Source organism: Equus asinus, chromosome 25 (genome assembly GCF_041296235.1).
Source record: "Equus asinus isolate D_3611 breed Donkey chromosome 25, EquAss-T2T_v2, whole genome shotgun sequence".
In the NCBI taxonomy this organism is placed as follows: Eukaryota; Metazoa; Chordata; class Mammalia; order Perissodactyla; family Equidae; genus Equus; species Equus asinus.
Window position 1 is genome coordinate 37584287 of NC_091814.1, and position 52103 is coordinate 37636389.

General features: G+C 43.4%; 1 long non-coding RNA gene across 3 annotated transcripts; it reads left to right on the forward strand.

Moving 5' to 3' along the window:
- The first annotated feature begins 18647 nt into the window (after positions 1-18647).
- On the forward strand, positions 18648-37916 carry LOC106848627 (uncharacterized). Of its 3 annotated transcripts, XR_011498278.1 has the most exons (6): positions 18656-18792; positions 22402-22615; positions 23382-23425; positions 30406-30602; positions 35290-35363; positions 35464-35746. It is a non-coding gene; the product is annotated as an uncharacterized lncRNA (long non-coding RNA). The 3 variants fall into 3 exon arrangements; XR_011498277.1 differs by lacking the exon at positions 35290-35363 and having other exon boundaries at positions 18648-18792; positions 35425-37916; XR_011498279.1 differs by lacking the exon at positions 35290-35363 and having other exon boundaries at positions 35464-35743.
- Positions 37917-52103: the final 14187 nt, after the last annotated feature.

A 52103-nucleotide genomic window follows, 5' to 3' on the forward strand; every position in this document is an offset into this window, starting at 1 on the left:
GGTACCAGGTGTTTATCGTCATTAAAGCAAAACAAACATAAGCAAAACCAAAACAAAAGAAAACAGCAAAATAGGTTTTACTATTACTCTCTTTACAAATAAGGAAATTTCAATAGCTTTTCCTGTGAAAATGGCAGGAGCAGGATTTCAGCCTACATATGTCTGAAAATTACAGATGTAGATTCCCTTTAATGTTATATTCCAAGTTCTAACGCTGAATTACTATAAGGGCCCCAAAAAGCTTTGGGTCTTTAACAAATTTTCCAGTTTAAAAGATAGATGTGTCTTCCTCCTTCAGTGATGGGCTGTCATAATGAATTCAACCGAAGATGACACGTAACTCTAAGCCTCTGATTTTGTTTTTTATTTAATTATAAAAATATTTTAATTGACAAAAGAAAAATATTCACCTAGAATTTTACCACCCTAACACAACTGTTTACATTCTTACATATTCTCTTCCAGATTTTGTCCCTATGGAATTAAATTTTTATAAACGTATTCAAAATCAATAATAATTTATATTTTTAATTTTTTTGCTTACTGAATTAGCAAACATGTATACATTTTCTTCATGATAGCCACGTTAATTCTTGTATAATACCCCAGGTAGTTGAGGTATCATAATTTAATTTCATTGAACTATTTCTCCATTGTAAGACTATTTTTTTTGACTATTTTGTAATAAAAATATGCACAGCATTTTTCTTCTATTAAAGAAAGTTTAGGGGCTCTACATGTAAAATATAGGTAACTTGTACTTTCCTGTATTTTTGGAGGTTAGAAGAGGCAGTCATAGAAACAGCCTGAGCTTCCACTGCATAAATTTAAACTTTGGATCCCAAAGAAAAATTTTATATCATGCAGCCTATCATTAAGTGTTCCCCCAAAACTTTGTGTAATATGTTATGGAGTCTCCTCTCTCAGTGACCAGCGTACGATTCCAGTCTGTTTAAAAGAAATAGCCTCGGGGCCGGCCTGGTGGCGCAGCGGTTAAGTTTGCATGTTTCGCTTCTCGGCGGCCTGGGGGTTCACCAGTTTAGATCTCGGGTGCAGACATGGCACTGCTTGGCACGCCATGCTGTGGTAGGTGTCCCTCATATAAAAAGTAGAGGAAGAGGGGCACCGATGTTAGCTCAGGGCCAGTCTTCCTCAGCAAAAAAGAGGAGGATTGTCAGTAGTTAGCTCAGGGCTAATCTTCCTCAAAAAAAAAGAAAAGAAATAGCCTCTCCTTGTCCTAATTTCTATAAACTCACTGAGCCCATGTGCCATACTTCTTAGAGTACATTTGTCCTTAAATCTACCTGATTAATTATAAAAGTGAGATTGAGCACGTCCTCACAAGGAAATTGAATTTAGTATATATCAGCGGTATATCCTCAGGCTTAATTCTGTCTTCACAATTGTTATTTTAAATGATAATATTTTAGTTCAATTTTTACTTAACTATATTATTGACCTCTATACAAGTTGTTTCCAGTTCTTTGGCTTATGACTAACTCTGCAATAAACTCCTTTTTTCATGGAGTTTGCATTGACTTTTACCTTCAAAATAAATTATTAGGAGCAGAACATCTTTATGGCTCTTGAGACAGTATTGTCAAATTATCTTGCTGCCTAGATTATAAAGTTATCCAAGGTGAGGAGATTGTCTCATATACACTTGTATCCTGAGCACCTAGCAAAGGATTTGTACGTAACTGTTTGGTGAAATATCAAGTTCAATTTAATGAAACGTAGCATTGTCATCAGTATGACGGGCATTTTTCAAATTCTTTTTTTCCGTCCCAACGATGGAAATGAGTTCTGCTTACACACACACTCCTTATTATTCTTCCATCTGACAGTGTGCATTAGTAGAAATGAGACTTGACTGATGGACGTGATCTCTGGCCTTGGAAAAGAGGTTGTAAAAACCCAGCAAGGTAAGGAACAGTGCTGGGAAACGACTGACTTCTGAAGGAACCTTCCATTGAATGATCCCAGATCTCAGAAAACTTACGATTAGCCCTCCCTAGCGCTGAAAACAGAAACTGCTCTCCGCCTTGGTTCTTTTTTTTTCTTATCTTAAAGTATACTGCTAGACATGAAAGTTAGCAGATAAACACAGAAGGTCAAAGTTCAGGCAAGTAGCCAAAAACTAATTTCTTTCTCGCCACCCTTTATCTCTACCATCCTTTTTGTAGAAGAGGAATGTGGGGGACTTCAGAATTAAAGAAGTGAAAGGCCAAAAAAGATAAGTCTTGATGTAATTAGATGACACAGTCTTGCACAGAACCATCTATCTTCCATCTGGTGGAAGGCAGGTAGGAATACCAGAGGGGGAAAAAAGAAGAAGAACTTATACAAATGCCAGTAAAACTAAAACTAGAATTGCTTAAAACTTGTGAGAAACAAATTAACTATTTTGTGGCTCTGTTTTTGGATCCAAAAAGTTTAACATGGAATAGTAAAGAAACTATGTACTGTGTAACGTAATGATTTGGAAAAACTATTATTTTTTTGAGCAACGACTCATTTTGTGCCCCATTTGCCTTCTTGTGAAGACTGGTTTGTTGAAATAAGACTTTAACAAGCTCTTAGCAAAGTAAAACCCGGTTGGTACCCAGGCACTCTGCATAATAAAGAAGGGTAGAAGGAAGCAGAGGGAGTGAGTGTTGGGTTGGAGGGAACAGGGAGAGAGAGGAAGGTGTCTCTGATGGGGTGATAGCAGGGCTGAAGACGGAATTTAGATAAACGACCACTGACGAATGGAGATTTTTTATGTGCTGTGTGGTGTGCAATGTCATTCCTCCTTTCCCTGTTTCTTATACAATCTTTTATAAATCCCACAATATCCACAAAAGCTTTTGATATCAATGGATTTGTTAAGTAGATTCTTTTTGAGATTATAGATCTAGATGATATAGAAGTAGCTAGTCATGGCTGGCACTGGGCAGAACCGGAAGCTACATCTGGACCACTCTAAAACTTTACCTCTAAGAAAACTGAATAATAAGATGACTTTCAATATGTGAAACGTTAGGAAAAGGCACATCCTCATTACAGCTGCTTTCAGAGGCTTCAGAGGCTTATAGCCACCAGGAGGGGTAGGGACTGACAGCATGAATAAGCTCTCACCAATTAAGGGAGAAGTAGAGATAACTGAAGTGTTTGAGAGAACATCCTCAACCTGAGAGGCTGACATGGAGGACAGTGGGCAGATCCCTGCCCTCTCCCCTGGGCCCTCTGTCAGGCGCAGAGCCCTGGCTCGGCTGATTCTGGGTCTGTCCCATGCGGCAACTCTAGAGTCCTGGGTTGAGGTATCTAAGGACCAGAGAGATAACAATGTGTTTTTTTGTTTATATGTTGTTTCATCATTGAAAAAAACAATAGTTAATCATGATGCAAAGAAAACAACTCTAACAGCAAGTGAAAGTTTTGAAATATAGAAGGGAAAAGGTAAGAATGGCCGTTTGTTCGCAGATTACCACCAGTTTCTTCTTCCTTGATGGTGATTCTTGTAAGTGATGCACTGTTATAAACAGGAATGAAGTCTGACGGCCAGAGTGACTCACCGAAGGGGTAATGGGAAATTGGTCAAGGAACTATAACTACTTTTGAGTAATAGGTCACTTTATATCTTCTGATTTGAGCTACTATTCCTCTCCCTTCACTCTTCGAGTTTCACCTGAACATCCTTTTTCTATTTCATTGCATCAAGGAAAGTTGGGTTCAATTCTAATATTTTAAAGCTTCTTACAGGAAGCAAATCTATGAATCAAAGACTTGATGGGGTGACCTAATCGCTAGTCCAGGCTTCCTGCCATTGGCAACACACCAAATCATTCACTCCTTCAGAAGATTTCATTTTAAAAGCTGCTAGCACTAATTATTTGCAGCTGTTGCCGAGCTTTTCGTGACAACAGATGGGCTCACCCTAGGAGTCTGATAGACTGACCAGCGTATATGGGGTTATTGACTGAATCTGATGAAAACCAAAGGCAGGGGGAGTATAAAAGTTATATGGGGGAATCCCAAGAGAAATCTCAGTAGAAAAGTATACTTTGCCTTAAATCATAGAATTCCAGAACTGCTAGTGTTAGTGAGAAAGAACCAGCAGGGAATTGTAGAACATAATAAAAAGTAAGGATCAGTGAGGGAGGTTTAAGGAAGGAAAGAATGAGTCACCGCTCTGAGACTTGGATCTGGGAAGGTAATTGCTCTCCAGGGTGGCAGGTTGGAGGTGGGAGACAACCTAGCCCCTTTGACAGTCCACAAACAGCAGTAGGAAGCGGACATTGTAGATCTGTTTGGGACGTTGGGACAAGAATGGAACAGAGCTGAGCAAGGAAAGGTGAGCAGACACTGAGGCCTGACTGGGTGGAGCGCCATCTGGTGGACATTTGACCAGACCTCCCCCCTGAAAATATGTCCCATCCACAACCTTTCTCAGCAGATAAAGGGACTGTGTCTGGAGAATTTGCAAGTCAGGAGATGTGTCTTTTTTAACTTTATACATTTTGGGACAAAGTTATTTGATGGAACAGTGCCTCAAAGGATCACGTTTTAATTAATAAAATTTTCTTATGACATTAATGAGTTTTCTTGTATTTTAAAAAATCTTTATATTTTCAAAATTTTATCGTTCGTGTCAAGATAGACTAGGCAACTCTATTTCAGTCATTCAGAGAGCAGATGTTAGAGTTAAATCAGTCATCTTAGTCAGTTCTTGTATGGTCCATGGGGAGTTAGCAAATAATATCCTGAAATAAATGATGCACAGGGAGATTTATGTTTTTTTCCAAAAGGTAAATTGTTTCAAATAAGTAATCTTCCGTAAATTCCACAAAGTGGAATCTTCCGTAACTCAGCCTTGACTTGAGGGTTTGTGGTCATGGACTATTGTCTACTGCACATCAAACGGTGTCCTGGGCCTCTCTTGCTTTTCTAATTATGCTGACTTTTGCATCTAATACTTTCTTCTGTTAAGAGACCCCCTCTCTCCTGCCCTCAGGCACCAATGTCCTGCAGCTCTGTCCCCCATCAAAGCCATCCATCTAAAGCTAGTCTTCGAAAAGGAAATGAGTAAATTCAACAATGCAGCTAATAAGGATTTGTGTTACCTCTCAGTTGAATTTGCATTTTAATAAAAATCACAAAGTCCCATTAAAAATGTTTCTAAAGCAATTTCTCAAATGAAATCATTATAAGCAGTCAAAATTTGATTTCGAGCCTGCTCCAAGGAAAAAGTTCTCTGAGAAAACCAACTGAATGATGTATCTCCTGGCAGAGATATTTAATAGGAAAGCAGAGAGCTTAAACCCATATGTAGTTATGTTAGATAAGAAAATAAAGGACTATAGTCTAAGATCATTAGACTCTTTGAGCAACTAAACATTACAGGTTACTAGGTTCCTCCCAGGGCTGAGAGACAAGGGCTTGGGTTCAAGAAGTGTCTCTTAAACTCATTAAAATCGATGTATCAAGTAGAGTTCTAATTTTTTTCTCAGGAGGAGCAGCTAATCACATCAGATCATAAACTTCTGCCGCAGCTCAGGACTAGGACTATTTTTGTTCTCATATGTACCCTGGAGGTTTTTTTGATACTTTTCCTTGACTTACTTTTTCAGACATTAACAAATATCCAATTGAAGAAGAGAAAACTATATTTTCAAAAAAGCATGGAAACTCATGACTGCAGTTACGTCATCTTGGTCTGAGTGAATTTAATAAGCTAGGCTTCACACCTTGATTTTAACTTTGGGAAAAGCAACCATGTCTAGTTTCTGACCAATTCAACATTAAGCAGAGAATTAGGAGCAGACTTGAGTAGGTTTCGGATAATTAGGACTTTAATTTATGTAATAATAAAATAGGGCAGCAGAATGTAAAGTTTGGAGGCAAATCCAGATATAATAGAACACTTTGTAAGGTAAATTTAAATAAATTTAAATTTACTACGTTGTACCTATTATGTAGGCATATTTAGTAAAAACAGTAAATAAAATGAAAACACGTAGATGAGCTGTTTGATTTGTTCCACATAAGCTTTAGAAAGGTGTTGTTATACTGTGAACTAACAGAGAAATATGAATTCATAATCTAATTGGTGATCTATCATAAATTCTTTTTTTTAAAGGTTGGCACTTGAGCTAACATCTGTTGCCAATTTTCTTTTTCTTCTTCTTCTTCTTCTTTTCCCCAAAGCCCCCAGTACATAGTTGTATATTCTAGTTGTAAGTCCTTCTGGTTGTGCCATGTGAGATGCTGCCTCAGCGTGGCTTGATGAGTGGTGCCATGTCCACGCCTGGGATCGGAACTGGCAAAGCCTGGGGCAGCCCCAGCAGAGCGCACGAACTTGACCACTCGGCCACAGGGCTGGCCTCTATCATAAACTTTTGAAAAGCTGTTGAAAACTGTCTCTGTGGATAGGAAGAATATTGTATGAAAATTCCTATAATAAAGTAACAAATCTTGGTTCTGCCTATCACTAGCTGTGTGAAATTGATCCTGAATGTCACCATTGTGGAAACCTCAAAACATCACAGGGAGCAGTTTAAATGACACCATTCCATAATGCATTACATTTTTTTCTGTCAGCGCTTTAAAACACTTTCACTCCGTGTTTAAAACATGTTTCACTCCACAAACCTTGTTTGCACAGTTTCTGAGAAGTCCTCCCTTATCCTTGGGGATATGTTCCAAGACCTGCAGTGGATGCCTGAAACCACGGATAGTACTAAACCCTGTATAGACTATGTTCTTTCTTATATAGAGAAACCTGTGATGAAGTTTAATTTATAAGTTAGGCACAGTAAGGGATTAACAACAATAACTAGTAATAAAATAGAACATTTATAACAACATGCTGTAATGAAAGTTAGCATAGATCTTAGCAAGTTATGCATATGATGTTTTTTCTTTCCTTAGTAAGTCAAGAACTTTCACCTTTTCACTTAAAGGAAGCACTTTACAGCTTCTCTTTGGCATATCTGAATTGCCAGCATCACTACTCTTGTGCTTGGGGCTGTTGTTAAACAAGATAAAGGTTACTTGAACACAAGCACTACGATACCATGACAGTGGATCTGATAACCGAGATGGTTATTAAGTGACTAACAAGTAGGTAGTGTATACAGCGAGGACATACTGGACAAAGGGATGATTCCCGTCCTGGGTGGGATGGAGGAGAGCAGTGCAAGATTTCATCACACTATTCAGAACAGGGTACAACTTAAAACTTATGAGTTGTTGATTTCTGGAATTTTTCCATTTAATATTTTCAGGCTGCAATTAACAGCAAGTAACTGAAACTGTGAAAAGTGAAATTGAAGATAAGGGGGACCACTGTGATTTTCTCCTTGTTCCTCTCCAGGTAAAGTTATTTTCCCCCTCTGGTTTCTTCTAGGATCTTTTTTGAATACAAGATGCCTAGGTGTAGTATTTTCGGCATTTATCATGCTTAGTGTTCTCTAAGCTTCCTGAATCTGCAGTTTGGTGTCAGACATTAATTTGAGGTAATTCTCAATCATTATTCTTTCGAATATTTCCTCTGTTCCTTTGTATTTTTCTTCTTTTGCTATTCCCATTACAGGTATGCAATATCTTTTTTAGTTGCCCCACTGTTCTTGGATATTCTGTTTTATTTTTTTTCAGTCTTTGTTTTCTTTGCCTTTCAGTGTTGGAGGTTTCTTCTGATATATCCTCAAGCTCAAAGATTCTTTCCTCAGTCGTGTCTAGTCCACCGATAAGCCCATGAAATGCATTCTTCATTTCTGTTACAGTGCTTTTGACCTCTAACATTTCTTTTTGGTTCTTTCTTAAGATTTTTGTTTCTCTGCTTAAATTACAGATCTGATTTTGCATGCTGTCTACTTTATCCATTAGAGCCCTTAGCATATTAATCATAGTTGTTTTAAATTCCTGGTCTGATCATTCCAACATCCCTACCATATCTGGTTCTGATGCTTGCCCTGTCTCTTCAAACTGTATTTTCTGCCTTTTAGTATATGATGTATTAGGTAAAAGAGACTGGCCTTTAGTAATGTGATGGCAAGGTGTAGGGGAGGGGAAGCATTCTGGTAGTCCTATAATTAGGTCTCAGTGTTTTGGTGAGGCTACGACTCTGGACAGTGAACTTCACAGGTGCTTCTCCATTTCTACCCCTACCCCCACCCCTTTATGTGGAACAGGATGTCAAGAGCTGCCTGGATTGGGTATTTCCCTTCCCCTGGGTCAGTTAGCCTCTGATAAAACCCCAGCTGGTTAGGATCTGGTTAAATAGTTTCTCCTGAGGGCAGATCTGTTAAGAAGAATAGAGTGTTCTGGTGTGTTTAAAAATCGTTCCGTTTCCCCTCCCTCTGCCGGAAGCCCAAGGAGATTTTTCTTCAAACTTACTGTGAGAACCTGGTCAGGCTGCCAGAGGTAAAATTCCCGAAAGTATGGGGGCCCCCCTATAAGTGGGTCCCCCTGGAGTTTTTAACTCTCAGAGTTGTCCAATCTGAGCCTCTAGCAATTCATCAATTACTCTTCTGATTTTCCTACCCTGGCATTGGTTCCCACGAAGGTTTCAGCTCATGGGTTTCTGCTTTGGTGAGTTGTGATTCTCTGTATTCACCTGTCGGTCTCTCCAATTTTGAGGGTAGTAGTTTGCCCTGTGGCCTCACTTCTCTTATGGATCCAAGAATTGTTGATTTTTCATCTGTTTAGGTTTTTACTTCATGTTAAGATGGAATGGTTACTTCCAAGCTCCTTGTGTACAGAACCAGAAAACGGAAAGCCCATTACATTACATTTTTTTTAAAGTATTAATTACATTATTTTTGTGATGATATGGGGTGTGTTTACTTGCCATAAATCTCTAGATTCAGAGGCAAAGGCAGTTTCTGACACAGCACAGTCAGAGCCTTTAAGACAACTGACAACTGCATTATGGCATCCTGGAGAAACTATCCTGAACTGCACTGCCAATCAGCTTGAAAGACAACCTGGATAACACTGTCACTGACACAGCAGACATAGGAAAGGGGCACAGGCTGGCCTCCTGCAATCAGCAGAGGTGGTTCAGTGGGAGAAGCCATCCCCTGGGCTTTCTGTGCTGATGGGGTCATGCAGCTTGTTTGTGTAATTATGGAAAAGGCAATTTACCAAAAAGTCGGCTGACTTTAGGTTAAGTGTGTTTTTATTTCTGAAGCGCTCTGGCAATAAAATCCAATTTGGGACATTCAGGGATTAGATTCCCGAAAGCGCTTGCTCAAAGCCCTTTGCTCCTTCAGGCCCGGGAAGCCCAACTGTGGCTTACCCGTCAGCAGCATGTGGTTTAATCCCAAACTCCCTTTCCTTTGGATTACAGAGTGGGAAGGTGTCGCTGGCACTGGATGCCGTGTATTTTGCAGTCTCCATGAAAGTTCAAGAGTATGTGATGCGATCTAATTGTCCGGTTTCTTGACATTCAGGCTTGTCTCCTTTGTGAAGCAGTCTAATTGATTTCTGAGTACTTGAAAATAGAGCTGGTAGTGGAGAAACATGCTGGAAAGACCAAATAGGGGATGCATGAGGCCAGCCACACCACCCTCACTCATTCATTCATTCATTCATTCATTCAGTTCCTGCCTCCCAGAGCCTGGGGAGCAGGGGAAGGGTGGGAAAGACATTTCAGTGAGTGGAACAGCATGTGCAAGGACCTTTGTGGTGAGAATAAGGAATGACCTTGGAATGCTGGCTGGGGGCTTGTATGCAAAGTTGAACGTGTGTTCCCAGCTCAAGTCCAATGTTTCTCAGCAGGACATGTGGAGATGAGAAGCTGGGTAAGCAAGATAACTGATGTAAGTTCAAGCAGAAAAAGCTGTATTTCTGTTCTTCTAGGGCTGAAGAACTCCTAGCAACATCTAGTCCACTGTGCTGTGTGGACTCCTGGGGAGGGATGGGTCCAGAGACCTTTAGGAGTCATGGTAGTGTTACCGGCTCTTAGTTAATATTAGCCCTGATATTAACAGTGAACCCAGTGAACCCAGCACATATGGGTTAAGACTAAAAGCACACATTCCCAGCTCCCTCATTCTTTAGTTACACTCATATGTAAATGCTTGTTTCTTTAGCCTCTGACTCCCTGAGCCAACTAGAACTTACAAATTATTAAAGTCCAAATGACCTCATGCTGAGTTCCCACTAAAGTTGTGGCTAATCACGGGGACTTCAAGTTCTTTTACAGAGAAACTAATGTCCAGAAAATATCATGAAACCAAAGCTTCCCAGGCCCAACTCCTTGGCTTCTTGACGTCAGAGTACCTTCCACCATAGAGACAAACAGCCAAGGACGCTCATCTGAGAAATCCTTCGTCTCCTCCACTGGAAGCAGCCCCAGACACAGGCCAATGGGAAAATGCTGACCAAGAAGGCCATGACTCCCCTTCCCCTACCTAAAACCTCAAATAAAAACCCCTACCCATTTCTTAATGGGGAGCAAGCAACTTTGGCGGCACTGCCCCTTTGCTGTGCTCCCTCTGCCTGGCAAAGTAAAGCTTTTCGTTTTTCTCTCAAGTCTCTGTTCTCGTCATTTGGGATCAGAGACCAAACTTTTGGTAACAGTAGAAAACATTGCTAGGACTTTCAGATGCTGTTGTCTGGCCTCAACTGTGTCTCTGCCCCGTGCCAGGCTCTGTGTTTCACCCCCAGGGAGCTGTGGACATGGGTGTCAGACCTCGGTCACACATCACGTCCTCTGTGCACAAGCATGGGCACAGGGCACACATATCAAGTCCTTCCCTTTGTGCAGGACTGGAAGCCCCCAAACCATTCAGCTCTGAACCCTGGTGGGCCCGCACCCACTCCCCATCCTTCCAGTCGCTACCCACTGGACAAGTGTAGTATCTGTTTTCCCAGTTAAGAGTGTCCACGAGGTCTCTTTCCTTAAGACAGCCTAGTCTCCCTTGGTCTCTCCCACAGAACCTCTGCCCTCTCAGGCCCCCTAGAGGGCTGTTCCCAACCTCGAGTCTGACAGTGGCCCTCCCTGCTTCTCTCAGTGCCATCATACTGCAGCTGCGGCACTCACAGAGGCCCCCTTGGCCAGATACCTGCTGCCTGTGCAGCCCTGTTTCTACTCCTTTTCCCCTGCTGCTCTGGCCAAATGATGCTACTCACCCCTCTACACACATCCAGTGATTCCCTGCCTGCCTTCTGGCTTGTTTGTGTGACTTGTGCTGTTTCTTCCACACCTCATCTCAGCAGACCCCACACCTTTCTCAGAATCCCCCACACTGCTGCCTCCCTGACGCTTGCGGGGGAGCTGTGGCTGAAGTGCCATTCCCCCTGCTTGTGCTCTGTGGCTTTCTGTGCTTGTTTTTGATATCTAAGTTCATTCTTCTTTGTGTTCCAGTGACTTGAGCACTTCTCTCATTTCCCCAGGCAGAGTAAGGGACCTTGGATGAGGCCTCTGGGTCATCTCCAGGTGGGGCCAACACCCACCAGGCACAGAGCAGGCACCAATGGGCCTTTGTGTTACAGAGCAAGGGCTTGCCACCCAATGTGCACACAAGCCAACACTGTGGCACACCTGTCTTCGAGGGAAGAAAGGCTTTATTGCACAATCGATTAGTAAGGAGACAGGAGGCCAGGCCCTCATATCTGTCTGGCCCATCCAAGGTATGAGGTAAGGTTTAAGGGAGCAAGGAGGGCTGGCTGGTATGTGGAAGCACTGGCAGGAGGAGTTTCGACTGGCAGATCAAAATTTTCTCTTCTGTGTATGCTCTGGGTGGCTCACCACCCATGAAAAATACCTTTAACATCCTGTTGTTAAGATGGGGTCAGTCATGGGAGGTTACCGGGTGAAGTACAGTAAACAAGGGTAAAGTTGTTATGCAGATTTAAGTGACTGCCTTCTCTATTGATTAAGAGGTTAGAGTCACCTCCCCTCACCCCATTCCTGGCACAGAGAGTGAGGCACCCTTACAAATGGAGATTTCTCTTATAAATGTCAATTTCCCTTACAAAGGGTAACTTCTACTAGTTTTTCAGAGCTTTTCCTGTGTCTGCTGTTTTTTAATAATTAGCAGCCCAAAATAGCCCTTATGCCAAAGAGGCATATTTTGGGGTGGCAAATTCTGTACCTGGTCCTGCAATTACATTAGTGGAATGAATTCTACCTGGTATTGCTGGGAACCCCAGGCATGATGCCTTGCACAGAACAGGCACAAATTAATCTTTGTTTAATTAGATTCAGGACGCAAATATTTTCAGGCCATAAACTGGAAGAAAAAAGAGAAGTGGACCATTGACCATGCTCAGTGGAGAAACCTCTCTTGTCCCCCTTCCACAAAGCACCCTCCTAAAAATAGTGGGCAGAAGGGGCTGCATTTGATGACTCAGAAAATCTATGTCTGGATTCCATTAGGTTGGCTCACTGAGGTATTGTTGATACAAAATAACCAATAACCATCCTATAGATAAGAGAAATAAGGTGAGTTTACTTGAGCCAGAGTGAGGATTATAACCCAGGAAGGCCTTAGAAAACATTCCAGAGAAGCATGGTTTTCAGTACAGTGATATCTTTTTAGAACAAAAGATATACATTAAACACACCCAGGATACATTTTAAAAATTTCAAAGAGGTTTTCAGTTGGAAATTAGCAGGTCAACATGACTGTGATGTCAGGAAAGGGACTAATCCACGTGTTACTAATAGGGCGTAGGAGGGGAAGTCTGCATTCTTATCTTAAGAGAGTGCATTCTTTAATGGTTAAGCAGATGTACAATGTTTGTTTGATAGGCCATAAGTCAGGCTTTTTAGTTCAAGCCGAATTAGTTTTGAACCTGAATAGTTACCCCATATACCTCAATATGTGAAAATTGCTTGTCATTTTCCCCTTTTGATCAATAATCTTTTGATAGAAAGTGTTGCTGATGAAAATAGTGTCCCTCGGTGCCAGGGTGGTTGCTGCCTGCCCCGGGTCCATCATGTCCCTCGGTGCTAGGCTTTTATTTCATTGATTAGCCCAGTTATCCACGTTGAGGGGAAATAGTCAGATATAGTGGACAAGCATAGAGGTATATATTAACAGGGGAAGTGTTTCATAGGTATGAAATTTGTCAATTATTTTTAGATTATTACACAAATATTGCACATGTGCTTTTACATGACTTCCTCTAGTTATGTTGTCTATAACAATTATAGAACAGGTAATCCTATACTTGAGATGATTAGCTTAAGGATGAATTCTTAGGCATAGCCTTAATAAGAAAAGAGGATTCGTCCAGTGTTGCAGGATCAATCAACCATCTCAAGTCAATGAGCAATCATCACTCTAGCTTGCAAGCTATTTTTACAACACTGAGAAAACAGTAATTTGCTTGAATATTATGACTAGTACAAGAATTCCGAGGAGTAATAGAAATAGGAATTGCAATCCAGGTCGTAAATGGAAGCAAAAGGGAGACAACTAAACAAATCAAGACCAGGTATACAATTGCTTAAGGCATTCACCTGTTTTTTTTCATGTGTTTTAGCAGAGATGATACATTGGAGGACTCATCAGGTATAAAAACACAGCATTCAGTTTGAATGATATATATGTACCACCTTGGGGTGCTGTAGGAATATCTAAGGCCATTCTATTTTGAAGGACAGCCTTTCTCATTAAAGACACTTTAGTATCTAATAAGGCTATTCCTGCTTGACTACTGTTAAGGCCTTCTGTATGTGATATGATATCCTCTAGCCCCAAAGAAAGAACAACTATAGCTGGCTGCTTGGTGGTCACACCAGTGGAACACTGAATGAGCCCATCTGGCCTTAAAGAGAGAGAGATTTGCAATAGGTGTTAGCTCAGTGTGAATCCTTCCCTGCATCCAAGGGAAAGTCAGGGTTCAGTGTTTAGCCATCCAGGCAGTAGCCAAGGCCACAGATTTGCTCCACAATAACCACTGAGTTCCATTAGGAGGCACTGATAAATGCCTGGCCTTCAAGACCAGTCTTCAAGACCAGTCTTCCAGATCAGTCACTTTCTTTAAGTATGATAGTATTTTGAAACCTTAAGTAGAACAATTATAAAATAGGTATACAGTTTAAGCATAACAAAGGTTTAAATGAGGAGATACAATGTTGGGAATGCAGGCCTGGTCCAGAGTCTTGGGACAGCTGTCTGCAACAGACGCCGTCTTCTTCTCATCCTGGTTTGGAGGTATTTGCCTTGGTCAGTTGAAGTCGGGTATCAGAAATAGGATCTGAAACCAACTCAAGTGGAGAAGACTTTTTAAATCATAACTGTGAATCCATGAGTCTATGCCTTTTGATTCTGCAGTGTACGAACTGCTTAAAAGTACCTGATATGGTCCTTTCCAACAAGGCTGCAAAGAGTCTTTTATTTGATGCCTCTTCCAAAAAATAATTTCTCCAGGTTATAGTCCATGATCCTTAAGGTCTGGGACCTTTCTGTGAAAAGAATCAGCTACCAACCTTTCGTTTCTTTTAAGCATTTCAATGAGAGCTGCCTGACTACAACGTAATATCTCCCTTAAATGAAGTTGGTTCATATATTTCCTCATCTAATTGCATAGGCCATCCTATTATTTCAAAAGGAGACAGCCAATGTTTACCATAAGGGTGTAAATCTAAGTTTAAGAAGCATCAGTGGGAGGCCGGCCCGGTGGTGCAGTGGTTAATTGTGCACATTCTGCTTCCTGGCAGCCCGGGGTTCACCGGTTTGGATCCCACGTGTGGACATGGCACCGCTTGGCAAGCCATGCTGTGGTAGGCGTCCTGTGTATAAAGTAGAGGAAGATGGGCATGGATGTTAGCTCAGGGCCAGTCTTCCTCAGCAAAAAGAGGAGGATTGGCAGTAATTAGCTCAGGGCTAATCTTCCTCAAAAAAAAAAAAAAAAAAGAAGCACTAGCAGAAGAGCTTTTGGTCTTGAAAGAGGAAATTCTTCTCAAAGCTTTGCCAATTGAGTTTTGATGGTGTCATTAGTTCTTTCCACCAATCCTGAGGATTGGGGATGGTAAGTGCAGTGGAAATGCTGCATTATTGGCCAAATGTTACAAATAGATTTAATTATTTGTCCAGTGAAATGAGTTCTTCAGTTACTGTGTAACTCAGTAGGAATTCCTCAAACAGGAATTACGTTTTTCAATAATAATTTACCTAAAACCATTGCTCTTCTGAAGGAAATGACTCAACCCATTGTGAGAATATACAGATGATTACAAGATATATTTATCCTTGAGATGGCAGCATTTGGACAAAGTCCAATTGCTGTACCTCAAAGGGTCTCTTAGGAAGAGGAAAGTGGCCTTGTGATTCATGAAATAGTTTCCCTAGATTATATTCTGGGCATATAGCACGAGTGTAGGCTTTATGAGCCAAAGTGGGAGAAAGTTTCCAGAAGTACTGTTTCTCCCCTTTTGTTGCTTCTTTTATTTCTTTTCTTCCATGATGATTTCGTGAACCTATAGAAGGAAACCTCTTACTGGGTTAGCAGAGTTAATAGAAAGTAGTGGGCATTCTTGAAGCTGGGTGGCATATCCAGCTTGATAACATCCTGGCTTATCATTTAAGTAAGACCCATCTGTAAAACAATTAAATGATAGAATGCAGTCATGGTCTTTTCCCCTTGTGATGTTGGAAGCAAGGTAGCAGGGTTAAAATAGTGAGTAATGTTTTCCTACACAATATAACCTAAGAAGGTTTATCATTATTTACTTGACAATGCTTCCCATGCAATTTAGCGTACCAAACAAGCCTAATTAGTATCTTCCCCTTATAGGAAGAAAGAACAAATCTCTTTGAGAAGTCCCAGGGCCCTCTGAATATTTTCAAAGAAGAGGGTCAAAACAAAGACTTTATGTAGGACATGAATTTTGAGGAACTTGTCAAAAATATCAAAAGGTTTTAAAGTGCTTGGTCAAACAAGATCAAGTGTTTGCTGATCTTGTCTCTGTGAAACAATACTTAGTTATCCAGTCAAACAAAGTGACAACAGAAACAGTCAAGGGCAAAACAGAGCATTAAAACAGTCAAAAAAACCTTAATAGAGAGAGCTCAGTCTTTTTGAACACAGGAAATTATTATTATTATTTTGCTTTTTCTCCCCAAATCCCCTCAGTACATAGTTGTATATTTTAGTTGTGGGTCCTTCTAGTTGTGGCATGTGGGATGCTGCCTCAGCGTGGCCTGACGAGTGGTGCCATATCTGTGCCCAGGATCTGAACCAGCAAAACCCTGGGCTGCTGAAGCAGAGCGCACAAACTTAGCCACTTGGCCATGGGGGTGGCTCCAGGAAATTATTTTAACAAAACACAGATTTTCTGTCCTTTAGGTAGACTTACTCACAGGTGAAGAGAAACGTTTTATAACCGCTTTATCAAGAGCAGACTGAGAGTTTAAGAAAATTATCCCTTCTAAGAGAGAAAGCCCAATTCTAATTCTTGTAACAGATTACTTTTTATATTAAAATTCATTTACTTAGATTCATTTCAATCTTAGCCAACTTGACCACATACAAAATTCCTCAGGATCTTACTTCCGTCAACCTTTTGTCACTTTCCTTTTTAACATTCAGAATTTGTCCCATGCTTTCTTTCTTCCCTTCTAGTACTTTAGGACAAATTTACCTTCCTTAACAAAACAAACAAAAATATTTCCATTCTTTACAGCTTCTTTACTGAAAGCATACACTTTACTTTCCTTGAGTACAAAGATATTTTCCTTATTAATTTTTAGTAGCTTTAATTACATATATTAATTAGAATTTTCACCCCTTACACAGTTTAGTGAAAACTAAAACGTGAGCAATTGTGAGCTGTCTTTTACATTAGCATTTTGTGGCTTGGTGAGTTAATAAATACCTTTTATAATATCCAGAAACATGCTACTTCATAGTATAATCTTTCAATAAAATACAAGACATGTTTACTAATAGACTCAAAACACCTTTTAGTTTTTCTCTAGCCAAAAGTAGACAAACTTATATTTAATAATTAATGCCTAATATTTTATCTTATTTGGGGATGATCTAGATATTTAGTGAATTTCTATCAATTAAATTAACCTAGCAAAACTTCAAAGATTCACGTTACCAAAGAGATTATGCAAACTATTTTAAATACATACACCATAACACAAAATTATTATTAAAAGTTCACCCAACACTTTTATCTTTTTCGTATCTATTTAGTTTACTTGCTTCCAATAATTATTTAGATTGCCTACAAAACTTCATGAGATGTTAGGCAAAATTAGCCATCATTATGTTATTATCTTTGTTAACCAGTTTTGTAATAGGTATAACATCAGCTTATTTGACCAATAAACATAGAACAAAGGCTGCATGTCTGCATCAGACCCAATGTTGATAACTTTAAGGACATGCCTATTTTAATCAAACCAACAAACTTAAACAAGCTTTTATTTACCAAAGATTATTTCGTGTCATGTTAACTTGAAAGACATTTGGATTAGTTGCATTTAGAAAAAAAAATTGTAAGCACTTACTTTAACTCAATTGAATAATGTTCTCTAGAAATTATGCCATCCAGAGGTAAAAATATCACACACACATAACATACATATAGACACACATACATGGAGACTCCAGTTTTTTTTTTTTTTTTGAGGAAGATCAGCCCTTAGCTAACTGCTGCCAATCCTCCTCTTTTCTCTGAGGAAGACTGGCCCTGAGCTAACATCCGTGCCCATCTTCCTCTACTTTATATGTCGGACACCTACCACAGCATGGCATGCCAAATGGTGCCATGTCCACACCTGGGATTCGAACCGGTGAACCCTGGACTGCTGAAGTGGAACTTGCAAACTTAACCACTGCGCCACGGGGCTGGACCCCCCACAGCTATTGTTTTAAAATTACTGCCATGAATCGAGTACAGTAATGTGAGGCTCCCAAAATATGAATCCAAATTTTGTTTTAAGCTTTTTTTTCTTTTTTACTAATATTGTGGAGAATACACTCAAGATGCTAGATTTTTGGTGAGGGTGCTCTTATGGCCATTTTTCTGGCGTTCCCCCTTTTTTTCCATTCAGTTTTAGGAGTTAGTGGTGAGCTAGATAACAGTTCCCAAGGGGCAAGGACATAATTCTTTGTGATATAAAAGAACTGGGTGGAATCTGAACTGCCTCTAGAACTGCTTTTTTCTACAAGGATTTGTAAGTTGAGGATAGTTGCTCTACGTATCCAACCACATCACCCTAATTTGCTTTTTTCCCTCTGGGTGCTTAGTTTTATTTTAACTTAGGGAAGAAGGCCTAGAAAAAAAATCCCTATCAGGCTCTGAATATCAGCTTCTGTTTGGCTAAATTTCAGTTTGGCCAATATCAGTTTGGCCAAATTTCTGATCCTAAATTACTAAATCCTTTCAAATACCTTGTCAGGTTTCAGCCACGACAAACAGTAACTGCCTGATGGTATTGAACAGTTCCAGTGGTCTTTGGTGTAGCAGTTTCCCAGAAAATCTCTGAGTCTCCTTAACTCAGAGAGTAGATTATGGAGGTGACTGTAACGTCATGGCCTAATATATTCCTTTAAGTACTATTTACAACTTAATTTTCTACTAGCTTTTTGCAACAAAACTTGCAATAAGATTATTTTGGAATGTTGACGTTTTTGCATTTCAAGTGTACTTTTAAATGATCTTATCTAATCGGAATGTTCCTTCTAATGGCCAATGTAATTCCCCTGAGGCTGGCAGCAGCTTGGTAGGGCCCTTAGCCACAAATAGAGTGCAACCCACATTTCTGTGTGACTATCGCTGACAGCAAAATGGGGTGCAACTGCATTCAGCCCTCAGGACATGAAACAAGCTTGGTAAGATATTTTTTGCTATTCTTTGTAAATATTTACAGCCTCCAGAACCTTTAGTTTGAGCAAATATGATGGAAGGTGGCGAGCTCGATTCTTTAGAAATTTCTCTGTTGCCTGGCTCCTAAAAAGGAGCCCCACAGTGGCCACTGTAATTTCAGATTATCCTGGCTTATCTTGCCAGTCATTTACAGCTATCCTTATTTCATTAAACACTTGCAAGTTTCAACATGAAGCTGGCCAGAGTTTGGAGGTGAGACTGCCCATTCAGGAACTGGGAGGCTTTCCCACTTTTCTCTTAGTTTTGTTTTGCTATAAAGTCTGAACAATTCCTAAGGACAGTGTAGTGGGTCAGAAGTGGGCTGCTTGTGAGTGTTACTCCCTAAAGAAAGGTTGTAAACACTCTCTTACATGCCTCGGTTTCTCCCACTGGCAGCCTAAAATGGCCATGGGGGCTTGGGGCTTGGGTGACCAGCCCTCATATGAGCTTCCCCAGATGAGCCTTTAGCTAACTAACGTGAATGATAGTGGAGTTCCCTATGGGACCACTACACGCCATGAGGCATTCGATCCTCCAATGTTCCCGCTAAGGTTCTCAGTCACCTGAGAATGCCTTTCGGCCAGGAGAAGCAATGTCCCTTTTCTTTGGAGCTGAACACATTCAGTCTCTCATTTCTCTATCAAGCAGTTTGTTCAGACTTTATAAACATAATCGTTGCCAGTTTAAAGCCAAATTAAAAAGGTCAGCTTGCTCCATTCATGCCAAAGTTCCCTCTAGGCTCCCCTAGCCTGGGAAACTCCCCCTAGGTTTCTCTTTCCTAGGAATTCCCCCCCCCCGCCAGGTTCCTCTTACCTAGGGTGTGTACCAGTAACCCCTTAAGATACCTAGTCTGAAGGTTTGAAATAGTTCAGATAAACTCTGGACTATCAAGTTAAAATAAGGAGCTCTGGGTTTCAGGAGAACTCACCAGGGTCACCTGAAGAATGCAGTGATCCAGGGGGGCTCAATGGGCCCCTATTGGTACCAAATACTGGTTCAGTGTAGATTCCAGGTGGTCTCTGGTGGGTTCCTCTGAAATCCTGCTGTGACTATGCCAAGCAATGTCGATGCAAAATAACCAATAACCATCCTATAGATAAGAGAAATACAGTGATATTACTTGAGCCAGAATGAGGATTATAACCTGGGAAGGCTTTAGAAAGCATTCCAGAGAAGCATGGTTTTCTGTACAGTCTTATATCTTTTTAGAACAAAGAACATACATTGCATACACCCAGAATACATTTTCATCACATTTCAAAGGGGTGTTCAGTTGCAAATTAGCAGGTCAACATGACTGTGATGTCAGGAAAGGGACTAATCAGGGAGTTACCAACAGGGCATAGGAAGGGAAGTCTGCATTCTTATCATAAAGAGAGTGCATTCTTCACTTTAGTGGTTGAAGCAGATGTACAGTGTTTGTTTGATAGGCCATAAGTCAGGCTTTTAGTTCAAGCTGAATCAGTTTTGAACCCGAATAGTTACCCCATATACCTCAATATGTGAAAATCTCTTGTCAGTGTTGATGCATGCCAAGAGCTGATGGTCTCTGCTAAATGTAAAGGAAATGAGCCCTGAGAATCCCTCCTGGACCCCACCCCCTACCCTGGGGGGGGGGGGTCCCTGCTTGGTGATGTTATTTTTCTTTAGACTCAAGTGATCCAAGCTGCCACCTTTCTGGTGGGCTGTTTTAGCCTCCTGGAGCAGCAGGCAACTGTTTGTACCAGAGAAGCCTGTTTGTGAATTCGTGTGCACTATTTTGCCCAAGACATTTGCAAGATGAGATATATTCATTTTCCACAAATGAAATTGTTGCAGAACCAGAAGTGGGTTTTCTCACCTGTCATGCACCCAGCAAGCCAGTCTCTGACACGGGGTGTAGTGGAAGAAAGTAGGAATTTCCTTGCAAAGTGCTGCGCAAGGAGAAGAGGCAGCTGATGCTGTAATCCCAAACTCCCTGAAAAGCTACAAGCAAGGGGTTTTATTTGGAGTTTTAGGTAGGGGAGGGGAGCATCTATGTGGCCTTGGGGGCTGAAGTCTTAAGAGTCCTCTGCACAGGAGTGACTGTCTTTCATATTTCTTCACGGGTCACATGTGCAAATTGGAGGGGGCTCTATGTGTTGCATGTGTAACGTCTAACATTACAATCAGTCATTTTACTTTCTCAATGCTCCTGCAAGATGCTTAGTCAGGCAGGGGTGGGAGGGAGGCTGTCAGGAAGCTGCTCTCTTATCAGTGTCCTCCTGTTGTTGTGCAAAACAAGCTCAGAAACTTGGTTACTTTGTTTCCCACATCAACCTTGTGGGTACAGGCTCAGTTTCACCCTAATCCAGGGAAATTTTAACCCTTTCATTCTTGGTTTCAAAATGACTCATTTTTGACCATTTTGCAAACACAAGATTTTGCTCCTTGTTCTCAGGGAGCATGTGTCTGCTTTTCACTCCATTCTCAGGGAGGATCCAGAGGCCCCCAACTTTCAGTCTTCTAATGATTTTTTTAGGGGGATACCACGGGAAGAGAAGAGGTTTGTGGAGTTTGGAGTTTGAAAAGAATGGATAGCTGAATCGAGGGCCCAGAAAGAGCGCTGATACTATATTTAAGGTGCAAGGACTTTCTGCAGGGTAAAAACATTATCTTTTTTTTTCCTCCTGGCTCTCATCAACCCCTTGAAATGAACTCAGCCATGTTCACTAATATAAATAATGTTGACACAAATAATCCATAATCAATCTAAAAATCAGAATTGGGGTGAGTTTATTATAAGTGAGGTCTGAGGACTATAACTCAGAGCCTTTCTTCCCCAACAAAGGAAGAGCACCAAAATGTGGGGTGTACAGAGTGGTTATATACCATCTTGGCACAAAGAGCATACATCACATGTGACAGGAGTATCTCTTTGACTACTGTCATGAGATGCTCAGCTGGCACCACGGATTGGTGGTCACAAGGTCTGCACAGCAGGTCAGTAATTAATCCTTAGTTTCCAGGGACAGATGCTTATCCTTAAAAAGATGTTGATATGGGGGAAGCTACATCTCTACCTTTATGGGCATCGTTCTTGTCTTTGGGACATAGCAAATGTTTAAAGCAGATGTACAATGCATGCTCAACAGGCCATGTCAGGCCCTTTTGGAAGAACAAGCTCACACCGAATTAGTTTTACACTCAATGGCTTCCTCATATACTTCAATATATCCTGTTGTTTTTCATTTATTTACCAATAAGTATCTCTTAATCAGTGTTCACTGTGGGTCACGGCCTCACCTGATCTGCACAACCAACCCTACCCCTTCAAGAGAGCTGTTATTACACCCATTTTTTCAGTTCTGGGAAATCGAGGCTGGGAAATATTAAACAGCTTGCCTAGGATGATGTGGCTTTCAAGGGTAGAGCCAGGAGATCCACAGCAAAGCCTTTCCAAGTCAGAATTGCCCATTGAGCCTATTGAAAATACAGATTTCCAGACCTCAACTTTATCATGTCTGACCTGGGCAGGTCCGAGCCAGGCCTCGGAATCTGAATTTTTAACAACAATTCTAACTGACAGCCTGAACATATGGCCTCTCTGTGTCCAGTTTTAGGCTATGCCAACTTCACAAGTGTGAGGCGATCGATCCTCAGAAAAACGTTGAATGAAGCTGTTCCTCAAAGGTCGCCTCCCCTGTGCAAGATTCTGAAATGTTGAACTGGCATTTTCCAAAGGCAGCCGCAAGTGGCACAGGGCCAGGAGCAGTCAGTTAAATCCGAAGACTCTTTCTTTGCGGAGCATGGGAGCTTCTTCTGGAGAAGGTGGGCTCAGTTACAAATGTTTTCTTAATTGGAACCGAGATGTGTAAGTGAAAGCAATTAGTCAAAATTAATTAATTTTTCCTGTGAACATCTCCCCTCTCTTGGCACCGAGGCAAGACGGCCTTTGTAATTAACCAGGCCTTTTTTTCCCCAAACACAAAATGAGAAAGTGCAGTTTATTTTGTGTGCAAAGAGGTATGAAAATGTCTGCTGAAGGTGGCAGACAAAGCTGGGAACGCTTGCTGTGCTGGGCAAAGAGAGCTGAACTCTCAGCCTCCAGGACGGAATGGGAGCTGGCCCCAAGTCAGATTTGGCCTGGGGGACTTCCCCTGCAGGTGTGTCCGGAGGTGATGGATTAAGGGCTGAGAAGATGGCCTCGGGAGGCGAGCAAACATTTCTTAGCACCAGGAAATGGAAGGGGTAGAGGCACTGGGGCCAGCTAATTCTGAATTCAAATCCTTTCTCCTCATCTTACCTTCTGTGTCACCATGGACCAGACACTGAATTCTCCAAACCTCAGATCTCACACTCAATAGACAGTCTTTATTGAGCACCTACTGCATGCGTGTTTTTGAGCTAACCACCAAGGGCATGAAGACCAATGAGATACAGTGAATATTTGCCCCACAACAAAATGGGAGCAAAGATCTCAGCCTCACAGCCAATGGACCTATTAAATGAGGCTGTAGATGAGACAGTGTGTGACATGTAATAGCATTCAATTAACATCCACTTCGTTCTTTCCTTTCTCCTCTCTCCACCACAGCCTCTGGAGACTCACCTCCTTGGAATCCTGAGGGAGGGCTGGAGGTAAGCCCATGTTTGCTTGAGAAGGAAGTGCTAGCTCTAGCTTGGGCAATATTCCATTTTGCTCTCTTCCATCCCCCCTTCTCTCCCCTGGGATTCTGATTCAAGTTTCATGGGACTTCTTGCCTTTCAGAGCCTGTCTTTTATGTTTCCATCTCCTTGGCTCTCTGTGCTGCATCCAGAGCAATTTCCTCAGAATGATCTTTCAGTTCACTAATATTCCCTTCAGCTGTGTCAAGTCTGCTATGTGGACATCCATTGTGGGCTGAGGCTCTTGGATGGGGTCCATATGGGTTCAGCCTGATTCTAGAAGCACTGCTAGTCCTCTCTTCACACAGAAAGTAGAAATATCTTACAGGATCCAGATTCAAGTCACCGGGCCAAGAACCATCTGGCTGGATATTTTAGAAAATCCTCTGGTGACTGTCTAGAAGATGGGCCAGAAATATTCGGGGGGGGGGGGTATCAATGCAATGCTGGCCCTATAGAATGAGTCAAGAAGTGTTCTTTTTTCCTGAATTTTTTGGAGGAGTTTGAGAAGGATTGACGTTAGTTCTTCTTTAAATGGTTGGTAGAATTCACCAGTAAAGCCGTCAGGTCCAGAGCTTTTTTTGTCAAGAGGTATTTGATTACTGACTCAATCTCCTTACTAGTTACAAGTCTATTCATATTTTCTGTTTCTTTGTGATTTAGTCTTGGTAGGATTTGTATTTCTAGAAGTTTGTCCATTTCATCTAGGTTATCCAATTTGTTAAGAGTACAATTGTTCATAGTACTCTTTAATAGTTATTTTTATTTCTGTAGAGTCAGTAGTGATGTCCCCACTTTCATTTCTGATTTTAATAATTTGAATCTTCTCTTTTTGTCTTAGTCAATCTAGCTAATGGTTTGTCAATTTTGTTAATCTTTTCGAAGAACCAACTTTTGGTTTTGCTGATTTTCTCTGTTGTTTTTCTGTTCTCTATTTTATTTGTCTCTGCTCTAATCTTTATTATTTCTTTCCTTCTTCTAGCTTTGGGTTTAGTTTGTTCTTTTTCTACTTCCTTGAGTTGCATAAAGTTAGGTTGTTGGTTTGAGATCTTTCTTGTTTTTTAATGTAAGTGTTTATAGCTATAAATTCGCCCTTAGCGCTGCTTTGTTTCCCAGAAGTTTTGATACATTGAGTTTCATTTTCCTTCATCTCTAAAGTATTTTATAATTTCCCTTGTGATTTCTTCTTTGACACATTGGTTTTTTAAGAGCATATTGTTTAATTTCCACATATTTGTGAATTTTCCACTTTTGTTCCTGTTTCTGCTTTCTAACTTCATCCCATTGTGGTTGAAAACTTTGTATGATATCTATCTTTTAAAATCTATTGAGACTTAAATTGTGGCCTAAGCTATGGTCTATCCTGTAGAATGTCCCATGTCCACTTGAGAAGAATGTGTATTCTGTTGTTGGACAGTGTCCTGTGTATGTCTGTTAGATCTAGTTGGTTTATTGTGTTGTTCAAGCCCTCTGTTTCCTCATTTATGTTCTGCCTAGTTGTTGTATCCATTATTGAGAACGGGGTAGTGAATGCTCCAACTAATATGTAGAATGATCTATTTCTCCCTTCAGTTCTGTCAATTCTTGCTTCATACATTTTGATGGTCTGTCATTAATTGTGTAAACATTTATTATTGTTATATCTTCTTGCTGTATTGAACCTCTTATTAATATATAATGTCCTTCTTTGTCTCACAAAGTTTTTTATTTAAAGTCTATTTCATCTCATATTCGTATAGGAACCCCAGCTCTCTTTTGGTTACTATTTGCATGGACTATCTTTTTCTATCCTTTCATGTTCAACTTTTTTGTGTCATTGGATCTAAAGTGAGTCTTTTGTGGACAGCAAACAGTTGAATAATGTTTTTCTATCCGTTCTGCCAATCTGTCTTCTCATGGGAGAGTTTAATGCATTTATCTTTAAAGTAGTTACTGATAAGGAGGGACTTATCTCTGTCATTTTGCTGTTTGTTTTCTATATGCCTTCTAGCTTTTTTGTCATTCCTGTGTGACTGTCTTCTTTAACATTTAGTTGATTTTTGGTAGTGAAACATTTTAATTACCTTTTAATTTTCTTTTGAGTATATTCTATAGCTTTTTTTCTTTGTGGTTACCATGGGATTACACTTATCCTAAAGTTATAACACTCGAATGTCAATTTATGCTGGCTTAACTTCAGTAACATACAGAAACTCGGCTCCTATACAGCTCTAATTCCACCCCATTTCAGTTATTAATGTCGCAAAATTACATCTTTAGGAATTGTGTGTCCAAAAACATATACTAACAGTTGGGTTTTTAAAAGATATTTGAGACTCTTAATGTAGAAAACAAAAAGTGGAGCCACAAACCAAATTTGCCATAGTACTAGCTTTTATAGTCATCCACATACTCACTTTGACCAGAGACCTTTATTTCTTCATAAGGTGTCACGTTACTATCCAGCATCCTTTCGTTTCAACCTGAAGGACTCTCTTTGTTGGAGGGCAGGTCTAGTGTAGAGAACTCTCTGAGCCTTGAATTATATGGGAATGTCTTAATTTCTCCCTCAGTTTTGGAGCACAGTTTTGCCAGAGCTAGGATTCTTAGTTGGATTCTTTTTTCCTTCAGCACTTTGAACACATCAACCCATGCCATCTGGCCTCCATGTTTTCTGATAAGAAATCTGCTCATGAGCTTACTGGGGAAAATACGATGAAAGCTCTTTCTCTCAGCTTTATAAATGTTAATGATGTCCCTTCTTATGACTTATGCAACAGAACATTTTCCTGTAGTATTATACTATCGGTTAAGTCGTAATGTCATTTTGAGTCTAATCAGAGTTTAAGGAAAAGGAATCAAATATTTTAAGTGTAGACATTATGAAGTCATTAAAAGCCAAAAATTATTACAGATTTTTAAATTGGAAATGAAAAGGCCACTGAAACATCCTGCAGATTTTGATTTCTAATACAGTGAATATCACTCTCTAATATCCCACATAAATGTAAAACTCTTTGGGTCCTTTTTTTAAGAGTAAAGGGCTCTTGAGACCAAAAAGTGGTTTATCCGCAGCCATAATTGGTCTATTTCTTGCTCTGAGCTCATAAGGAGCCACTGTAATGGGATTACAAATATCTCTATATAAGTCTCTAGCCAGGCCTAGGTTTTTGGTACTTATAGCCCAAGAAGCTTATTTTTGGTGACCTGAGGACTCAGCTCACAGTTAGCTTGTTTTCTCCTCCTCACCCCATTTTGTTTATTTTTTCTCTACTGTTTTTTATTCTTCTTTATTTTCTTTTTTGTTTTTCTTTGTTCTTTTCTCATTTTTTCTTTGTTTTTTGGTTCTTTCAAAAATTTTTCTTTTTATTGCAGTAACATTGAATTAAAACATTATGTAACTTTCAGGTGTACATCATAATATATTTAGAATTCTGTGTAGACTACATCATGTTCACCACCCAACGACTAATTACAATTCATCACCACATGCATGTTCCTAATCACCCCTTTCACTGTCCTCACTTCCCTCTTCCCCTCTGGTAACCACCAATCCAACCTCTGTTGCTATGTGTTTGTTTGTCGTTGTTCTTATCTTCTACTTATGAGTGAGATCATACGGTATTTGAGATTCTCCCTCTGACTTATTTCACTTAGTATAATACCCTCAAGGTCCATCAATGTTGCCACAAGTGGCCGGATTTCATCATTTCTTATGGCTGAATAGTATTCCATTATGTATATATGCCACATCTTCTTTATCCATTCATCCCTTGATGGGCACCTAGGTTGCTTCCAAGTCTTGGCTATTGTGAATAATGCCGCAATGAACATAGGGGTGCATGTATCTTTATGCATTTGTTTTTTCAAGTTCTTTGGGTAAATACCCAGCAGTGGAATAGCTGGATCATATGGTAGATCTATTCTTAATTTTCTGAGGAAACTCCCTTCTGTTTTCCATAGCGGCTGCACCAGTTTGTGTTTTCTTGTTTTTTTCTCATTTTTTAAAATTTTTTTATTTAGTATTGTTAGTACAGTTGATATAGTTACTATTGTTGGTCTAGTCAGTATAGTTAGCATATTTAGTATTGTTAGCATTGTTTATTAGCATAGTAAGCATACATGGCATTGTTAGTATCATTAATCAGTATTAGTTAGCATACTATAGTTTTTTTTGTTAGCATAGTTAAGTAAGCGTAGTTAGCATCATTAACTAGTATTATCAGTTAGTTTAGTTAGCAGGTCACCATGCTTCCAGGACTCGCGGCCGCCTCTGCCAACAGGCAGACCAGTAGTAACAGTTATGAGCTCCTCCAGACCATTGGTGAAGGCACCTTCTCCAAGGTGAAGTTAGCCTGGTACATCCCAACTGGGACAGAGGTAGCCATGAAAGTCCTTCAGAAGATTGAACAGAGCTTCTCCAGAACCAAGAAACTTCTCCATGAAGCCCACAGCCTGCGGGCCTTGAATCACTCAAACATCATAAAGCTGTCTGAGGTGATTGACACCAAGGAAACATTATTCCTCATTACTCAGTATGTCAGCGGAAAGACGTGTTCGACTACTTAATAAAGCACACAGCTGCATGACGGAGCAGGAGGCCCCGAGGCCAGTTCCGGCAGCTTGACTTGGCTTTCCAGTACTGGCACCACAAAGGCATCGTCCACAGGGACCTGAAGCTGGAGCACCTGCTGGTCGATGCAGAGCTGAATGTGAAACTGTCCAACTTTGGCCTGAGCAGCGTGTTCCTCGGCTGGAAGCTGAGTAGGCACTGCGGTACCCCATGACTCTGCCCAGAGATGCTCTGATGCCAAGACTATGCCGGCCCTGGCAGCCGTGGGAGCCCTGGGAGTTATCCTTTACATTCTGCTCATGGAGGCCCTGCCTTTACTGGGAGAAGACTTCTCTATGGTGGGAAGGCGGGTACTGAAAGGGCAATACCAGCTTCCTATGTTCTCGTCCTTTAAATGCAGAAACCTCTTGAAAAAACTGACGACCCTCGACACCAGCAAGAGAAAAACTCTCAAAGCTATTATGAAGGACCCATGGGTGAATATGGGCCAAAAGAAACTCAAGCCTTACAGACAGCTGCCCCGTGACAACAGGAATCCCTAGGTGACACAGGTGATGATGAACATGGGCTTTGAGCGGGATAAGATCCAGGATTCCTTAACAAGGAGGAGATTTCACAGTGTTATGGGCACGTACCTGATCCTGAGCACCAAGAAACCCAAGGTGGAGGGCCACACTGTCACCGTAAGGTCCTCCGCTTCCAGTGACCCCAAGACCTGCAGTTCTTCCCCAACCCATGAGGTGCAGCCGAAGGTCTCTGCACTCCCAGAAAATGCAATAAAATCAAGCCCGCCTGCCTCCACAAGGCAGAAAATGAGCAGCCTACTTGGGAGCCTACCACTCCACCACCCAGGCTGGAGTCGAGGACCACCACTGCCAGCTCAATCCCCCAGCGTGGCCCTGGGGCCTTTGCCTCCACCCACAGCACCAGTAACAGTAGTGGAGCCCCAGAGGGTACCTGCAATGGAAACTCTCTGCATACTGGGCAGCCTGATAGGACCACCCCAGTCTCTCCTTTTGGCCCCAGCCAGGGCCAAAGGGAGCTACAGGGAGATTCTTAAACTTGATAAAATGCTTCTGTTGTCCGCACAGCAAGAACCAGCATGGCAAACGCAACAGAGTGAAGCCAATTTAATCTCATGGCAGGGTTCAAATCAAAGATCGTGGGGAGGTCAAGCCGCACCCCTGCATTTTAAGTGGAGATAAAGATGCCGAGCACCAGAGAGCCTGGTAATGTGGTGTGGAGGTTGGCCAGAGGCGGGACGCATTCAGCTGTGAATTGGAGCAGTGCAAGAAGTACATACCTGTATGTGCACACACTTTGGGGAGAGAAGATTTGGCCCACTGGATGACGGAGCTGGGCAAACTGCTGCCAGGTTCTCCCCACGGGACTCAAATCAGAATGGTATCTGGCACCCCCACGGCCTTCAGAAGCATCGTATCCAAAATACTTGGTGAACTTAGAGGATGGCCTGGAGGCACCTGGGGGACACGAGGAGAGGCCACACTCGCTGCAGGTGTGCTCCTCGGCTCCTACCTGAGTGAAACTTCAGAGACTGGACTGTTTGTTCTGGGGCACTTCTTCCCTCCCCTGTCCTCTCTGTCTCTTCTTCCATGTTTGTGGGGAAGAGGGATGGGTCTTGTAAAGCCCTTGGCTTTGCAAGTCTTGTAATAAACTTGATGCTCCAGAAAGATGTATCACAGATACACTGCTTTGCATCCTTCCTGCACAGCATTGGGGCTGTGTGTGCTCCAGTCTGAGAAGCGTGTAGTGATGTAGTACTTGGAGCTAATCAGAACATCTAAATGGAAAAATGACTTAGAAGTATCATGGTAACTCTCAACAGCAACGAAAGTGGTTCTGAAGGGAAAAGGCTGGGAACCATAGTGTAGGGCAGAAAGGCAGAAGCTGTATACTAACATTGCCTAACATTTTCAGAAGGACCACGGGAAACTTGTGAGCCTGTGGCCTTTGTTACTACAACCAAGAGGTCTATAATAGGATAACCAAGCCCCGTGAGCCAGCCTGTGTGGGGAGTCAGAGAAGTGGCACAGGCGTGGGCCCCCAAAATGGCCTCAGGTCACTTCCATGTGCTGCTGAGTTTTATGACTGTAACGCAGGAATTGGGCCTGTCCACTGTGATGATTTCTCCTTTTTATGACAGTGGCACAGAGAAGTCTCTCCAAGAGTCCTGACCGAAGTATGAGCTGTTCAGCCAGCTCCAGGTTCCAGGGGAGCTCCCCGGGAAACCAGACATCCTGGGGGCTCCAGAGTGAGGATTTGTGACAGCAGCCCAGAGGGATAGAGGGGATGGCGGAAAGGTGGCTATTAAAAGGCAAGTTCCAGGTGCCCAGAGATTTCCCTGGTATTACCATTTTAGGCAGTGAATTTGTCATTCCAGGTATCTATCAGGGAGCTTCCACATGGGCTCCTAAGAAGCCCGAGGAATGTCCAGGAAGCTGCTGGCTGCTTCTCGCAAGGCTGGGTTGCACTGTGTGCAGAGTCTTTCAACAAGCTCTTGAGATTGCCCAGGGACGGGCCCAGCATCTGACCGGTCAGAGAAGATTTTCCTTCACCACTGACAGCACGGCCAGGGAAGTAAGAAGAGGGCTGGGGACGGGCTGGGAGTCTTGTCGCTCCCCTTCAGTCCCCCATTTTGGTTTTCTTTACGCTAAACAGCCCAATGTGTGGTCAACCAGTGTTGCTCTCCTTGGAATCCGTCCACGGCTCTCATTCCCTTCAGGGCAAGTCCCAGCTCCTTAGTAGGCTTTCAGGACCCTCTGTGACCTGTCCCCCCCCAGACCTTTTCACCACCACCCCTCCTTGCACTTTGCTCACACTGAATTGTTCAGTTTCCCACAGATACTCTTCCGTGAGGTTTACTCTCTGGGAAACCCACATGCCGGGCACTTGGCCAAACTCCTTCGGGCTCCCCGAGATGAATCAGACACAGATCCTGCCCGAAGAGCATGGTCCAGCTGGGAAGACCAGACAGGGACCTAACTAGAGTAGAGTCACCTGTTCACACAGGTAGAAAGGAAGGACAGTCACAGCACAGCACACGCTCACCTGCTGCTGGCAGTATCAGGACAGTGTCTTGAGGGAGGTGGCATCTGGCAGAGCCCTGATGCATGGCTCTGACCACAAGAAATGGAGAGGCGGCATTCTAAACAGAAGGAAGCTGCAGTGCTAGGCACATACAAGACAGAGGTGGGGAGCAAGGCTGGAGGGTGGAGGGTTGGACCAGTACCCCTGGTTTCTTGGACCACTTCCCACTGGTGCATTTTGGTCTGTGTCTTCAAACTTAAATATCCCCCAGCTCATGACCAGGAAATCGGTCAGCTCCCATAATAGAGCACTGCTAATGAGATTTTCTCCTCTTCTGTGAGCTTTGGCGTTGGCTGGCTGGCCAGCGGCTGCCTCTCATCTCCCTTATTAGTCCAAGCTCAGTTCCACAGGAAGGGCTTTGGGTTTTGTTCTAAGGAGCAGGGTATCCAGGAGCAGGGAGTGACATGACTGACTTCCATTGGAGAAGATGCTTCTGGCTGCATGTGCACAGTGGGCTCTGGGTGGGAGACAACCTCAGAGTCGGAATGGAGCCCCAGCAGTGAATTGCCAGCAAATCTAATGAAAAGCATCCACCAGCCCATGATTATCAGTTGGTTCCTGAATTGCGAACTGCTTAATGCAATTTGTCTGATGGACAGTTTTTCATAAAACATGAACTCGAGGTAGGCAGTAGTCGGGCGGTAGGAGGAAACATTAAGAGGGGTGTGGCAGAGAGGTCCACGTGCCTCCCAATAGCATTGTCCACTTCTCAGAGCAACTGAACACCTGACTTCTAGCTGGGCATGTGGCCACCCAAGACTACAGAGCTCCCAGCCACCTCTGCAGCTAGGCTGGGTGTGTAACCTAGCTCTCCCTCCAGGATGGGAAGGGAAGCAATTTGTGTGGCTTCTAGGATATTTCCTAGGAGAGAGAAGCAGGCCCTTCTTTCTCATTCTCCCTCTGTCCTGCTGCCAGGAGCATGAGCTCTGAGGCTGGAGCTCTGTCCTGACCCACACTGATGAGGACAACTCCTCTGGGATGACAGGACAACAGGGAGAGGAGCCTCCTGGAACAGCCCTGCCAGACTAGCCCTGGACTGTCTGCCTCCAGACTGAGCACGGGAGAGATGCCAACTTCTATGCCCCACTCTCCTGTGGGGGCCCTTTGTTACAGCGGCTGAACCTTATCCTAACCAGGACAGCAGTCTTGAGGGGACTTTCTGTGTGGTTCCCTTGGGTTAGGCTGCTCCCAGGGCCACAGCTGTCTGAAATGTTCAGCCCTTCTTTCCATGGGGTGACAGCGAAGCTGAGCTCCAACCCACTCCCCTCTCCAGATGCTTCCCTGGAAATCTCATGCGTGAAGGTCGATGCCCCCAAGTAAATAAGTCTGGAGCTGGTATCTCCCAGGGCATCGTCTTGTTCTGTCCTCCCATACCGTGCACCCCCACTCTCTCCCAAAGATGCACCTTGTTCTGAAATAAGCTGGGCTGACTCTTTCCCAGAATTTCTGCAGATTTTCATTAAATAGCTCAGGGAACAGGCCATCTCACACACGATGTAACTTGATTATTGCCAGAAAGATGAGTTTGGAACTGAGAAGTTCCCTGCTAAGCCGACAAGTTTAAAAGCTGAATTTGAAAAACCAACCAAATTTCAGTCGCAGTGGGAGGGCTGAGACTGGGAGTCATCAAGGTTTGGCCTGAGCTCTCAGTCTGGGGAGACAGATACTTGGGACTTCCCAGCGGCCTGGTCTTGTCTGTGTAATTTCTGATATGCCTTCCACTCTTCTGGGGCCTCCAATTTTACAGGGGAAAGAAACTCTAATGGGTACTAAAATATTAAACTTGTTGAAGATACTGGAAAAGGCTACATAGTTCACTTGTTCTTTGTTTGTTTACACAGTGTCTTGTAGGGCTGGTTTAAAATAGAATGTATTAATGGAAAATTGGAGGTTCAGTAAGGCCACCAGATCAGGAGACGACGCCATTGAAAAAATAGTTTGTTACTCACAGTTCCCAGAGGGAGGGGCATGCCACACCGTGCAGGGTCCCATGGGGAAGTGCCAGGGTGGTCAGCAGGCAGAGGGAGCAGGGGACCTGTGGGCAGGAGCCTTTACTGTGTTTTCTGCAGGAAGGAACCGCGAGGCAGGGTGAGCAGGCTTAGGACTGCCTGGTCTGAATAATTTCACAGGCTCTGGGGTATAGGGACTGTCCCAGTTGTCTGGTACCTTCCCTGGGTGATAAGGGCAGGGGGACAGGGACCTGTGTATGAGTGTCCAATAGATGAGGTGGTTGGGATGTGGACGAACACTAGATTTGTTCATTTGTATTTGAAAAGTGGGCCCAAGAAGGAGGATTCTTCCTAGGGATGGGGGAAGGGGACAAGGGAGGCAGGAGGCTGAGTCGAGGGGATTCAGAACAAGGAGTGTCCCACATATGCACACAGGACAGATATTAAAGCATCAGGTTTACAGAAGCTAGAAACATGGTCCAGACAAGGGCTCAGCTCAAATGTCACCTCCTCCGGGGAGCCTTCCCTGCCTACTCCATCTACAGTGACAGCCTCCCCACTCCAGTCTCCCTACCATCACCCACTTCATTCCCCTCACAGCGTTCAGGGCCTGACCCCCTGCTCAGCACCCCAACCTGACTCTCCTCACCCTGGAGAAGTCCTCACGGGGGCCCCCAGGCCCTGCACCATCTGGGCCTCCAGCTCTCTCATCTCCTCTCACAACTGTCGCTCCACCCCCGGCCTTCTGATCCCAAAGCCCTGCTTTTCCTCTGTAGCACTCCTACCTTCTAGAACCTGCTGTGCTCTGCTCATTCTTTGTCGGCCTCTGCGAAGCCTGCTCCTCAGGGGCAGCAGAGTTTGTCTCCTTCACTGCCGTTGTGCCTCCAGCCTAAGGCAGGGCCGGGCACAGAGCGGGTCTCCATAAACAGCGAATGAGCCAACAGCGCTTAGCACTCCCGAACGTGCTTGTTTGTGGTCAGCAGAGTTCACTCACCCAGCACACATCACTCAGTCCCTACTGCTCGCTGGGCCCACTCCAGGTACCGGGCACAGCTGTGAGTGAAGCAGGCGGAAGTCTCCATTCTCATACAGCTGCCAGCCTAGTGGAGGAGACAGAAAAAATAAGTAAAATATAAACAAGGTCAGGCTGTCCATATGTACCATGCAGAAAAAGAAAGTCAGGAAGGATGTTGGAGAAAATTCCCGAAGGTGTTTAGAGAGCAAGCAATGCAGAAGATAGAGTGTTCCAGGCTGTGAGACCAGCAAGTGCAAAGGCCCTGAGGCCACACTGGGCTGCATGTTTGAAAGTCTTAGTTATTAGCATGGATTCTTAGTTGCATCATGAGTCTGTATTTCAGTTTTCTTTGTAATCCTTAGTTTCACATTACTAGCTAATTAACCTGAGTTCAGCAAATTCTATTCCAGTGATTTAAAGTAGAGATGGGCACATTTGGGTCAAGTCAGTAGGAGTTTATCAAATGGCCTCCCTGGGCCAGGCTGTGTTAGGCACGAGGAGGCTGTGAAATCAACAGGACAGTCTCCACCTTGAAGACCCCTATTAATGAATGTCCTTGATGTCCTCCAGCCCCTTCCACTGCCCCATCTCATCTGAGTCTCAAGCTCCAACCCCAACCCTCTGTCGCACCTTCACCCCCATGTCCAGCTCCTCCTAGATTTCTCTGTCTGGGTGTCTCCTGAGCTTCCCGAAGCCAGCGTGTCCCAAATGGAGTTCAGCCCTTACCCCGCCATTGCCTCCTCTCCATGAAGTCCCTCTTGGTGAGGGAGCCACCCCCAGTGGGATCCTCCACCCCTGGGCAGGGATCTTCCCTACCCCACCACCCTAGTTGCACCCCACCCCCTGGATCCACCGGCTGGGGGCCTTCGTGATCCTCTCGCTCCCATTTTCAGCCTTGGGATGCACACTGACCTCCCTTTCTTCACAAACCCCTAAGATGCTGGGGTTTGTGAAAATGACAAAACCGGGGCTGAGAATGGTTATGAGGTCAGCGTTTGGTCACCCCCTCTTCCTGCTGCACGGTGAATGTCCACGGGTCCACTTTCTGCCCAGCTAGCCTGTGTTCACCTCATCTCTCCATCCCCAGTAACCACCCAACAAAGGAGGTATGAGAATTGACAAATAAAAATGGCAAGCAATAGGATATATTGGAGTATATGAGGAAGCCATTTGGTATAAACCTAATTTGACCTGACTTTGTTTTTTCCAAAAGGGCCTGACTGTGACCGTTGAGCATGCATTGTATATACATTCCCTATGGCAAGAACAAAGGCCCTTGAGATAAAGGTGCAACTTCCCTCCCCCTCCCACATTGGCATTTCCTTAAAGATTAAGCATCTTTCCTTAGGCTGGGAACTGATCGCTGCACTCACCTTTGACCACCCAGCTCACCTGTGACCACTCAGCTGGAGACAACAGACTGCTACCCTGCTGTGTTCACTGAGACAGAAGACCTACCTGCTGTTTCCATCAATCGCTGTGCCGACAGAGCAGCTCGCAACTATTGTAAAAGGGACATTTCAATCGTATGTGAAACATCCTCTTTGGGGGTGTATAACCACTCTGTGCACCCCACTTCTTTGGTGCCCTTTCTTCCTTCAGGAAGAAAGGCCCCAGGCCATGGTCCTCAGATTTCAGCTCAGAATAAACTCACCCAAATTTTCAATTATAGATTGGTTATGGATTATTTTCGTCGACAGAATTCCTGAATGAATTAGTGTGTGAAAGCAGACTCAGACCCTGTGCCCCACCTTGGACTTTCCTGGCTGCAGACAGTACTGGGATGCTGAGTGCCCTCAGACTGTCCTGGAGGTGCAGTGCATGTCCATCACTTCGCCCCCCACCCAGCATGGCAGAGGGTGTGCAGGCTCAGGGCCAGAGGCCCTGGAGTAACCCCTGGAGGAGACGCCAGAAAGGCAGGGGAGAGGCACCGAGGCCTCAGGAAGTGGGGCAGCCTCGCCAATTTCAGAGCAGCCAAGGCATGTGAATGACCCGGGAGGGGCAGAGGGCGGAGTCCAGCCCTGGCATCACCCACTGTCGGGCAGCGGGGAGAATGGGGACAAGCCCTGCCCCTGCCGGGTCTCCTCCTTATCCAGCAAAGGGGAGAGGAAGACAGAAGCCTGGTGCAGCTGACCCCCAGCACCCTATGTGCTGGCCACGGCCTCAAGGATTTTGGACATATTTGCACATTTCCTCCTCCTGGAGACCTCGGAAAGTAGCTGCTGACTCCAGCCAGCATGGACGGGAGAACTGAGCACGGAGCACTCGGTGACTCAGCCCGGGATGGAGCCAGGACTCAGCCGCTGGAGCTGTGCTCTGTCCCAGCTGGAGCAGCCTCCGGGCCCTGTGGACAGGCGTGAATGGCTGCCCCACAGGCACACAGGGAATGTCTCTGTCTTCCCTTTGAAGACAGGAAAGGCTCCCAGTGCTAATACCCAGCACCCCACTGAGGGACACGGACCTGTGGGATCCCACTGGCTCCTGGGAAAGTGGAGAGGGCATTGGCCTGGGCATTAGATCTGCGTCGGACCCCAACTCTGCCCCTATGCTGTGTGACCTGGAAGATTTTCCGGGCCTCTCTGTGCCCAGCTTTCCAGACCTGACTCCTAGGGTTCTGTGTTTGGCACACAGGAGACCCTCACTCAAAGGGCAAAAGCCAGTCTTCCCAGAAGGACCTTCTCTTACGTGCTTAACAGCACAGCATGTCTGCCCATGTCACCTAGAGCTGCTCCTTGAGCAGGGCAGCAAGTGTAACCCAACAGGTCCTCTGGTCCCCTGCCGGAGCCCATTCCCTTGTCGTCAGTGACAGTGAGGAGGGGCAGGTCACAGCATCCCAGGAAGTCTGCACTGAGCTTCTGCGACTTGGCGGAATTCCCTGCTCCATACAACTTGGTTTCCAGGTCGTTCCAACAAGCGACAGAGCCCCTGCGTCTGATGCAGAGAGCAGAGGTCGAGAGCCTGGACTGCCCACTGTCGAGGCTGCTTTGGCACAGTTGTGACAGAGACCACAAGTCCCTCGAAGCCTAAAGTATTTATTCCCTGGCCCTTTATGGAAACAGTGTGCCAGCCCTGCCCCAGAAGACAGTCCTTACAATGGCACCGACAGCGTGCCTGGGAGCAGCGCTCAGCCCAGCCGCTCCCAAGCCCTGCCTGCACCTCATTTAATCCCCACCCCCAGGAGGGAGAGACTCCAAGATGCCCATTTTACAGATGAGAAAGCTGAGGCCCATTTTGCCTTAGTAACTAAGCAAGTGGCGGAGCCAGCTTTGTACCCCAGTGTCCTGATTTAAGAACCTCTCATCCCCTGCGCTCTGGACGGCGGGTCCAGGCACACGGGACGCTTGGCTTCCACACTGACGGCCGCGCTCCAGGGCCCACCATCGCAGAGGTGCCTGGGTTAACACGTGTAATCCACTTTCTCTGATGCTGCTGGGCCCGTGGCCCCCCTCCCTGCTGCCTGACCCACCCCGTACTGAGGCTTCATAGGTCAGTCATCACCAGCCGCCCTGCCAGGTGGGCAGACCCCTCCCCACCTCCTCCTTCTAAATCCTTAGCTCCTAAGTCTGCAGAGCTGCAGTGAAGGGCCGGGTGCCCCCCCCCCCCCCCCCCCGGTGGAGGCAGCGACGACACAGGGAGGGGGGAGGATGAGAGCGCCTCTTATACTGAAGTTGACTCGTGAAAGGGACAGTGTTTATGTCCAGGATGGGACTCAATGTGAAGCTAAGAACTTGGTCCCAGAGAGAAATAAAAGCTGAGAGGCTGAGGACTACGAGGGAACAGGGCAAGGGGCTTGGCTATTGGGTTGTAAAGGTGCAATTTAATGAAAGAAATCAGCCTCCTGGATGATTGCCCTCTTCCAGCCTCCGTTTTCTCCTCTGTAAGCTGGGACACAGTTGCCCTCACCCTCAGCGGTGGGGGCATCCTGTGTAAGTTACAACACCTGTGTGTGTTTTTTGGGGGGCCCGGGGCAGAGGGGAGAGGTGAGGTTGGGCATCACAGCTGTGACAGCCTGGCTGTCTAAAGGACGGGGCTGCATGTGCTCGTTCTCATATCCAGAAACGAGTCTCTGCCATCAGCAAATTCATGAATTAAGGTCATGTTTACTCTCTCTCATCAGTTATAATCATCTGTTGGAACAGACTGGGGTTTATTAGCAACATTATTGCTGGTCACAGAATGGCTCTGCTCAGTTCCTGAAGTCCAGGGGCCTCTGCACACCTGCGGTTACCATCTGTGCTTATGCTCGCTCTCTGCTCAGCTTCTCTCAGGAGCTCGCTATTGTCCAGGGCCTGCCTCGCTCCAGGCATGAAACATAATAGGAGGCTCTGCCCACTGTTCCCCACCCGTGCTGTGCTCCTGCGGAATGAACCATAGTAACCGGCCCGCCCATCTCCTGCACTCTGCGCCTCCGTGCCTCTGCACATCTACGCCTCTGCATCTCTGCAAGTCTGCACCTCTGCTCTCTGCCTCTCTGCACCTCTGCGCCTCTGCATCTCTGCGCCTCTGCACCTGTGAATCTCTGCACATCTGCACCTCTGTGCCTCTGCATCTCTGCACCTCTGCTCTCTGCCCCTCTGCACCTCTGTGCCTCTGCACCTCTGCTCTCTGCATCTCTGCTCTCTGCACATGCTGCTTCTCCTGCTCTTCTGTTCCCTTGTATTGAAACCTCAGCTCTTTTGTCCATTTCTCCTTTATGGCAGGATTGAGTTGGTTGCTCCCACAGCAGCCTCTGCCCACCCTGCCTTCTTCTCATGGATGCTCATTTTGGAGGAATCACGGTTGGTCCAAGCCAGTCAGGCAATTGCTCACCCCCTTCCCCCACTTTTGGTGATTGGTCAGTGCAAGGACTTGTTCTGGCCAACAAGATAGTAGAGGAAGTCTATGGGGGCTTCTGTGAGAGATTTTCCTTCTGGTAAAGAAAAAGATAGGCAGGGAGGAAGATGTCCCATTGCTTCCAGCTTGAGCACTGACTATGCAGATATGATGGCTGGCGTGGAGGCAGCCACACTGCAATCATGAAAGAGTGACACTAACATTCTGTTAATGGTAAGATAGAGAGGGGGTGACTTCTGAGTCACTGATGATATTGTTGGGCCACCAGATCATCTCTGGACTTCCCATCTCTCACATCATCTTTGAACGTTAAACATTAGGTGCCTTTGTAATTTAAGCCACTCTTAGTAGAGTTTTCTGTTACTTCAGCCAAGCACATAACTAACTGGTACAGCCTTCAAGTCTCAGTTAAAACTCCTCTGTCCTTAGCTAGTTCCCCGGCAGACGTGGGTCTCTGCCCCTGACACCCTCTTCACCCATGAAAACAGCCCCTGAGCTGTGGTTCTCTGTCTGCCTGACTGGCTCATCCGTGTTTAGTTTGTGAACAGCTCTGGGGCCAGCCTCTGCCCTTTCTTCTCTGTGTACCCTGAGCCTGCACACAATGGGCCCTCAGACACCGCAGGGAACTCGCCCCCCACCCGCCACAGCCAGAAGCCCTCAGCTCTCAAGGAGCCTTTGGGGTCACTTTGGCCCAAGCATTGCATCCAGCCCTGGGGGCCTCAACAGCCTCTTCAGCTGGTGTGTGAGGTCCCTGGCAAGCAGCACCTCCCAGCTGGCAGCTCTCACCTCCCAGGGGTCCTCCAGTGCTGAGCTGTCAACGGATTGTCAGCCTGGTCTCTCCCATGATGGCCCTGGGAGGCCGTGATGCAAAGAAAGGAGGCCATGAGCTGTGTTTCAGGGAGACATGGAAACGGCAGTGATGGACACAACCCGTTCCAGAAGGAGCGAGGTTCTCTGCATATTCTGAAAAGACCTCTAGTGTGCCAATGGGGAAAGGGTCCCCCAAGGCCCAAAGGAAGGTGTCCCCAGGGACGGTGGGTGGCAGAGGCTCCTGGCCTCCCCTGTGGCAGCTCTAGACACTGGCCCTTGTGGTCACATGAGCATGACTCTGCCAAGCAAAGCAAGAGAAAGGGATGTGGGGCCAGGGGAGCTGGGCGGGTGGTGGTGCCGGCCAGCAGAGGTCCCCTCTCTCCCTTCTGTGCGGATGGCCTCTGGCACTCTCCTGACGGCCACATGCAGTTCCCATGGCTTGGGCACTCCCTGCATGCGGCCGCGTGTGGCGCTGGGTGGCTGAGCCCCTATCACGTGGACAAGCCACATCGTGCAGCTTCCCAGAGTGCAAGCAGCAAATCTGGGTTTGCTGCCTATCTCCACACGTCCTTGCTACAGCCAGTTACCTCCCTTCTCTGAGCCTCAATCTTGTCCTCCAAAATGAGGATTAATTTGGAAAACATGGGTAGCCCAGCCTGTAGCAGGCCCCCAACAGATATTGCTTGAGTCCGTTTGGATCTTCAGGCTAGACTAGAGTTTTACAGTATTATCTGGAAGTTCTTCCTTGAAGCTAGCCTAAATCCTAAATACTCCTGCTGTTCCAGGTGCTCCATTTACCCAGCTGGAAGAAACAGTCAGAATTTTTTTTTTTTCTTTTGGTGAGGAAGATTGGCCCTGAGCTAACACCTGTGCCAATTTTCCTCTATTTTGTATGTGGGACACTGCCACAGCATGGCTTGATGAGTGGTGTGTGGGTCTGCAACCGGGAGCTGAACCTCTGAACCCCAGGCCACTGAAGAGGAGTGCCCATACTTAACCACTATGTCACTAAGCCAGCCCCCAGAATTTTTTTGATAGCCAGTAACGGAAAACCCAAAGTGGCTTAAACAAGCAACAAAGCAGGAGAGAATGATTTATGTAACTACGAAGTCTAAAGGCAGATAGCTTTAGGCAAGGCTGTACCTGGGTGCTTGATGCCATCAGCAGGAATCTTCTCTCCCAGCCTCTGGGCTTGGCTTACTCCCCTCTGTGCTGCTATCCTACTCAGGTGGGCTTTCTGTTTATGAAAGCAAAATGGCCACCACCGGTCACAGGCCAGTCCCATGGCCCCTCAGCAGCCCAACAGAAATAGAATTTCTCTTCCCCCAGGGTTCCAACCCTAACTGCTCCCTGTTCTCCAGGTGGGGGATGGAGCAGGGCCAAGGGTTCAACTGCCACACTCTCTGTACCTGGTTTCCTGGGGTGAGCCTGCTGTATGGGCTTCCACACCCCATTGTTTCCTCTCTACAAGGGATTCATGGCCGCACTTCTTCCCTCCTCTGCCTCATTTCTAAGCCCCACTTCCCTTGTATCAATGAGGAGTGGGACTTCCTATTGGAAGTCAGGATTTGGGGTCCACTCTCAGCTTCATGGCCTGCTTTTGGTGTCCCGTTATAATCATTTATTCAGTCCACAAATGTCCACTGAGCGCCTACTGTATGCTACTCTGAGTTTTCAGATCCTAGTTGTTCCATATAGAGGGCATCACCCAGGAGCCTTCCAAAGGAAATGAGTTTTGTCCAAAAGCTAGCTTCCAGACTCTCTCTGCCACCAACTGTGTGGCCTGTGTGTCCCCTCTCTGGCCTTCTGCTTTCTTTTTTTTTGTTTTGTTTTGTTTTCCCTAGGAAGATTAGCCCTGAGCTAACTACCGCCAGTCCTCCTCTTTTTTGCTGAGGAAGACTGGCCCTGAGCCAACACCCGTGCCCATCTTCCTCTACTTTGTATGTGGGACGCCTACCACAGCATGGCATGCCAAGCGGTGCCATGTCCACACCCGGGATCCAAACCCGCGAATCCCGGGCCACCAAGAAGCGGAACGTGCGCACTTAACCGCTGCGCCACCGGGCCGGCCCCATGGCCTTCTGCTTTCTTATCTGCAAAGCCGGGCGCTGGGGAAAATGAGGTCCTGGACCCCCCTCAGCTCTGACACACTGTGGTTCAGTCTTAGAGCATGTCTCCAGCTGTGAGGCAGCCCATGAGCATCATGCACAGTGACCACAATGCTCCAAATGCTGGGCTGTGATGAGTCTACAGTCACACAGTTGCACATCGAAATCCTCCCCCTTCGGGCTGTCGAGGGCACCCACGGCGGAGGAGGATCTGGGGCTTTCTAGGCCTGTGAGGACTCTGGGCTCTGAGTTCCTGTGAGCTTGCCCAGTCCTGCTGCTGTGACAGAAAATCTCTTCTGGGGTGTTGGGGACTCCTAAGCCCGCCCACCACAGATAGTCAAGCTGTGGACTCTGAAAGGGAAGGGCAGGGAGGCCATGGCTGATCCCAGGACTGCAGGAAAAGTAGAAAACTGAAACATCTTGCAATGCCAGAAAGTAGGAGGTGCTCTAAGAAATGATGGGGGTGCATGTAAGGCCACGGGAACTATCTGGAAGGACTCCTGATGGCCAAATCTGGAAAAGTTTGAACAATAAAATAAATAATGATCTAATAGGTCACGACCCACTTAATAAAACAAGAATTCATAAGTCCTTTCTGAATAAATAGGAAAACTCTTCCTTTTAGTAGACTTCCAACTAATAGATGGAGAAGGAGAGAAGAAATCGAAAATCCCTACTTGCCAAGTATCACCATAATAATTGTTTTAAGCAGAGATCACCAAGAAATGCTAACGTGAGTGGATGAAAGTATAACGAGAAACAGAATATGTAGTCAAATTATCTCCTCACAAGATATTAATTTGTTTGTCACTCCTTACTCCAACAGTGAGAAACCTGACTTTCATTATCCACCATACATTTACTTATTTGCTTAGTTCTAGAGCACACATAAAGTAGTTTCAAAAGCTAACCCGTATCCTCACGAAAAACAAATCAATTGAATATTATATTTGTGAATAGTTCTTTTTGTCCTTGGCCTTGGAGTATGTGGTTTAAATACACTGTTATCTGAAGTTACTGAGGTTTGTTCCCCAGCACCCCCACTGGGGTTATGTTATTCATCGTGTCATTTCCCTCATCCCATTCCCTTTCCCCCATTTTCCCACCATGCTTACCCCATTCCTCCTAGGTACCCAAGCTTATGAGTTTCCTGTGTTGTGTTGTGTTGTTTGTTTGTTTGCACAATGCAGCAGATGCATATACTTTCTTATTTATCCTTCCTTCATCTTATAGATACTCATTTGCACTTTGATTTTCTTGTTTAACAATTAGTTCGGAAAATATTCCATATCAGTTCATAGAGATCTTTCTCATTCTTTTTTTTACAGTTATGTGGTCCTCCATTGCGTAGCTGTGTCATGTACCATAGTTTATCCAACTGCTCTTCTCTGTTTAAGCATTTAGAGTGCTTCAAATATTTTCCAATGATGGGCAATACTGCAATGAATAACCTTGTGCATAGCACTTGTGTATCACTGGAGGTGAATCTTCAGGGTAAATTGCCAGAATGGGGATTACCAGATCAAAAATTAACTGCATTTGTTGTTTTGTTAGAATTTGCTAAATTTCCCTCAAAACATCCCACCACCAATATATGGGAGTGCCCGTTTCCCCACAGCCCGCTACCAGAATGCACTGCCATGCTTTTAAATTTTTTGGCAATACATAGAAGACAAATAGTATTTAAGTGTAGTTTGAATTTGCATTTCTCCACTTATAAGTGAGGTTGAGCATCATTCCTTATGTTTAAGAGCCATTATTATATCTTTGTGTGAATTGTCTGTTCATATATTTAAAAATTTTTTCAATAAGGTTTTTGATTCTTTTCTCCTTGATTTTTAAAGAACTATTTATATATTATAGATATGAGGGCTTTATTTGAATGGCACTAATTTTAAGCCACTAAAATATTAAATTTAAACAAAGCCTGTCTCCATCTTTCATCTTCAACTTATATCTTAAACAGAGAAGAAACAAAACGCAGGCAGCTTTCTAAATTTGTCTATGAAATCCGGTCGCAGTCATTTTGATAATGCTGCTCACCACATTCCTTTCTTCACTTCCTCTTTGTCTGGGATTGTTACTTGAATTGTTCCATAACTGCGTGTTTTATCTGCCTAATTGTTTTATTAGTACTTTGAAGATAGAAGTAATATAATTTTGTATACCTATGGTGCCTGCCACAGGGCAGACATAGTGGATGCTCAAAAAATATTTGCTAAGGTGTAAAGGAGACGAAAGGAAAACACCGAACTTGGTTATTCTTTACATATAAAAATGAAGGCGAGAATACAAATTCACCTTTATTTATGGACTTTTAGGCAATTGAAAGAAGCATGGTAAAAACATATGATAAAAAGTATAATGTAAATTAGAAGAAAGAAGGTTGACGCAAAGGAAAAACCAAGGTAGGACTATCCAGTCGGACCTCGGTATCCGCGGGTTCCGCATCGTCAGATTCAACCAGCGGCGGATCGTGTACAGCACCACTACGGCTAGGTTTGTTGAATCCGCGGATGCGGCACCTGAGATGTGGAGGGCCCACTAACGAACTTGAACGTCTGCGGAGTTTGGTATCCTCGAGGGATCCTGGAACCAATCTCTGGGGGGAGATACCGAAGGATCACTGCATATTACAGATAGGAATAAGGCTAATGCACAAAATATATAACTTGATGATCTATACATTTGCTGAGACTGGAAAGTGCAAGTTTTTGCTTAATAGAGCGCGGTGAAGACAGTGATGAAACCAGGATTGCTTACTTTAAGATCAGTTTGAGGTTTCAAGCCTAGGGGTGAAGGTGTATGTGTCTTTTTTTAAAAAAGATAGTATGACTTTCAGATTCTTCAATAATAAATTGCTTTCTTAATTTTAAACAGATGTTTAAAGGGCAAAGGGTGAATCTGATGTACAACAAAAAACTATCCATCAAAGAATGAGAGAGAACAAGAGAGATTCTGTTCCACTCTTGGCTTCCTTAGGCCTTTTTAGAATATTGCCCATGAACCCCATCTGTGCCAGCTTCTGAATCTTGGCAACTTGTCTCTGGTTCGACTCACATCCCTGCTTTTCTTTTATGGAAAACAGCAGTCTAAAACCAAGGATTCCCCAGGAGGAGGGTGCCAAGCCATGTGGTCCCCGGGGGGATGGGAAGTTTCCCATGCCCCATGACAGTCCGGCAGATGGACCCTACATAAAGACCAATAGCTACCCAGCAAGCCAAAAAGAGAACATAAATGATTATTAAAACTAATTTTTACTGTGGTGCTCACAGGGAAAACAGCTTTGGTCTCTGCATGCTGAAGGTTTAGCTCCGGCACAGCAACACACCACCCCCAAGGCACTGTAATGCCCTGCTTTAGTCCTCCTGGGTTCCTAGCTTTCATGCCTCCCTTACTGCAAGCCTACTCAGAGCCTTTAATGTGCAGTTCACGTGCAGCATGACTTTCTAAAGGAGAATGTTATATAAAGGCTTTTCCAAGTGTATCTTGGAATATGTGGGGATGTTTGCATAGACCAGTAAGTCTCAAACTTTAGCGTGCAGTGGAATCCCCTGGAAGGATTGTTAAAACGCAGTGCTGCCCTACACTGACCAGAGTTTCTGATTCAGTAAGTTGCTGGTGGGGCCCAAGAATTTGCATTTCTAACAAGTACACAGATGCTGCTGCTGCTGCTGCTGTTGCTTCAGGGACCACTTTGGAGAGCACTGGCCTAGGTATATGGTACCCAAACCATTTTTGTTTAAATATATTTTCAGGGGTCCTTTATATCTTTCAACTCCCAACAAGAGGCAAACTAAAATATGGTCTCACCTTGCTGGAATTTTTTCTTGTTGTCATTATTTTCAAAAGTGTAGACCAAGAGCTACTAAAAATCCATTGAGAATCTCCGGGGACCCACAGGTTGTGTTATTATTGCATTGGTGTATATACTGTGACGATGTCTGTGTTTGTAACAGCAAAGAAACATTGACTTAGGGTTGACTTATGACTGAATCGTTGGTGTTCCAGCGATTCAGGTTTCGTCCCACTGGTGATTCATTGAAGGAAACCTTAGTTTTCTTATAGATGATGAAGATGTTTGCATCAGGAGGTACACATTGTACAGGTGTGTGTTTGTTTGGGTTTGTTATTTATTTCAGTTTTTTAAGTTTTTGGTCCTGTTAAAACAGTGTTTAGGAAAAAAAACTCTTCTAAGCACTTCTTGGAGGTGCTGACATTTCTTCGTGGCCGTGATTAAAGATGGGAGATGGTGGATATATCAACAAAGAACTCTTAGAGCCGTAAATCCTGTGAATTAAGTACCAAACCTAATTTACAAAGCAAATTTAGATCACGGGTACCTGCATAGATCGTAGATGGTCCCTTTCTGCTCTGTCCAGGAGTGGTTTCAGGCCAAGCAACCCCATACCAGCCTTTTTATTAAACATACATCTCTTTGCCCTGGTCTTGGGTTGGAAGAGGGAAACCAAAATTGAAGTTTAATATTTATTATTATGCGTGATCATCAATAATAATCCAGGTTCATATTCATTATTCAAAAATTCCTGGAACCTGATAGGTTTCAGAATTAAGAATTCAAAATTTCTTGCACTCTAGAGTGGTAAACAGCAAACACATTTCATAATATGCAACACCGCTAGCATGGTTCAGAACAGCACCTGATAAATAAATGCATTAACATTTCTGCAGGAAAATATGTGAATAGTCACAGTAAGTGGCATAAAGAAAGACAATGAGCAATTTTATAGTAGTTTGGTTTTGCTATCAAGTGAGTTCAAGTCATATTTTTTCTTTTACTTTCAAAAACAGCTTTACTGAAATATAATTCACACACCATAAACTCCATCACTTTAAAGTGTACAATTCAGAGGTTTCTAATATATTCACAGAGCTGTGCAAACATCACCACTATCTAATTTTAGAATATATTCATCACTCCCCATTTCTCACTCCCCTTGCCCCCGGAAACCACTAATCTACTTTCTGTCTCTATGGATTTGCCTATTCTGGACATTTTATATAATTCAGCACTTCATATAATTCACAGAACAATATGTAGCCTTTTGAGTCTGCCTTCTTTAACTTAGCATAATATTTTCAAGGTTCATCCATGTCATAGCATCTATCAGTATTTCATTCCTTTTCATTGCTGAATAATATTCCACTGTATGGGTATATCACATTTTGTTTATCCATTCATCAGTTGATGGACATTTGGGTTCTCTACCATTTGCTTATTATGAATAATGCTGCAATGAACAATCAGGGACAAATTTTTGTGTGAACATACTGGTTTATACCTCAGAGTGAAATTGATAGGTCGTGTGGTGACTCTGTTTAACATTTTTGAGGAACTGGGAAAATTTTTCCGAAATGGCAGCACCATTTTACATTCCCATCAGCAAGGAATGATGGGTCCAATTTCTCCTCATCTTTACCAATACTTCTTATTGTTCATCCTTTTGATTATAGCCATCTCAGTGACTGTGAAGTGAGATTTCACTGAGGTCTTGATTTTTTAGTTCCCTGGTGGCTAATGATGTCAAACATCTTTTCATGTACTTATTGGGCATTTCTATATCTTCTTTGGAGAAATATTTATTCAAATCCTTTGCTCATTTTTAAACTGGGTTATTTGTCTTTTTATTGTTGAGTGGTGACAGCTCTTCATGAATGTTCCTTGCATTATTGCAAGCTTTTGGTTAATTTTCAGAGTTCTCAAAAAGTTGATGTCACAATTTTTGTCAGTATTCTCATTGCTTTTGTGGAGGAGCTGATTTTCAGAGCTTGCTGTTTTCCCTTCCAGAAGTGCTTCTCAGGTCATAGTTTATGGATTATAGAAAAATTTTCATTTTTTCAGACCTTTTGTGAATTGTAGAATTATGGATAAGGTTTTCTTTGAATATAAATCATGCCTTCATTTTTTTTTTAGCACATTCAACTTTTTAGTGTACGTGTAATCTGAATAAAGTAGACGACAAAAGTTATGACTGAAAACACAATTTGCTTAAAATTCAATAAGAAAATACTGATGAGGAGGTGCTACTTATGCGTGAGGACTAAATTTTTATGTTGATATTGTGTTGTATCATTGTTATAATACTACTTGCATCGGAAGAAAAAATAATATTACTACTGATTTGTACTTATTTTATATTAGGAAACACTTGGTAGTTTCTCATAAGAACAAGCCAAACCAAAATGTTTTGGTTTGTACTGGCAGAAAGTAAAGCCAATATAAAAACAGCTAACGTTGTAACTCTTCTATAAATTTACAAGTTTCATTGGAAACTATCCTGTGTTTTGATATTTTCTGCCCTTTAAAAATACAAGATGTTTTAAAAATATAGCTTAATTATAAAAATTCATTGAAAAGCTATCATATTTTAAATACTAAACTGTTAAGAACTTCAAACAACCATGTTTTGCTTGTAGATTTTAGATGTCAGAAGAGGCTACCGGGAACAGGCTTGCCAGCAATAGAGAAGACTCAGGAGCCCTAGAAGCCAGCATTTATTGAGCATGTTCTGTATGCACTGCTTTATATCTCTCTTGTCATCTCAAACATGTGTTTGTACTGATCTAGGCAGATGGAAGTAGTCAATAAAATACACTAAGTTCCTACCCTGAGGAAAAAAATCTGCCACAATGTCAGATAAGTACTAGGAAAAAAAAAAAAAAAGAAAGCAGATAGCATGGCTAGAGAAATGTGATGTATGTTGGTGGAAGGTGCTGTGTATAATAGGATGGGTCAGAGAAGACATCTCTGAGTAGGTGACATTTTAGAGACTGTGTGAAGTGAGAGATTGGGCCCTATAGACATCTGGGAAGAGATTATTCTAGGAAAAGGTAACAAGAACAAAGGTTCTGATGAATAAATGAGAAGGAATAGGATATATTAGAGTAGATGAAGAAGTCGTTTGGTTTAAAACTAACTCTGCCTGACCTTGTTTTTCCAAAAAGTTGACATGGCCTGTTGAGCATGCATTGTATCTCTACTTTAAACATTTTATAATTTCTCAAAGACAAGTATGATGCCCTTAAAGATAGGGATTTAGCTTCCCCCATATTGACATTTCTTTAAGGATAAGCATCTCTTCCTAGAACCTAAGGATTAGTTACTGACCTACTGTGTTCACCTTGCGTGCACTGACCTGCCGTGCTGGTAGAAGTACCCTGTGACTGTTGTAAAAAGGACATTCTTGTCATGTGTGGCGTATGCACTTTGTTCCAAGATGGTATATAACCACTCTGTATAGCCGAATTCCTTGGGAAAGGGAGCCACCCAGCTATAGTCCTCAGACCTGGCTCGTATAATAAACTCACCCTGATTTTGATTTATAGATCGATTATGGATTGCTTGCACCAAAAGTTCTGAGGTTGGAATGTATTTGTCACCTTACATGACACTGCTTTTACTCCAAGACCAGGGAAAAAGATGCACCTTCAAGAAAAAGATGAATGTGGGGTTACATGGCCTGAAAACATTCATAGACACCTAGAGCAAGCAGGGGAGACCCATGAAGATACCTTTTGATCTGAAGTGGGTTTGTAACTTAACTTACATGTTTGGTACTCAACTTGCAGGATTCACGTCTCAGAGTTCTTCAGTGGTATTTCCACCATCCCTAATCTCAATCATGGCCACAAAGTAACTTTAGTGCCTCCAAGGAAGTGCTTAGAACTTGAGGTTTTGGTTTTTTTTTTACTAAAGACTTTTCTTAGTCAGAACAAAAATTTAAAAACAAAAATACCTATAAGGCTTAAGACATAAATTAAAGTGTGATATAAGATCAACAGAGAGTACAGTTTTGTCTGATTATAAATCCCATCTTTCATATTATAAAAAAAATCATGTTTTTGAAAACAATAGATGCTTAAATAAATTTTAAACCCTTAGGGAATGTTCTGATGATTTGGTTATGAAATCTATGGTGTCATCTAGTGGTAATTCATTCTAATTTCAACCAAACATCCCAGAGGGTTATGCGAAATCATTAGAAAACATGACTAAGCAAAGCTCCTCCACATTAAGTGGCTAATTACAGTCACCACTCTTGAAATAATTATAGGTTCAGAGGAAGTTGCAAAGGTTACGTTACTGGCTCTTAGTTAATATCAGCCCTGATGTTGGTCCCCTGCAGTGAACCTAGCACATAAGGGTTAAAACTAAAAGCACACATTCCCAGCTCCCTCGTTCTGTAGTTACACTCATATGGAAATGGTTGCTTCTTTGACCCCTGACTCCCTAAGCTTTACAACCAAATAGAAGTTACAAATTGTTAAAGACCAGATGGCCTCATGCTGAGCTCCCACTAAAGTTGTGGCTAATCACAGGAACTTGAAGTTCTTTTACAGAGAAACTAATGTCCAGAGAATATCAAGAAACTGAAGCTTCCCCTGCCCAACTCGTTGGCTTCCTGACATCAGAGTCTCCCTTCCACCATGGAGACAAACAGCCAAGGACGCTCATCTGAGAAATCCTTCGTCTCCTCCACTGGAAGCAGCCCCAGACACAGGCCAATGGGAAAGTGCTGACCAAGGAGTCCATGGCCCATCTCCCCTACCTAAAACCCCAAGTAAAAACCTCTACCAGTTTCCTAATGGGGTGCTAGAAAATTTTGAGGCACTAGCCCTTGCTTTGCTCCCTCTGCCTGGCAAAGTAAAGCCTTTCCTTTTTCACCCAAGAGTCTGTTCTCATTATTTAAATTGGTGTCCAGATCAGAGACTGAACTTTCAGTAACAATTATACAGGGAGGACTGTGTACCCTACATTTATTTCCCTCTATGGTTACATTTTATGTAACTATAGTACAATAGTACTATTATGAATAGCATTATATTATGTTATATTATAAATACAGTACAATATCAAAACTAGGATGTTGACATTGGCACAATGTGTGTTCTGTGTCACTTTATCACGTGTAGATTTGTGCAACCACCGACACAATCAAGATACTATTCTATCACCCCAAATATCTTCCTTGTGCTACCCTTCTATATTGACACTCACCACCATCTTACCTATCCTACCTAACCTCCGGCAAACCCTAATCTGTTTTCCATCTCTATTAATTTGTTATTTTAAGAATGTTATATAAATGAAATCATATAGTATGTAACTCTTTGAGATTGACTTTTTTCCCCACTTAACATAATTCCCTGGAGATTCATAAAAATTATTGTGTATATCAATAGTCCATTCCTTTTTACCACTGAGTAGTATTCCATTGTGCGGATATACAGTCCTGCATCACTTAATGATGGGGATATGTTCTGAGAAATGTGGTTTTCTCATTATGTGAACATCATAGAGTATACTTACACAAAATTAGGTGATATAGCCTACCACAAACCTAGGCTATATGATACTAATCTTGTGAGACCACCATTGTATATGCGGTCCATCATTGACTGAAATGTCATTATGTGGCGCATGACTGTACTAGAGTTTATTTGATCATCCACCTGTTAAAGTATATCTGGCTTATTTTACTTTTTGGCTAGTACAAATACAGACCAAGTGAACAGTCACGTGAAGGCTTTTTATGATTGCTTTTCCATTTTTCTGAAATAAATGTCCAGAAGCATGATTGATGTGTTATATGAGGGGTATATGTTTAGTTTTTAAAGAAATTGCCAAACCGTTTTCAGAGTGGTTGTACCATTTAAATTCCCACCAACAATGTATAAGTGATCCAGCCCCTCTGAATTTTCATCAGTGTTTGGTATTATCACTATTTTAAAATTTTACCTATTATGATAGGTATATAGTAATAACTCCCTGTGGTTACAATTTGTATTTCCTTAATGTCTAATGATATTGAACACCTTTCCATGTGCTTACCTGCTGTATGTATATCTTCTTCAATGATATATCTCTATATGTCTTTTGCCCATTTTCTAATGAATTATTTTTTGCTGTTGAATTTTGAGAGTTATTTGTATATTCTAGATATGTCTTTTGTAGTATATGTGGTTTGCAACATTTTTTCCCAGTTATTAGATCTTCTTAACAGGATCTTTCACTGAATAAACATTTTAAATTTTTATGAGATCCAATTTACCAATAATTTCTTTTGTGGATCATGCTTTAAGTGTCATGTCTAATAACTCGTCACCAAGCCCTACATCCTAAAGATAATAGAACTATGTTTTCTTTTATCTTGTTTGTGATTCATTCAGTTTCTTGAATCTGAGGTTTATGTCTTTTGCCAAGTTTGGGAAATTTTCAGCCATTATTTCTTCAAATACGTTTTCAGCCCTGATC